Source organism: Brachionichthys hirsutus, chromosome 5 (assembly GCF_040956055.1).
Source record: "Brachionichthys hirsutus isolate HB-005 chromosome 5, CSIRO-AGI_Bhir_v1, whole genome shotgun sequence".
Taxonomy (NCBI): domain Eukaryota; kingdom Metazoa; phylum Chordata; class Actinopteri; order Lophiiformes; family Brachionichthyidae; genus Brachionichthys; species Brachionichthys hirsutus.
Genome location: NC_090901.1, coordinates 8,613,531 through 8,665,163, shown reverse-complemented (window position 1 = coordinate 8,665,163; position 51,633 = coordinate 8,613,531). Strand labels below are relative to the sequence as shown.

Sequence of the window (51,633 nt, the reverse complement as noted above, 5' to 3'; positions counted from 1 at the left end):
AGAAAAGGAGAACAAATCCCAGCCAGAGGGATACGTCCATCTTCAGCTCGGTCTGCTGCTTGTGTCTCTCCTCCTCCTGTGCAGTGAGTGCCTTCGTTTAATCTTTGATCTGCGTCATCACAGCTAAACAAATGGAGGATGGGTTGCAGCCTGTTGTAATTTGTATTTGATTATATGTGTTGTGGCAGACGCCTGTGACCATTCCCGAGACGAAGCCATGTGCAATGCCTTTGTTACACTAGGAATGTGTCCACCTGACCTCACCTTAGGTAGGCAGCCTTTTGTCTGCAGGCCTTAGGCATATTGCACTGATCCCCAATGAATGGCTGGTGGCAAACTTGTTAGTGAATGCAGGCATGGTGGGAAGCAAGCTGCTATTTTATCATGATGGAACTCTCCCTGATGCATTGTGATCTGACAGCGAGCCATTCTTGTGATTCCGCCTCCTTTTCTCTCTTCACTGCTGCCCCTTCTTCACGTCTGTCTTCCTTTCACTCTCATTCTCACTGGGTCGACATTCTCTGTCCTTCTGCGCATTTGTTCAATTACGAAATCTGTGCAAATCTAACTAGGGCTGTTTGTTCTGATCGGAGACCACGCATTCACGTCCGAGTGGCGGAGACAGTAAGAATTCTAGGTTGCAAGACTTCATAGTCAAAATGTTGCTGTTTTTAATCAGCAAAGGTTTGAGTCCTACTTTATCACCACAATAGCATGAGAGACACGTGATGCAATGTTACATATAAGTTACATGCATTTTGATTAGATACCTGCATTACATTCATTGTTTTTCTTAATGAACCCTTATTAAGTCTTTAGGACACATGGACTCTACATGCTCCACCAGGAAGTGAAACGTTTAACTTTTTTTTTTATTTCCACAGGAGAAAGACTTTAATAACCCTCATAAAAAGCAAGTTTGAACATGTTCCATGAAATCGATTCATTGCATGGTATCTAATACTGTCAATCAACAATTAATCAATCAATACATCAATCGAGCAATCTTTATTTATATGGCACTTGTCCTTTGTGAAATTCAATGCATATTCTCTCATCTAGTTTTCTTAAATATTCCTGTTTTTTTTTTTATAGAAATAGCTAGGTTGTGCAGATTTTGATCAAGTGATGTGTTTTCAGACAAAAATGTGGCAGCACTGAACCTTCTACGTGACACATTTGTGAAGAATGATCATCAAAGGCAATATCCCCTTTGACCTGACGCATCACGCATGTGTCTGCCTCGCTGGTAGCAGCTGAAGGGGTTCCTCCTTCCACCGCAGGCCGGTCACTGCTCAGCACAGCTTCATAAAACCCTGCTGCTGATCACCGTTTATCTGAGACATATTTTAAGATAGCACTTGTTAATTTGTGACACATTAGAAGCATCAGTGACTTTAATAGCTGAAGGGGCGTTTACAAGGGCCTGCATGTCAATGACCTTTCCTCAGAGTCGACCAGGATGTTCACAATAGGGAAATCATTAGAGCTGTTGTTAACTTTGGATTTACAGTCAGGATTGATTGGCTGTCGGTATCTTTTTTTTTGTGTGTGTCATTTTTTGACATTCTATTTAAACAATATAAGGATACGTAATAACTTAATAGTATGTACGGATTATTTGAGAGACCATGCAAACACAGGATCTGAATGGAATGTATCAACATGATGATTGAATCGACTGTCACTTATTTTTATGCTGTTACATTAGTGAACAAAACTGTCTCATTAGAATGTCAACAAATTCTTTACGGCGAAACTGAATTCCACTGAAATTCCTGTTAATTTGATTATCGTGTGTGACGCCGCTGTTTTTCCCTGTCCTGTAAAGTGGTGTGGATATATCTGACAGCACGTGAAGGCAGCACTGCTATTGCGTCACGTTTGAAGAGACCAATCGCATTAAACCGAGTTAAAACATGCAGTTCACTCCAAGGAGTAGTGGTTTGGAGGGGTGTTCGGGTCTTCCATTTAAAAAAAAAAGATCCAGATAAATTCTGACATAAGATAGTTACTCGGTACATAACACATATTCTTCTAATGTAAAGCTGTTTCAGATCCTTTATATTGTAAAATGTATGCACTGAAAATGATTCAGTTGTCGTTTATAGCTTTACTCCCCGCCCCCCCTCTATGTCGTTGAAATGGTTTAACCCTAGCCCTCTCTTTCAAGTTGCGCCCTCTGCGCCGCCGCCGTGTGTCTCAATGCTGCGCTGGTTCTAAACAGCGGTACCCACTTAAATTACACGGCAGTACTGTTCGGGATCTATACGCGGACATGGATTTAAAGCCGCCATTTATGAGTGGGCTATAAACACACGCGAGGTAAGAAGGGACTCTCCTTCCATATTGTTTGGGCAAACGCTGCGCATTTCTTTGATCGTCACCCTTGGATCCGGCGATTGCACCTCTGCGTGTTTTAGGAATGTCACGGTCCGCTGCGTTCAAAGGCGCTGGCCTGTAATAAACACGCACACACTTTGTTGTAATGGTTTATGAAATGTCATCTGCAAAACGCTGTTTCTCACTCAGCCAGGCTCTCAGCCACGAGTCGCAGATCGAAGTGGACCCTACACATGAATTATGGATTATCTTTGGGGTTATATCCTCTCATCCGAGCCGCAAACTGATCTCGATTGGCTCACAGTAAACACAGCAAGTGTTATCAAAAATCTAACCCATTGCCCTGTTTTACATAATTTAAGGTTCCTGGATTCATAACTGTTGATTTGTTTACCATGGTGGATTCAGATTTAAATGATTACTATTTGTTTTAATTTACAGCAAATTACATGCACCTCTAAAGATGCCTGATTAGTTTTTTGTTTGTTTGTTTTTGTTTCTTTAAAGGGCGATATTGGGAAAACCATGCCGTCTAGCAAAATCCCTTGAAAACTTGAATCCATGCCTTCGTTTAGCTTTAGATTTAGATTTGCACCGAAATGTCATTGGTTTCTTTCTGCATCCTGCCTTCTGCGATATATACCGGCCATTCAATTCAACAAACAAATGAACACGGGTGAAAACGGAATCTCACTCGGAGACGGAATCCTGCATCTGTTCATATTCAGTTGTGTTTTGATGCACATCGTGTCTGCTGATTAGGATTCCCCAAGTCTCACGGGCTCTCCTCCCGAGTCTTACCGGTGAATCCTATTTGACGTGCCTCAGCGATGTCCGTCAGCGATGGTCCTGATCTGACAGCCGCTCCCATCGGACAGGGACTCATCCTGTCACGGTCGGGTGATGGAGAATGTGCACTCATTGATCAGAGATCCTAACTGTCAGATTTCATTTCGCTGGCATAAAGGCTGCAGCAGCTTCTCTGAGGTCGCAGAGCATTGCAGGGCAGACGGACACTAACTGGGACCTGCTGCCTCTGTGTCAGCATAACCCAGTTTCCCTCTAAAGAGGTTAGGATGTTGAGGAGAGATGGAGGAGGGTGTGTGTGTGTGTGTGTGGCGGTTCACTAATGATGAACTGTAGTCTGATTTCTTCCTATAATGCAAACTGAGGTGATAGAAATGTTTCGTCTTCCTCGTGGTCAAACATCGAGTAATGAATTTGTACTTCCAGTTTATATTAAAACACCGTTTAAGTGTATATTGATATTGTGATGGCACAATTGGATGAAGTGGACGCAACGCCGTGTCTTATTTTGTACTTCTGACTGCAGATGTGTTCCGGCAGACTTCTCTTGCAGGTTACTTAAAGGAAATGAGAATCAGTTCTCCTTGTATTCGGATGTGTGCGACTTTATTCGCTTTATACTTGCATTATATTACGGGGCTTTTGAAAGAGCTATTCACCTTCCTGGCAACTTTACACCTCTCGTTCATGCAATGTGTGGTTTGACGTTATTACTGCTTTTTTTTTTACACTCCCAGCCAGCTGCATCAAAGCGTCACGCTTCCTTTGCTCGAAGGATGGCGTGGCGGTGTTTGACTTTCACGCCAGAGCGCCTGTTGTACTGTCTCGCTGCGCTGTGGAGAAAGGACTTTATCGCCGTGCTGTTGCGGGGTCTTTGTGTGAAAGCTGGCAGGACCCCGTCGATCTCAAAGCAACATGCGTATTGTAGTACTAGTCTAGCTTTTTGGTAAGTCCTTAAAAGGACAGACGTGTGTAACTGGATGCTGCTGGTATGTTGGTAACTGTGTGAGGGTGGCATTCTGCAGCAAGCCTCGGACTGGAAGGAAATACTTGAAGGACAATTTCCGAGCTAACACTTCAGTCGTGACCTTTTACGGAATGAGGACTGTAGCGTATTCCGGAGCGTTGACTCAGACAGACATTGTAAGACCTAGAAACTGTGAGTTATACCGTTAAGGTTATTAAGTTCACGTCATCCAAGTAAATAAATCTGAATGCCTTGAGGAGAAATTCAAGACGCATCTGAAGGCAGTATTCTTATCCCATTTTCCGAGGAAGTGTGCATTCTTCCTCCTCCTTCACAGTCATGTATGTGTTCATGTTGAATCATTGGATTATGTATGTTAAACTTGGAGTACTGAAAGGGAATGCAAATGCAGCGTCAGCGTCAGCGGTAGCACGGCTAGTGTCTCCCTTGAGCCGGTCCCAGGCCCGGATAAGAGGGTCACGGCAGGAATGGCATCCGGTGTAAAACTTTGCCAGAATTAATCATGCAATCGACTGGAGGGTGGATTTGCTGTGGCGACCCCTGACGGGACAAGCTGGGAGGAGGAGGAGGAGGAGGAAGTAGTTTCTCTTCTTCCTTGTAGATCAGGAGTAGGCCAGCTTTACGAACACATTCCTGAGGGCGGACTGATGAGACCGGCCTTCTGACCCTTGAACACCAAAACAGACGCACACAATCTTGCTTTCCCCTCCTTAGGCAAAACGGTTGCTCTGGAGATTAGCCACCTTCCGTCCCGCCGCGGTTGTAAAACTGCGTGCTTGTCCTCCCAGGTGACTCCAGGTTACATCCTGGAGCTGATAGCCGTCGTGCCTTGAATCATTCCTGTTAACAGTTATCCATGTTATTGAAGTTTAACGCTCAAATGGAACATGCTTTATGTATTATTATTTTTAGTGTTGGATCACCTCATACGTTTAAGATGCTAATGGGAGACTCACACAGCCTTATGGAGTGAGATGCAGTGACCTGTAGTCCGGCGGTTTCCGGCTAGCATCCGTAGAGTCGCCCATTGAAAGCCTATGGATTGCCTTGTTATTATCCACCGGAGGCAACAACTGTGGGTCTGTTGGCGTCTTCCTTATAAGGAAGTTACCCTCCTTTATAAAATAAACCGAGTGCTCGATACGAAAGTAAAGCCATTATTGACTGCAGCCTTTATTATCCAGGTTTCTGTTTAAAGATGGAGGAACAGATGTTCAGCCCGCCTCCTGCTGCTTGTGATGGGATTTGGAATGAGTGGATGCCGTCCACACCCCCCCCCCCCCCCCCCCCCCCCCCCGGCTCTCTAGGCCAATAAATAAATCATCTCTGTACTGCAATAAACAAAACCGTGTTTACGCTCGCTGATGTCACCGACTGCCAAGCGATTTAGGCCCGACTGTAACCGGCCAGGTGTTGTTCTTTCCAGCGATCCGGCTTCGTGAAGCATCAACCGGCCTCACACTTTCAGGCTCTGTCACTCCAGCGAAGTGTTTGCTCATCGCTCTGGAGATCGCCCCATTTCACACGTACTCTCTGGCTGTGTGTCGAGGAGAAGGCCCGGGCCTTGTTGTCCGGATGACGGTTGGCCCGACAGAGGAACATGTCCAGTAACGCCCGGCGTTCTTTCTCACAAGAAATCGCCAGGTTTGGGTCAGAGTTAGGCTGGCGGTGCGTCTGTGATTGCAGCAGCCAGTCAATCACATTGCACCACGTCTTTAAGGGTGTAATAAATGCCAAGTACAAGCTTCAAGTACAAGCTGTCGTCCTGCTTTTAGATTTGCTCTGTGCTGCACATGTCGGACTCTTTATTAAACCACCTGCCTGCTTTCGACAAATGTGAAGAGCTTTAAGTGTAACGTAGGAGGAGTCTGTTTGAAAGCTCGTCTGTACGGCTGTTGGCGTGGATCCGTGTCGGGTGTCCCGTTACCATCAGAACGCCGACCTTCCTCCGGTTCTCGATGTGTTGGACTATTTAGTTGAGCGTGCACAAGGGAATTGAATTTAAGTTTTTCTATTTTATTTGATCATGAGTCTGACTCCCACTTCACATTTGCAAATCAATGCATTTTCTTAACGGGTTTGACTTGAAAATGAACGTTCTCAAGTTATTACTGCCGATGCAGGTGTGGCGTACTTTATCTAGGTGCTGTTTATGCACCGTTTGCTCTATCGATCATTGATCCGTTGAATAGGTCGAGCACGGCGCTCATAATGGTGTGAATTTTATTCTTAGCGCGCCAAACCAACACTGAATAATGAGTTTTGGTAGGAATGCACTCGCGTTAGACCTGATGATGACCTGGAAGAGCTGATTAGAGTTTGAGGCATATCTAGATCCAGATTCGGGTTTTTACCAGATTTCAATATTAAAATTAATTTGACTACTTTTTGCATTTCAAATACAAAAAAAATGAGGAACCAGTCTCGAGTCTGATTGAAGATGCTGATGTCCTCCCACTGATGAATATCAGAGGGAGGACATCAGTCGAACGCTCTTTTGTTTTTTTGTTGCTAATTTCTTGCCTGTCAGATTGTGTCCGTGTGTCCAGCAGCCGGAGGCACGGCATGGAACTGGTTGTTCGCCGAGCTTCTTCAAAGTCAAAGCCCGTCTCTGTAATTATAGTGGAGAGGAGCGGAAAGCTGCAGACGCACACCGTCCTTTCCCATGGCCGGCCAGAGACGGAAACACACAGTGGGCTTGTACTTTGTGTATTAAATGCATGACTGAGTTACGAGGCCCGGTTTTTGGAATCTATCTGGGCCCAGATGTTTATATTCCTGTCCATCGTTCTTCATCTCCGAACACACAGAGAGACAAAAGAATCAGGTCGGTTTTACTGGCGGAAGGGAAAACGGCGCGACTCTGACTGACTTCTTCGTCCAATGCAGCCTTCGTTTATTTAGCTTTCCCATTTTATTGCTCCTGTTGGACACTCGGTCTCTCTCAGAAATGAGTCCTCATGTCCATTGGTTTGAAATCTGCAAATCGACGATGAATAACCAAATGTGAATTCCAAGTGGCTGATTTTTCTGAGCAGCTTCCTCATACGCTTTCCCACTGATTTTGCATGAAGCCTCCGTAGCTCTGTCGGTTCGCTGTGTTTATGGCTCTCATTGCTTTACGCTCGTTTGCAAGAGGCGTGAGAGGCGGTAGTCTAGTTGGGGAAGTGGGAGGTTTCCCAAGTCAAATAGCTGCGGCAGGTTCTGGCAGGCCGCTCCAGTCGATTTGGCAAGCTGTCCAGGCAAAGACTCGGGAGCCCCTGAAGCATCGCGAATATGAATTTCACAGGAAACACCCTTTGTAGCCTGACATGTATGTGTTTTGGTTGGAACGGATCTGTTACCGGTCAGTTTATTCAGAAAGGGAACACGACTCCATCTTTTTTTATGTAGAAAGTTTAAGTGTTGCCTTAAACGACCTGTGATCTGCAATCACTGTTGTCACTGGATTATAGAATTGTGAAACTGTGCATCTTATTTTACATAAATAAGTCAAACATGATCATTTATTAGCATTAAAAGTGCATTTTAAGACTGATTGAAAATGGGATATTTTGTTTTCACCTCAGCCATTAAACAGGAATTTTACTGATCTGAGAGATGATGATGATGTTGAACTAGTGGGATGTCTTTCGTCCTTTGGAATTTAGAACAAATTGGGTGTCCATCCGCTGGGATATTTTTGGTTTCACAAATGTCCAAAATCGTCTCAGTGGTCACTCCTTCATATTTTTTTTCTGACCGACAATTAACCTCGGTTGTCGAGCATACCTTTTTCGAAAACCGAAACTATATTTCCCATTGAGCATCCATTGGTGAGTTATGGAATCCCTGAGGCTTCCATTGGGCAGGCCAGAGAGCTGATGGCACCGAGGACACGACGCAGGCTCTCCTAGCAGTTCACTGAACCCAATATCACCACAGACAGGATAGAATCCACTGAGTAACAGATGTTTTTATCCCCTCTGGTAGTTGCGTCTCAGGGTTAAGAAAGGACAGCATGGACCTCATCCTGTGTGTCTGTTACAGACTCAGGTGCTTCTCCCATAGTTGGAATGAACTCATGTATTAGCTGTGGGAGCTAACATCACAGCCAGACTTTGAGTACGCTGAGGCGATCCAAACGCCAGATGCTTTTGGAAGACGACTTCTGACGGAATGAAGCTGAGTTTCAGTCAACAAATATTTGTGTTCTCTCTGAGCTCGTTTGTCTGCTGGCGTGAATGGCTGTCTCCACCTCTGTCGGCCAATCCCCTGCACACACCAGTGGAAAGACTGAGTAAATCCAAATCATTCAACCCCAAAGTATATTGTTTATCAGCTGTTTGCAAAAACGTCAAGTCTGTGTTTTTCTTTTCTCCTGTGCATCTATAGAAGTTAAACCCCAGGCTCTGAATATGAACAGAAGAATCGATTTAACCCTCCTATTAACCTTTTAAATATCACTATCACATTTATCCCTGGGGTCAATCTGACCCCAGATACTTCAACGGCTGCATTTCTCTATAATAATAAGCACTAGTCTATAATCCATAACGTCGCCATCAGCGACCATCGCGTTGAGAACAAAAAGGAAGTTCTTGTGAGTCGGCCGTCTCGTCTCGCAGCCAAACGGGATGGATATAGATTAACGAGGATATTAGTCAAAACCAGAAGTTATTACAGGAACCGGAAAGTCCGGTTTTCTCTGCTACAAGTTCGACGGACTAAAATGCTCTGCTTGTAAATCCATTCTTGTAACAAAATCTAGCGCTCGGGGAGAACGATCACGTTGCATCGCGTTCTCGCTCCTGCTTTCCGCCAAAGCTCCTGATGCTTGAGAAGATGAGCCGGGCTGAGATATTACTTTCATCTCCAAGGTGTCCTTTCAGCATCAATCATTCCTGAGCTCGTGGCTGGAAGAGGACTATTTGAGGATACATACCGACACGGAAGCGTACCGTCAGCCCCAGTCTTCCTAATTATTTGATTCCTAATCTCGTTGTATATCCACTATGCAATGACAATAAAGGCTTTCTGTTCTATTTCTATTTTTATTCTGATTCAGCTTATGAGTTGTGTTCTTTACGAACAAGGAAAACATCCATTTATTTAGATCAAGGAAACTATTTTATTTTAATATGTTGCCGCCTCCTGGCAGGAAGGTTCTGGGTTTGAGGCCTTTCTGTGAGGCATTAAATGCAGGCTTTGGAATCTGCTCTTATTTGTAGTCTGTTTATTATAGTGGTTGTGGTGTGTAACAGCAAGCTGGTGTTCGTCCCCTTAGCCTAATCTTTGGCTCTATTTTTAGATCAAACGTTGATGTAACGCAACTGGTAAAAAGCAAAGGTCTGTTGCGTGTTTGTCTGCGTCCTTGCAGGGTGGGCTGGAGGTGGAGGTTTGGTGGGTCCCGTGTGCACAAGGGTTTGCATGCACTTAAATGCGTAACTCTTGTGTGGCATCCTGCAGTTCATCCAGATATGGTGGGATTCTGACTTTGTTTTCGCTCTCTCTTTATTTAAACAATGATATTTTACATTTTGTGTAAAAAATAATTAATCGAGGGTGTCAGGAGGGTTAAAATGCTGCAACAATTCCTGTTTAGTGTTCATGTGGGATTCTGCAGGAAGCTGCTAGTCCTTGAATTATTAGGCAGGATTATTGTTCTCATTAAGCGAGGGGAGGGTAATGCATATTTGAGAGAAGAATGCCCACTTCTAAGACCGTGTTTCTAGTTGCTACGTTTTCTTTTAAAGTCTTGAAGACAAAGAATACATTGTCTCATGCTTGCCATGCCCGGTCAAAATCAATACCACAGATTTGTAGCCTTGTATTGACTTGTAGCCGGTTTATTAACATGTTTTTTTTTATTTTTCAACTAGATGAGCAAAGAGGGATGATGTTGAATTCTCACTCTATGTATATAACCCCAAAGTGTGTTTGAGTTCTAATTTTATGACATGACAATCATGATATTAAAGTCTTTAAATGTCATTGAAATGAAAGCCATCAGTCAGGCAAATGTTTCAGATTCAAAAAACCTTTTTAAATAAGCTCTTATCAGTCTTTTGAGGGGCTTAGGTTTATAGTTCTGTAACTAAAGTTCCACTCGGCAGAAATGCTGGTTTGTAATGGATTCAAGATATTTTGTTTTTCCACCGTAAAAACGGCTCTGATGAAGCGCTGAACTTATCTTGCATCCCTTAGTTTCTGTTCAGTGAACTAAAGGATTAATCAATTAAAACGGCTGGCATCAAAAACGTAACATCCTTGGTGGAGGTAAAAGCGAGGCCTTCTTTTAAAATAAATCCCACGCCTGGGACTGCTATAGAGGAAACATTGTGTTATTTGCATATCTTTTTCGCGAGGGTTGAGTTTTGATCCAAAACAGTTGCACGACCTCTGTCTTGTGTCTGGCGCCTCTTGCTTGCATGCTACACACGCTCATGGCCAGTGTGTTTCCTGTCCAGCCTTCAGTGTGGTTCAGTGACCTTTTGCGTGTGCAGGAGCCTCGTTACTAGACAGATTAGCAGTTGTTTTCTGACTTGCTATTGTTCTTGCTGCATAGATTGCGTGTCTGGCCGAGCTATCATATAATAATTTGTAGTTATATTAGTAGCTGCAAAGGGGGCTCTGCTGCTCTCTCTATGCTAAATCATATTTTCTGCCTCACTCAAGCTTACGTCTCTCTTCTCGCTTACAGAATGAAGATGCCTGAGGGTTAGAGTTAGAGTCCCCCCCCTCCCCACCTGAGAAAGCGTGCTTGCAGGGCTGGGACCCAGAGACCCCTGTCCTAGGGGCTGAAGGGCCCTGACAGCCTTGTATGTGTCTGGGCCATGGGGGATGGAGGCGCCGGTGCAACCGGAGGCGATGGCGTGAACAAGTCCCACGCCCTTTTCGACAACTTCGTCCAGGCCACCACCTGTAAGGGAACGCTCAAGGCCTTCCAGGAGCTTTGCGACCACCTGGAAGTCAAGCCCACTGAATCCAGGATCTTCTACCATAAGCTCAAGTCCAAACTCAACTACTGGAAGGCCAAGGCATTATGGGCAAAGTTAGACAAGAGGGCGAGCCAGAAGGAGTACAAGAAGGGCCGAGCCTGCACCAACTCAAAGGTAAGCCCGCCCCCACCGTTGTGAAGTGTTTACGGTTAAGTTGGAGCAGAGATGTTTTCCTCAGCTGGTTCCAGAAACTGGTTGAAGACCAACAAGAGTTTTTGTTGAGATGCTTCGTTTAACTACTGTCTGATTGATATAGTGTCATTTTGGATTAAATAAAAGTCTCCTTTCCCTTTTTTTGCGATGAATTATGATGAAGATCAAAAATGCGGCGCTGTTTAATTTGGTTCGGTTCTCAGCTCATCGGGCTTTTGTTCCCTTTTGTATTTTCTTTGCAGAAGATCAATAGGATAAGGTTGCCTGGGTGACACCGCTGCGATTATCATGCTGCCGTCGGCAGCTAGAGCTAGACGGTGCTCCTGCCGGCTGTCATGCAAACTGAAAATGCTGCCCTCCTAATAAGCGGCAGCTTAAAGAATTTCGCCGCTATGCTGCTGGCGTCTTTATTAAGTCCAGCCGAATAAATAGGGTTGCAACCGGTGAAGACAAACGATCCGACTGCTGTCCTGATTTGTATTTCCAATTTACGGCTGCTAGCGTTCTTGTAACTAGGACAATAATTCCTGCGTCTGTCTGCGTCTAGTGCCTGATCATCGGCGCCGGGCCGTGTGGCTTGCGTACAGCCGTTGAGCTGGCGTTCCTGGGGGCCAAAGTGGTGCTGCTGGAGAAGAGAGATGCCTTCTCTCGGAACAATGTGCTGCACCTCTGGCCCTTCACCATCCAGGACCTCAGGGGCCTCGGGGCCAAGAAGTTCTATGGGAAGTTCTGTGCTGGGGCTATCGATCATATCAGTGAGTGTTCGCAGTAGTACGATGAGGCATGAGTCATTTCATCCGTTTGCACGTGGCCTGGCTCTGCAGCGTCATGCCATTCATGCTGTTGTTGAAATGCAGGTATCCGCCAGCTTCAGCTCATGCTGCTCAAAATGGCTCTCCTGCTGGGCATTGAGATCCACGTCAACGTCGAGTTCAAGGCTCTAATTGAGCCTCCAGAAGATCAAGAGACCGAAAGTAAGCGGAGAATGGATGAAAATGAAAAGGAGCTAAACTAGCGTTCCGTCGAGGAGCCGTCTGCCGGAGGCTGAGCCGATGCGTTGACATGCTGTTACACGTGATGTGTGTTCCTAGGGATAGGTTGGAGGGCTGAGGTCCACCCCAGGACACACCCCGTCAATGAGCTGGAATTTGATGTCATCGTAGGAGCAGATGGGAGGAGAAACACGCTACCAGGCAAGTCGGCGTGCACTGACTGGGATAGCTGCGTTAGGAATGCATCCCCCCCCCCCCGATTTAACCGGGATGAAACAAACGGCTCTGTTGGTGTTTTCGACACTTTGGACGTTTGTCAGGAATGATTATGACCTCACTCGTGTACAGCTGTGGAAGAGTGTCTGACCTCACTCTGTTGCCCTTGAATAAGGGGGCGTGTGCACATTGGTGTGTGTGTGTGTGTGTGGGGTGCTCCCCCCAGCAGACTGAAATATAAATTGTTGAGTTGTCCTCTTCCTATACGAGTGCTTTGAGAGTCACGGTCGTAAAGGGACTCCTGTGGATTAGAGTAGCGTGACCCTCGCCGTGCGCCGCCGCCTGCTGTACCGCTGAAGGGCAGCAGCATCCCTCCCTCTGGGGATAAACACCAACAAAGTCACGCAGCTTAATGGCCTAGACAGCCGCTACGGCGTATGATACCGAGCATCCGGTTACATTTATGGTGTACAAGATGCATTTTGTAGGGTTTCATGTTGTGTTGTGATTGTAAACACACACATGGCGCTCGCGTTACGGTGTTTCGGAGTCTCGGGTCCGGTCTGTGCACGCCGGTCCCTGACCTTGAGCTCTCTTTGTTGCCCTCTGCCAATTTTCCCCCACAGGGTTTCAGCGAAAGGAGTTCCGAGGAAAGCTCGCCATCGCCATCACCGCTAACTTCATCAACAGGAACACGACGGCGGAGGCGAAGGTGGAGGAGATCAGCGGGGTGGCCTTCATCTTCAACCAGAAGTTCTTTCAGGATCTCCGCGAAGCAACAGGTCTGTCGCGGCACGGCCATGTTCTGCTGCATCGCCTTTGGGAATTGAAGATTACTGCACTTCCTGCTACAGCTTGACAACATAAGATTTTACTTTTTGGAGTTTAAAGACCCCACAAAATAGTTGCTGGAATGGCGTGGATGGGAAAAAAGGGGGGTGGGGGTGGCAAAGTAAATAGAATGCATAATTTGTTCTTCCGTTAAGTTACAAATTTGTTGTCTCCAATTAAAGGCTTGAACCCTGGTTCTGCCAAAGCCTGTGAGTTTATTGCTGACGGGACAATGTTCCCGGGTCCCGGGGCTTTGGTGATGTGTAATTTGCTCCTTTAATGAAGGACATGGCTGCCAGCTTCAGAAACACGGGATAACTATTGCACTTGGAGGGTAACAAAGCATTTATCGCTTTGTAGGAATCGACCTGGAAAACATTGTGTACTACAAGGACGACACGCACTACTTTGTGATGACGGCCAAAAAACAGAGTCTCCTGGAGAAAGGAGTCATTCTGCACGTGAGTGATCAAAGCCCGGCGCTCGGCTCAATGTGCTGCTACGTCTCTCCCTCTCCTCTTTTTTGTTTTCTCCCAGTCTCGGGCTAACGGCTTAACGAAGCCAACTGTCCTCTGGAACAATCTGCCAACTCAAACATGCTCACTAAGTGTTTTTGGCCTCTTTACACGCTGTAGCTTCCTTTCACAAGCGACTTTCCACAGGAAACCGGAAAGACCTTTTTCAGTGTCTGTCTTCATCCTGCGGACATAATCGAAGGTGTGCGATGACCGCGATGAGGATTATAGATTTTTCATTTCCTTAAATGTCTTGCGTTTTTATCCGAACATGCATTAAGTCAGTCCTTTGCGGGTCAGAACCGGTCAGTGCTTTTCTCATTTTGTCTAATATTTATAGCGATATGACCAAATCAGTGAAGGTATACGCTGCTCCTGCAGGTTTGTGCAAGGCTACATCCTCATGGCGAGCCGGTGCAAGTGTTTGGCGCTAGAGAGAGGGGGGGGGGGGGGTGAAGTATGTAGGCACACGTATTCATTAAAGTCCTAAATGACTGGTTACCTCGAGGGGGTTCCCTTTTTTAATACAAAGACCTTCACAGATCCTTTTATAGCGCTTCACATCTTCCACTCATCCACCGCCGCTGACACCAGCCTTGAATTGGGAGCCAGGAGAAGGAAGAACGTGCGTCTCTCTCTGCCCTCCTATGAAAACAAGTCACGATGAAAGCATGCAGCCATTAGACGCTACATGTCGGACACACTTGTCAATTTCAGAATCCAATCCATTGCAAGGCTTCTGGCCTTTTTACTACAGTCTTAAGGAGGCTTTAACGCCAAGTCGTGTCTTAGATCATGTATCATTGACCCGTATTTCTTCCGCTGCAGTGTCATTATCTCCAAAACGTAATTCCCTTTGCATACGGTACCACACTAGTGTGTGTTACAGTTCTTAACTTGTAGTAGCGCCCAGCAGATTTGTTGCGGTGCCGAGTAAATGCTGCGTTCTGGCTTGGTTTCATTTGAAGCCTCTTGTTGTGCCCAGAGCTGCTTGTCTTGACTCATTTTGATCTAATGTTCCGATCATCTCGCCCTCGGTTGGGTTTTCCTCCACATGCCGCTCCAGCTCTCTCGTCTCTTGCAGGACTACGCCGACACGGAGCTGCTGCTGTCCAGGGCTAATGTGGACCAGGCGGCGCTGCTGTCTTACGCATGCGAGGCCGCCGATTTCTCCACCAACCACCAGCTGCCCACGCTGGATTTTGCCATTAACCACTATGGCCAGCCCGACGTGGCCATGTTCGACTTCACCTGCATGTACGCTTCAGAGAACGCCGCCATGGTGCGCCAGCGTCACGGTCACAAGCTGCTGGTGGCGCTCGTCGGCGACAGCCTGCTGGAGGTGAGAGCGATGACGGTGGCTTTTAAATGAGGTTTTAACTGTTCCACGCTTGTAAGGTTGTTCTTTGTGTTACATTCTACCCTCTTCTTCTTTTCTTTTTTTTTTTTACTTTATATCCTTGGCTTTCCTGTGGCCACATTTGGTGGTTGAATGCGGTGTTGTGCCGTCGTACTCCAGCCCTTCTGGCCCATGGGCACTGGCATTGCTCGAGGTTTCCTGGCAGCCATGGACTCAGGCTGGATGGTGAAGAGCTGGGCTCAGGGAAGGACTCCTCTTGAGGTGCTGGCTGAGAGGTAAACACTGACGCACACACTCTGTCCTCTTGCTTTCACATTCTGACACTTGTGCACAGCCAGTTACACACACACACACACACACACACACACACACACACACAAGTGTTTTACTTCGAACTGTGCCCATGTGTGATTTCTAGCAGCAGTCCCAACTCTTCTAGCACTAATGGGATGGGAGGCTGTCATAGGAGCTCAAAGGAATGTAAACCTTTAATGATGACCTGAACATGTTTTCTTCACCTCTGTCCCTCCCACCACTGCCTCTGGTGTTTTTGTTATACATGAGAATGCATGAAGTTTTTCCTCTTTCCTTTTAGGGAGAGTATATATCGCCTTTTGCCCCAAACCACACCGGAAAACGTCAATAAGAACTTTAGTCGGTACAGCCTGGACCCAACAACACGTTACCCCAACATTAGCATTAACTTCCTCAAGCCCAGCCAGGTATGTATGAAAGCTAAAATGAAAATAAATAAACCCTCTCAGTTGCCATCTTTGTCTGCTTAAGTCATTCCATCGGCACATTTTTGGTTTATCCGATGTGTGGTTGCTTCAGATGCGACACCTCTGTGACACCGGCGAGTCCAGGGAGATGCGCATCGAGATCGAGAACGTCATCAACTCATCAACGCCCAAGTTGGCCAGGAATGGTTCGTATAGTGTTTACCTGCTTAGAGAGACTCTCGCGTAGGTTCAAAAGCGCCTCCTCGCCGATTGTTCAGTGGAGGATTTCGCTGCAGTTCCTGTTGCTGAAATGTAATGAAATATTTCCACTCTAGACAGCTGCCTGCTTGACAAGCAGTTGCAAGGTAACAAATGCATGGCGTCGCTTTACAGGGAAGCTTAATGGCTCTAACAGTTTCAACGTTTCTCTTTGTCTGCTCGTGAATGACTACCGGTAACCACAAAAATCAAGATTATTTGCGGCCTCTGAAATAATCTTTGTGCGCACTAACTCTGCCTTTGAAAGTCACATCTGAGCTCCCTGGTCGACGCGCCACATTGCGAGGTTTCGCACCCTATTTTAACCCCTCGTGTGCATCCTCCTCGACAGCCACGACATTTAACAGCTCACAGTTTGTAATGTTGCCTCATTTAACGTTAAAAAAACTGTAATCCTGCGCTCAACCAAGGACAATGAGATCTCCCAGCAAGAGATATCGTATCGCTTTCCCAGAAAGCGTTTGCGTTTTCACTCCGTGTTTAATCCTAAATTGTATTCAACCTGCCACTTTTATGTCAAACCCAGCAATTTTCTCATTCTTCCACACCAGAGTCCATCGCGCGATCCAGCAAACTGCTGAGCTGGTGCCAGAGACAAACTGAGGGATACAGGAATGTTAAAGTGACAGACCTCACAATGTCTTGGAAGAGTGGCCTGGCTCTGTGCGCCCTCATAGTCCGATACAGACCGGATCTCATGTGAGTATTTGGACGAAAGCGCACTACAGCGCACACAAGTTTATATAAGAAGAAGCTGTGCCTGGCAGTTTGGAAACTTTTGGAAGCGCTGTCAAGCCTATCCCATCATGGTTAGATGGGATAACCATTAGAGCTAATGGTTAAATTGTCAGGGATGACAGGCCTGCTGTGTTTCGTGAGTCTTTTAGTTGCAAAGGACGTTTATAGTCTGGCCGTGCGTCGCCGTAAACGAGGTGATGCGTACCAGTCACAACGGCTCGTTGGTCCCATGAGGGCGCCCTCGTCGTCCTCGCCATCACTCCCCTCCCACGCATAGATAATCACTCTACTTTACATCGACGCACTCTAACGGAACCGTCTCCAGCTGCATTATCTAATGCAGTTTTGTTACCCTCTGGAGGCAACATGGCAATTATCATTATAAGCTATAAGCATCCTGCCTGACCTTTTAGCGAGTCCTGCAGCGGTTGGGCTCTGCTGCCTTTGATAGGCCAGATGATGGGAGGAGGGGGAGGGACAGTGATGAGTAAGAGGCCTCTTGGGAAAACCGTGTTCGCCTGCACAAGACGGATGGTTAGGAGGAATTGAGGGGATGTTTTAACGCTCCTAAATGGTCTGCATGTGCGGTCGAGGTATTGATGACTCACCCTAATGGTATTTTCAGCCGCTGTGAAATGACATTTGCGGTGATGCCTCCAACGACATGTAGTTAGAAGCGTGTACACAAACGCTTCCTCGTTCGAGGCTAGCGCAGGCTCGGGGTCCGATTATCTGCTCTGTCTTCATGCTGAGCGTTTGCCGATTCATCACAAATGAAACCTATTTGTTGTGCTCTTCTTTATTAATCTGGTCTTTAGGACAATCGACCATCGAGATTTGTGACAGACCGCTGATAACTGGATTGTGCCGAAGACACACGTAAATCGACCGTGATTAAATGTTTTAGATTAAAGGGTCAAATGACTGGAACGTGAAAGGGCTTGCCACTATTGACAAACCTAAATCATCCTGATTTGTTGCCCCCTCCCAGCCCTGCAGATTGCTTAAAGTGCTCTTTTGCTCATTGCTTTTTGTTTACAGCTTACAGTTTAATTGCTTTATGACTCTCACTTCTCGAGCTTTGTTTCCTGACGTGACACTAACAGCCAACATAATGGAAGGGACAGGTTTAGCAGTTTCTAGTGAAGGTAGCAGAGCATTTAGCTGTCCAAATTAAGAGTGGAAGTTTCATGCTTTATGGGCAATAAAAAAAAAGAGAAATCATTTCAAGACTAATTTACCACCTGAGGCGGGTAAATGGGTAGCATTCAACAAACCTGAAGCTGAATAACATGATGATGTGAACCTTTTTTTGTTAACCACTTTGAAATTATGGAGTAAGTGCTTCCCCTTATGTTTATTTGTTCTGGTTTTTATTTTATTATTATATATATTTTTTCTACATCATTTTTTAAAAGATTATCATCAAAAAAGTGTTTAACTGTACAATGAAAAATAAAGTAAACAAATATGTGGTGGAAACCCAAGGATACCCCACCCAATCTAAAAAAAAAAAGTCATTTCACTCACCTTACTCATCGCATGTTTTCCTCAGTGACTTTGATTCTCTCGCCGAGCGAGACCACGAGAAGAACAACCAGCTGGGGTTTGACGTGGCAGAGAGGGAGTTTGGCATCTCGCCCTGCATGACTGGCAAGGAGATGTCATCTGTGGTGGAGCCCGACAAACTCTCCATGGTGATGTACCTCAGCCAGTTCTACGAGATGTTTAAGGACACAGTGCCACCTGGAGGTGAGATCGGATCATGTTTTTTTTTTGGGCTGTTGCTTCTGTAATTCTGGTATCGATTTCTTGAAGATGTTGTTACCAACAATCCCGTGTGAGGATTTTAAAGTACTTTTTCGTGCATTCAAGCCTTGATTTTGTTTGATTTGTGCACAGATAACCACAATTTGAGTCCCGAGGAGAAAGCCGCCCTGATAGCCAGCACAAAATCTCCAATCTCATTCCTCAGCAAACTTGGCCAGAGCATAGCAATTTCAAGGAAACGAAATCCAAAGGTCATTGTCTTCCAACTGCTTGCTAGCTTCTTCTTGATCCTTCCTGAAATCATTTTTATTTTTCATTGAAAGGCATCACATCACATCATTGTTGTCAAAATAACTCATGATGTTTGCTCAACAGGACAAAAAGGAGAAGGATGCTGACGGTTTAGGGAAGAGGAGGAAAACCAGCCAGTCTGATGATGTGAGTAATTCTGACAGCAGAGCAGCTCAGATCTTTAGATTGCAGCCGACTTGAAAAGAACCAATTAATCGCACAAGATTGGCATTTCTTTCCTCCTTCTTACCCGCAAGGACGAGGTATCCAGGGGCTGTCGTGATGACAGGCCGTCTGTCCCCGCTGTCCTGTCTGAGAGAAGAATGGACTCGTCTGCTGTCGGGAACAACAACAAAGTCAAGGTCATGGCCACCCAGCTGCTGGCCAAGTTTGAAGAGAATGCTCCAGCTCAACAGGGAGGACTCAAACGGCAGGTACGGAAGGAGTTCTGTGAGGGACAGGGTTTTGCTCTTCATGCTGGAGGAGGGACAATAAAAAGGGTCTTCGCGAAAGGAAGATCTGGAGTTCCCTGCATTGTCCTTAGATCTTCCTTCTGTTAGACATTTTTTTGAGGATTTAGATTTCATTCCGCGGGGGCCGTTATTAATGAGCTGAGGCCCAGAAGGCTGAGCATTGTTCACGGGTCATGCAGGCCGTCACACAATGCTGACTGGGCTCGGAGGGCTTGGGCCAACTGGGTCCCACAGTGCTGTGGTTTGCGTGATATTGGCAGTGGGAGGGAAGAGTGGGTTACTGGGACACACTGCACTGCATTGTTGAAGGAGAAAAAGACAATTCTTAACTATTCCTGCCCAAGAAAATATCTCATTACGTTGTGTGTGTATAAAAAAACCTATATTTTCATGTCCAGGTATTTAATTGTGTTTCTCTAAATGCTGCTATAAATACCACGGAGCTCTCTCAGCATCTTCCTCCTACGTCTCTCTGTCATTTCCTTATTGATGAACACACATTTTCCAACCGCGGTGACTCCGACTAGCCGTGATTCACTTCCTCCTTTTTGTTTTATTTCTCTCGTATCCCTCTCTTGTCTTGGACTATTTCGTGATACCTTGCATGGATATTCTTACCGGCCATTTTTGCTGTCGCTCGTGTTCCTCTGACCACAAAAGGGGGCTTCTCTTCCCAACATGGACTGCATTTTGTCCCTTCCGCTGCCCCAAGCCCCCACGAATGAGCCAGTGTGTCTGGCAGCTGTTCCTGCATGGAGAAAGGTAAAGCCAGCCAACAGCGTACCTCTGCAGAGACCTAAACAAATAGACTCACGTAACCATGTGTCCCCCCCCCCCCCCCCTGCGTCGTCTTAGGTAGTCCAGTTAGCTCGTTTTGTGTTTCACAAAAACGCCGCGAGTGCTTTTACCGTCCCAACCAAATAGCTGGGTTGCTTTAGTCGCATGCTTCGGTGGCTTTAAAGATTGCGACACTGCCGTGGTTTCTCGTCCTAACCGCCGCTTTCCCTGGTTCAGAGACGCACACAGCAGCAGGAGGAGCTGAGCATTCGCTTCAAAGAAATGATCAAGTGTCAGACGCTGCCCAACCGAGGGGAGCAGGTATGATTAGCTACGCCGACCTCGTAGTCGTCCGTCTCCTATCGCGTCCCTCTAAGTCCAGAGTCTCCTCTTTATTGGTAGAAATGGCTTAGCTGTCCAATTTAGAAGAGACAGGAAGGTAGTCTCACCGGGTCAGACATTATTCCCTGATGTCATTACACGATACAAAATTCTCCTTCAGTACGGACCAAATGAGCAGCCTGTGGATCTGTCACCAATATGTATGGGACTGTTCAGATGGATTCATCGCATCAACCTTCCACAAGGCCAATTGGTACCTGAGAATACTACCACACACACACTTGAAGACGAGTGTGTGTGTGTGTGTGTGTGTGTCCTGGCGGTTGAAATCATTTTGTTTGTGTACACTTGTCTGCTCTCCAGGAACCGAAAATTATTTTGAAGCTAGATAAGAGCCAGAGCGCCTCGTTTCCATCGATGCCGTCTACCTTCCCTCTCACATCCTGACTTTATACATCCTGACAGACCCAGTTCCGTGTTTCCCCCCCCCGCTATGCTCCTATCATCGTTATTGAAATAGTTTTTTTTGTTTTTTTTACATTTGTGAGTCGCTATCCAGATTTGTAGGTGTGTTGGAGGAAATCGAGTGTTTCTATCGCTCCTCCATGCTCACCATCCTGCATTGAGTTGCTCACTCATGTGAATGTTCGGCATAGTTAAATGCTGCCCCCCCCTTTTTGCTGCCTTGCTCGATTCGGCATTTGCCTCACACACTGCTTTAAAGCTTCAAAGTCTATTCTTTAATGGGGAATTAATTCACTGCCGTTATTAAATGTCCTCTGACTGCACAGTAAGCCTTTAGCAGCTGAGGAGATGATCGTAAAAGTCAATTGTGTAGATATTTAATAATCTTTATAATCCTTAGAATTTCTCTGCAAAGTGTTCAGGATATATGTTTAAATTCCATACTTCTATTCAGTGGTAATTGGCGATCATTTCATACATTTATCGTCAAAGGTTTTATTTGCTGTTCCTGTCCTTCATCTCTCAAGGCCAGAAGTGGTGCAGACCTGCCGTCCCGCTCCGGCTCTCGGAGCTGCCCAAAGAAAACCATTCTACTCCCTTCTTCCTCTTCCGCTTCCTCGCTCTCTCTTCACAAAGAGGTGACGCATCGTGTGCTGTCTCTGTCCATCCCTGCCTCAAATCCACGGCAACCCCATTAGGTGTCTCCTTACCCCTGCTCTTCTCGTTCTCCTCGACAGTAATCCTTTATAATGACCTTAAAATGTTGCCCATTCAGTGCGTTGCTTTTTGACATCCCTGTTAGATCCACATAACAAGCTATCATCTAATACAAAACTCGCCATCCCTTTTTGTAAGAATCTGTTTTTAGTGCACAAAGAAAAAGAAGGAAATTCAATCTGCTAATGTCTGCCTTTCAAGATTTCCCACAAAAGCCCAGATGAAGAGGAATGTGGAAACTGCAAGGTGCCTCTGAAATATGGGAGTAGACAAACGCGTGGCAGCGTGGACAATCTGGACAATCTGGACATGTTGTCTCTGTGGCTTCGCGCTCTGTGAAATATTGCTTAGCAAATCTGCAAAGAGACATCTTTATTAAACAAGCCAAATATTTGCATAAGCCAAATCTTTGCATAAGCTGCGTCCAAATCCTCCTCAAGTCTCGAGAGCGCTACCCCCGTTCACATACCCGGTATCCAGGAGCGGGCCGAGTGCCTCAGCCCCAGGTCTAAGAGCAGATCTGATAAACCTCCAAAGGGGGAACACATTGCGTGGGTATTTTGTCAGCACGTGATGTCTGATGTTTTCTGTGCTACATTTGTGTAAGCCTTATGCTGCATGGAAAGACCCTGGTGGTTGGAGTATTTGGACACATCCTCCTAAATCTATTTCCCTCTTCAACTATTCCCTCTTTTCCTTTCTGGAGACAAAAAAACAAAAAGCCATCCCAGTACTTTTTAGAGCAGTGGAAATGGTCCCGAAACCTTTGACTGGAGAGTCCTGGTCCACCACCGTCCTCCAGGAAGGTTAGGTTTCGCTGCTGGGGACTGAGACGTCTCTAGTGCTGCTCGTCTCAATGGTTTCTGAAGGATATCTTTACATACCGTGGGCCGGCGATGCTTTATAGCGGCTGCATCTATATCTGATAACCAATCTGTGTCCTTAACAATAACACCTGGGTTGGTGTTGGGAGCTACTGAACACAGGGAATAGCTACAGTCTCACCTGCGTGCCTCCGTGTTGTGACTGAATCGTGTATTTCCCTGCAGGAGCCTGCAAGGTCTCGACTCCCTGAGGGGCAAACACCCATATGTGTGCTTAGCATTCAGGAGCGAGCTGAGCGGCTAGCCTCTCAGTTTGAGGGCAAGCCACCCGGACCACAGGTGAAACTTCAGCATCGACACAGAAAGATGACTTTTTATTTAAGTTTTTTTAAGGGAATGGTCCCGTTGGAGAATTTGAGCATTTTTTTTTTTTTTCTTACGAGTAGAACACCGAAGTCATCGCATGCATTCAGCAAGTTGTGGTCATGCGTTTACATCGACATAGATGGGTTAAAGAAGTGGGAAGGATCACTCAATGAATTGTAGAGAGAAAGATTACATTGCCCCAGGAGGGGCAATTGCTAACTAAAATATTTTAATATTTGAGTCGAGATTAAATTACTTAATTTACTCAGGTGCATATTGATATTTAAAGCATAATCCCAAAGGTGCTGCTCTCCAAAGAACATTTACCTTCATAATTCTATGGCGAAAATGGAACGGGCTTTAACGGCTTTCCTCTTTCCCTCCTTTGTTTGTGGAGCTGAAGAAAAAACCCTCGCGCTATTTTATGGAACAATGGCATCTGGCCCGAGCCCAGTCTCCCCCTGATTCTCTCCCCCACACCCTGAGACAGGTACTTGTTTCATGCTTGGAAGGACTGGCGTGCGGCGCCTTAACACGCTTCACCTGCGCTTGGTCTCTCAGGTAGCTGCATCGCCATTTACCGCGACCGCAGACAACGCTTAACACGACTTAAGGCCACCCGAGACGCAATTTTAAAGCTGGCTGCGTGTGAAATAATTTCCCGCATGTTAATTCTTTTACTGTATTTTATTTCTTTATTTTAATTGTTGATGTTGATGATTAAATCTCTATTACTGTAACAATCTGAGCGGGCATCAAAACCTTCATTGCAGGGGGCGTGCTTGAACTCAATTAAAATTCCCACAGTTGTCTTTCCAGTTGAGTCCTTTGTAGTTTTGGATTGCAAGAGAGAAAGCTTGGCAGCAGAAATCTCATCTCGTGTAATTTCTGTGGCAACAATCACAGTTCCAACTGTGGCAGTGCAAACACTTTTGCGATGCAGAGCGACTGCAGCTCAGTAAAGTGTGATCAAGTCTGATCGCAGTAGTAGTTTGTGTCCCTCAGCTTTACCTCATGTGACCTGACCTGAGTTCTGCTTCTCTGGAGGATAGCTTTATTGATTTTTATTAGATTGAGCGCTAATCCTGGAGTAGATTCGTGCTGCCCTCTGTGTGTGCATGTGAATCAAAAAGGCATGATTGTTCTACCTGAGCGTGTAAGAACGAGGCGGTATCAGTCGTCAATGACAGTGATGCCACGAAAGTAAAGGTCCGCTTTGTAGCCGTCAAATCGTTTTCTGATGTCTCAACTCCTGTAATTCTATTTGTTGCCACGAAAGGAATGGTTAATTTTGCAAAATCATTTCTTGGCTGATGGCAGATGATCTTTCTTTGGATTTTTTTTTTTGGGTTTGTTTTAGAATTTGAACGTCCGCTCCATCGTAGCTCTCCTTGCTTCCCGATCCTCGACTTCCCTCTTCCATCTAATTTACGTGTATTTCTTTTTCATCCACATTTCTAATGTTTTTCCACCTGTGTTTCATTTTCTCCCCCCCCCCTAACACTGTTGATAGCGCTACATGATGATGTACACAGGTGGAGTTAGCTCATTGGCTGAGCAGATAGCCAATCAGCATCAGTCTTGTGAAGACCCTAAACCTCTACTTGAAAAGAGGGATTCGGTAAGCATGCTGTTCCCATGGCAGGAGGCACGTGGCGGCACAGATGAAGCCCTTTGCTTTTCAGAGCGTGTTGTTTACATGAACACAACATTGTGTTGTCGTCGTCACGTTGATGAGTCGTGTTTCTATTACAGTTTGGTTCGAATCCACCTCCCTTTAGATAAGCCCTGTGTGCTTAACAAGTAGCTGCAGTTTGGGCTGCTGCTCGTAGATCCTTTGCTGATCACTAACCGTCGTCTTTCCCTGGTGTGGTATAATTATTATTATTTTGCTTGGAAAGAGATTCTGCTGCATTCCTGCCTGAATTCTTGATGCATCGAGGTCTTTCCTCCACACCCCCCCCCCCACACCCCCCCACAGGGCTCCCTCAGAAAAGAGTTTCCTGTCAACATCGGCGGCAGCGACGTGTGCTTCTTCTGTCGGAAGCGCGTCTACGTGATGGAGAGGCTGAGCGCGGAGGGGAAGTTCTTCCATCGCAGCTGCTTCAAATGCGACTACTGTGGCACCACCTTGCGGCTGTCCTCCTATGCCTTTGACGTGGAGGATGGTAAGGCAGCAATTCATTCTCTCATTCAAATTAAGTCATTCAATTAATGCCTTTTGACCTCAGCACAGAAATCGAACCTAAATCGAATTGTATTGTACAGGCGGTCGTCGACTACCGACTACAATTAGTTCAGAGGGTTTTGTCATGAAAGTCGCCCCGTGTTAAATTACCGTAAGTTTATTATGCTGCGTCATGATTCTGTGAATGATGAGTAGAAGGAGACACTTTCCTCTCGACAGACATCGTGGGTGAGAACGCAGAAACTCGATTCACTCGCTCGCTTTACGGTATGTCGTAAAAACTCCTCGTAAGCAGACAATAAATCGGCAGACCGGCGCGGTCGTAAAGTCCAACAGGCGCGAGCCGCATAGGTCGTAAGTCAACGGCCCCCCTGTTTATATTGATTCATGTATTGAATATACCTCATCCTGTGCTTTCTGTCTCTATCCTTTAGGGAAATTTTACTGCAAGCCTCACTACTGTTACCGTCTGTCTGGCTATGCTCAGAGAAAGAGGCCGGCCCCCTCTCCTGCTCCAATTACGACCAAGGTACCTGCTATGGTTTCGTTCAAATCCTGGTGGGGAGTCAGCATTGCCAGCCAAATGCAAATGCAGTGCATTTTTTCCACTCATGTCTTTCCCCCTTTGCGGCGCTTAATGCCGTTCATCTCCCTGCCTTTGCAGGGGAACCAGAGACCCATATCCCCTGTGGCGACTGTGGATGCACCCGGAAGGCCGGTGACGGCGGCGGCCGCCTCGGCAGCCCTCCAGCCCTCAGGTACCCCGCTTCCTTCTCATGATGTGGTGGCCGTGCCACGCCACCTGTTCACGGGTGTGGGAATCCCGCTGCGGACTGTCCGCCGCGCGCTGTCCTGGACCTGCCACCAAGTGGCGCACGAGCCCCTAGACGCTCCTTTCCTGTGCACCTACTGCATCTACCTCCTCTGCTGTTTCACCATCAATGCCCTGCTCAACCTCCTCTAGCATGGCTCTCTGTCGTCCCTCCTCTTCCTCTGCTAACTATTGTCGATATCCAGCTGATTGCGGTGATTCGCTGAGCCTGTGGCGCATTCGCGGAAATCTTGTGAGTGTTCGCCTCAGAGAAGGATTATTTCTTGAAGGTGCAGCATTCTTTCTGTTTTTCATTTTGATACTTGTGATTGGCTGAATTTTTATTATATCTGCTTGGCTTGGAAGTCAAAGCTAGAGCTCAATGGTCCCTCCTGCCCTTCGGCTTTCCTGGCAGCAACACAAACAGCCTCCTTTTCTGATTGTGTTGTTGGAAGGGGCAGTAATGCGCCAGCTTTCTTCTCTTACATTTGGCACATCACAATCAATTCTGTTAATTATTTCTCATTCTGTTGATGAAGAGCCGAGCTTTGTTCTCTTTGACCTCATCTTCCTCCTGTGTGATTTCTCTCTTGCATAGACTGCTTTCTGTCGCGTTTCTTTCTCTTTGTTAAGCCGATTTGCACAAATGGCTTCCCTCTTACTGGAACTCGCCTCACTGGGATTCAATGCCTGTATCAGTACTTTTGTGAGACTTTACCTTTCCCCCTCCTATCTGAGCAGCTTAGAACTGTGAGCTCCTCCACTGCTGGAATTTAGTGCCTGTGATGCCCCCCCCCCCCCCCCCCCGCATCCATCAAACGCTCATCCCTCTACTCAACATGCTGAATCTTTTTTCTTTCTTAGCAAACAGACTTTAAAACTTTTCTTGCTGTCTAAAAATTGCGGACATTTTGAAAAGCACGACCTGCAGTTTTTCTTTTTCTGTGTAATTGAGGCTATTTGGATACAGTCACAAAGCTGATGTTGATTGGCTTATTAAGCTTCCAATCAACATCCTCCTATTTTTTGATTGGACTATTCATGTTCAGCGAATTTCTTTTTTTTTTTTTTGCAGTTTAAACCTGTCCTTTATTAACTCTGAAGGAAGCTGGGTCTGCTACTTTATAACTGCTAACACAAATATTACTACTGATGGACCCACTACTGGTTTGAATACTTCACTTACTACTACTGTAAGCTACATGCACACAAAGCCTGATGAAACTCAATGATAGTATTATTAGTTTTCCTACTACTTGGTAGTACTGGCTGTATTCATAGGAGGACATGCATCAAACATCCCATATGATTTCTGGTGAAGCCTAAATTAATTAAAGATTCGCATTAAATAAAATAGCTGTGGTAATCCACCAGTCTGGCGTTGTGATTGGAGTTGTTATTAATGCTGTAGTAACATTTATGTGACATGGGGAAAGCCTTGTTACACTAATCATAGTATACAGCTGATCATATCTATTTAGGAATAGAAGATTATCGAGTAGATTAAGTTTACCTCTCTGGACTAGATGGTAAGAATAGGAAAATCATTAATTTATTATTTTAAATATTTACATCGCTGCGGTAAGCTGAAATCTCTTTAACGCTAGTGTTCTGGTTGGTTTTAGCATAAAAGTCAACTGTTGTATTTTAAGGTGACTTCGGTGGGGGGGGTCATCAGCTGTCTCAGATGTTCAGTTATGTTAGGTTCTCTGAAATAAAGAAAGGAGGTGCATGTTGATTCCTCCATGCATTGCTACAGCTGATCTATAAAATATCACACCTTCATTTTCACGTCCATGCTTGTTCGGACACGAGAGTCGTTTTTCAGTCCAGCAAAAAAAAAAAAAAAGGTTTTAAGATTTGCTTCTTAGGATGGGGGAAAAGGCAAAGCACCAACCATGCATAATTGTAGTGTGACAGTTGGAGAGTGTTGAACCAACTTGTGTTTGTTTATTGTAGGACTATCAATTAATGCAATAAATTCAGTTGTAGACCTTAAAGATGGCGTGTCCTTGTCAGTTTGTGCTTAAAACTACAATGCTGCTTTAGTGTAGTCAAGGTAAGGAGGGAAGTGGAAAATCGCCCGCCTCAGCGGCTGGATACTAGACCGATCACCATCAATCAATCGCAATCTTTTTCACCATTAGTGGCATAAGTGTTCTTGTTTGGGTTCGGTTCAGTTCACACACAAACACAGTTCTGCATGGCTCATCTACATCGTTAGACGTGTATTTTTCTCCTCTCTCTCTCCTGTCTTCTTGCCTCCAATGCTGATTCTATCATTCCTCCACTGCTTCGATTTCCAAATGTAGTGTCCGAGGTCAACGGCCTGCAGGAGCCCATCCTTCCCAAACGCCTGAGGGGGACGCCAGAGCGCATAGAGCTGGAGAATTACCGTCTGTCCCTGCAGAGGGAGGAGGAGCTGGAGGAGGTGCCAGAGGAGACGCTGGCAGAACACAACCTCAGTAGCGTGCTGGACAAGGCCACAGATGCAGACCTGGGCTCCAGGTAGGAGCTGTGCTTGTAGGAGGGGATTCCTTGTTGGAGCCATTAATTGTTTCATCTCTGCCCTCTACGTCGTCCTGGGCTCTAATTAAATTAAATCATTTATGTTAATTATTTTAGACTGCTGGGGTCAAAATAAAATTAAAAAAATATGACTTTGGGCTGTTTGAAAATGTGATGCACGTTTTCTACTAAATTCTGACATTTTTAAGTTCAAAGGACTTGTGCTCTGTTTTCCAACAGTAGTTCAGAGTCGGACATGGAGGAGGAGGATGAGCAGGAGGACCAGGATCAGGAGGAGGGAGAGGTGGAGCAGCAGCCCACCAGCCCGTCAGACCTCGGGGGCGTTCCCTGGAAGGAGGCTGTGGAGCTCCATGCCCAACTCAGGGCTGACTTCTCCGAGGGGGAAGAGGGCGACGCAGTCAGCAGAGACGGGCAAATAGATGAGGAGGATGACGAGGATGAGGAGGAGGAGGAGGATGAAGACGATGAGCAGTCAAGTGAAGGTAGATTTTCTTTCTGTGACTACGTGAACATGGCTACGTGTTGTTTGTTTCCTCTGATGTATGTTAACATCTGTCCTTTTTGAAGTGTCACCGTCTCACACGACGTTCTGCTCCTTTCCTTATTTTCCATTCCCTCCTCTTCACCACTCTCTCCCATGCCCACCGTGTGTTTGTTTGTTTGTGTGTTTGTGTGTCTGAATGTGAACATTTGTATCCGTTATATTGTCGGGCATCTGTCTCCCCCTGCTGGCAGCAGGGGATTACTGCCCATGGGACAGAGAGCTCCAGTCAGGCCTTTGGCTGGAGAAGTACCTCACAGATGAAGAGGATGTTGGTACATTTAAAGGTAGCAGCAGAACTGCCTGCGGATGTGTTTGCAGTAACCCTTCAGTGTGATATTTAATCCTGGCTGGTTTGGATTTCTACAATAATAGTTTGGCTTTGACTTTTTGGTTGTCTTTGTTTTTGCTTTTAGTTGCTGCTCTAAAATGTGTTTCTTTTTCAGAGTACTATGAGGTGGTTATTTTAACCTGCTGGCCGACACATTTGTTTTGCTGTTTTGTACATGGCTTTAATACTCTCCCCGGGTGCTGCAATGATAGTTTATTAATTGGCAGAATTGATCTATTCAAGATATTTATATAGATTTTTTAAAAAACCTAATGTTTTTCAAGGTCGCTTATTTTTTTGGTGTTTTTAAAGACCAGTGCATGCAGCCTTCCTCAGCCTTACCTCATTTTTTTTTTTTTTATGCTGCTGTAATAAAAACTGTCTCTCTGCCTTCTCTCTCTTTTTTTGTCCTATCTTCTCCATAATTTTCCTCCCTCTCTTCTCTCCTTCTCCTTCACAATTGCTTTCTTTTCTCCTGATCTGTCTCCGACCTTCTGCTTCACACATAACACAACCACAACCTTTGAAATCACAACACTGTCCCATATGATGACGCCGTCATGCAGTCAGGAGCCTACAGATCCAACAGGTTCTGCAGCCTGTGGATCCCCAGGCCATTCAAGGTTTGGTAAGAACACACCTGGACTCTGAGGGAGACAAGGATGGCCGGACGGCCTCAGCCTCTCAACTCTCCCAGCCCTCTGAGCTCACGCAGGCCTCCTCCACAGGTAACCCACCCAGAGGAGCCGGACAGCTGGGATTTAAAATTTACCGGGCGGGCCAACTTGCTTTATACCTTAAGGATCAGGGTGTCTCGACCGTATGGCTGCCGCGGTTCTGTTTTTGTGTCTGAGGCGCCGGCTCCACCCACTAAACCCACCTGTTGTTTTTAATCATCTGTGATCGTATGTGTTTTAGTCACACTGCTCTTTTCCCCTCGGAACATCTAATTTTGTGTTCAGTCTGTTAATTTGTCCTTCAGAGTCGCTGCTTGTCATCTGATCTTAATTTATAGCTCTTCAACCACATCCCACTACCTTATACAACCCCCCCCCCCCCCACCCCCCTGTGTCAGTTTCTTTGATTTTATTCCGCTTTTTCATTTTGTGTTGTTATGTTCTATCCCATGTGTCTAATTTAATTTACTGTCCTGCCATCTGTCCATTGTCGTTCTGTCTCCTCTGGTATGTGAACGTAGCCCCTGCCCACACATCCGCCCGACACGAGGCAGTGAGGGTCTGGTTGGAGTCCATGTCTGGAGGTAGCACGGACTTAAATCTGGATCACAGCATCTCATTCTAGACTCGTCCTCCGTCTTTCTATTGGCTGTTATTTTGCTGTAGCATGCAGATAAGCTCACAAATATGCATGCAGTAAAGCTGCTACGCTCAGGAGTTCTCTCCTCTTGAGGTCAGAACTCAAGGACCGTTCACACCCGGGGGGGGGGGTCTTCTGACAAAATTTTACTTTCACTTTGGCAATCCTGAATTCGTGAAGTATTTTCTCTGGGAATCTGCTATCACTGTTGCCATGGCTTTGGATTAACCATTAAATGGCTTATTTTATATATACACAATGTTGAGTTTTCATCAATTGCAGTGAGAGCACAGACACTTGATTGTGTTCACAAGCCCTTGCGTTTGGGTTTCGAAGCTTAGCAAAGATCTCTGTGTCTGTCAGTGAATGTCTGGTCTGTGCACCCGCCTGAACAATGAGCTCATTCAGCAGAACTGAAAAATGGCATGAATGAAATGCGAGAGTCGTATTGTCTCTCCCGACAGGCTTTATTTTCTATGAAGGACTGCTGCTCATCTCTGAACCAATGTCTGAACTAGAGGTTGACCAGGAGTGGATTTTTAAAACTAACCTTCATTTATACCAGGAGAAAATGAAATAAAAATGCTTTACTGATCCTGCAGGCTCTAATTGATTGGCCAACCTCTTTAAACACACTTTGGTTGTGCTTTTGCTTAGATGTTAGCTATTTGCCTTTTCAGAAATCTAGAGCTGCATGTATGTTTTTTTTTACTAATAATCCTTATCGGTTCATATTTATTGACCTGACTTACTGTGCATGATTTTTAGATTTAAAAAATCATTCTCGTCCTTTATTTTCCTAATAAGCTCTTTAAAAACTCGGTCTTGATCAAGTTTTTACAGAAGGCTAACTTCAAAGTTTGCTCTTTGACATAATAACCGGCACGAATAATTTCTGATGGTCAGTGGCGGAAATTGGGAAACTGAAAAGGTTTTCGCTGTCTTACTGACTGAAGAAGAAATGTTTAAGAACCAACGTCATTTTTCTTCTTCTTCTTCTCTTTCTTTGTCGTGCCAGAGCTGTGTGGGGATGAGGATTTGGAAGCGGAAGCAGACAGCCCAGATATGGAGCCTGGAACAGAGATGGAGCAAGGTGAGCGATCAGAATAATGCAAATGATAGTAAATGCACATCATTGATTTAAAGTCACAAAGATCTGTAGTGGTAGTTCCAGCCCACATTTTTTTTGTCTTTTATTCCAGATGACATCCCTTCAGATGCTGAAGCCGAGGCTCGTTTGCATCCGTCGGAACATGTCGAAGGGCTTCCTGAGGAAGACAGCAAGTCCGAGAGTTTGAGATTGTCCTCCAGTACCGGTACACGCCACCAACAATTCCTTCAAACATGGGATTTAAAAAATGTCCTCAGGGGGAGGCTCTGCGAACCGAAGTGAAAATTTATGACCATCACATGGAATGAAAGGGCTGAAATCTGACTTAGTTAAACTGATCGCGCCGAGATATAGTAGTTATGAGGAATTGCAGTTTACAGTCACAGAACCAATAGACGTTATAGAATGGTTTCGTTACAGAATGTCAAAGAGCAACAGCAGCGTAATTCAACGGTGTCTTTTCAATAACTTAATCATGATGTGGTAAAAAATAAAGGGAAGTTATCGTAGAGCTGGGATCTTTTTTCAGGCCCTTGGACCACAGATGCTGAAAACCCTTGCGGTGAATTGATCATTACCCACAGATGCATTTTACAAAATTAGAATCGAATGACTTTTTTGTGTGTGTGTGTGTGTGTGCATCCAGATCCATCCAATATCAGCCCCATCCAAAAAGGAGATGCTCTTCTTTCCCTACTCAAACCATCTCCAGAGCCTGAAATGCAGGTGAGAGAATTCAAGATGCTTCACTTTCATTATTTGAAGCCAGCTTTGACCAAATTGAATATTTTAAATGAACCTGGCTAAAAGTAGCTTCTTCCAGCTAACTTCTTGACCTTGGACTAAGGGCACGGCACTAGCTATACCAAAGTTGAATGCACTAAATTGCAGAAAATGTGTTAACTTCTACTGCTACAGTACCAAAGGCCACTGGTCACTGTAACAAGGTGCCTTATGTTCTGATTTTGAAGCTCATAAAAAAAATAAAAATCCAAACCCCCAATATTTAAGTGTAAAGAGAACAATATATCTTAAACATGTATAATGATATTTGAAAATTGAACTATCCCTACCAAAATACAGTGACAGTCTTAAGTAAAAAATGAACCTCCTCTCAAAGTATCATTTATTCTCTATATTTCTCACGTTGGTAACAAACGGTCGGCTGATCCAGGACAGGACAGAAAAATACCTTGATCATCTTCTTCTGTTTTGTTTCCCAGATAAATATAACAAAGTCTCCTGGTACTCGCTTTTTCCCGGACCCTTTCTTGCCTGATGAAACAAAACCTGAGAAAACATCTCCGTCTGCTCCTCCAACTCACAAGAGCCCCATTTTCCCCTCTCCTGTTTCGCACAATCCTTCCTTATTCCCTTTGCCTACTTTTGCGGCTGCTGCGACTTCCCCTGTCAAAATCTCTGCCTCACCGTGTTCCAATTCAAACACCCAGTCACCCATCGGCTCCCCAGTTGAGCCAGCCATTGTTTCCCCTGTCAAATCGACCACCAGCTCCCCTATCCAGTTACCCACCGGCTCCCCAATCTGCTCTCAGCCTACTCCCCTAGCAGAGACACACGCTCCCAAATCTCCAGTATACCCTCATTGCTCTATTTGCCCTCTCACTGGCAACCCCCTCTCCCCAATCTGCACTCAGCCTTTGGCCTGCCAAGAACCCTCATCAGCCCTCACCTCTGACTCTCCTGTCAGAATTCCTCCTGTGCCTGGGGTCACTTCAACACCCATGATCAAAACAGACGGTGGCATGTCCGAGTCCTCAAAATTGTTAGATTCCTCAATGGCAGAATCGCCATCTAAGAAGACGGATATCATTGAGGAATTTTGGTTGAAGAGCGCTGAGATCAGGAAGAGTCTCGGGCTAACGCCTTTGGACCGCAGTAGTCAAATCTCAGAGAAGAGTGTTGTTAAGGCTCCGATACAGGAATCCACCCCTGTGAAGACACAATCTCGAGATGTGTCTGTGGAACAGAAGCCTTCTTTTACTGGCCGAGCAGTCATCCGCAGGCTCAACATCACTCTTGAGGGTCAGGTAATTACCCCCATTGCTCCTGTGGAGCCTAAGAGTAATTTATCTGACAAGAGGTACCCCAGCAGCAGCTCTGGCTTGGGGTTGAATGGGAGCATGGCCACGAGTCAGACAGCAAACAATGACAGCTACAACACGTCTCACTCCACCATGCTGACCCCACCCTCCAGCCCACCACCACCTGTGCCTGCTAATCAGTCTCCAGCGGTGTTCAGGCAGCACAGACACCGGGCGTCGTGGAATAACAGGGCAGACAAATCTCCATCTGAGCATTCCAAAGAGCCAGCTAAGTCCAAGAGTCCTGTGCCTGCACCAAGGACCCAGCTAAGCCCAGTGTCTGCACCTAAACCTGCACCCAGGGAAGTCTCCTCACCTCAGGAAGCACCAGAAATGACTCCAGTGGTTATGAGGGAGAAGAAGAAGAAGAAGTCACAATCGGAGGTGTTGAGGAAGTCATTTGTGGAGACAGTAGAGGAGATCCCGTTTGCTGACGACGTGGATGAGGCCTACGATGAGCGGGCACCAGATACAAGCACGAACAGGTCCTACATTGCATCCACCAATAAGCCGGACAGGGAAAGACCTCCCTTGCATCTGGCTCTGGCAATGGAAAATGGTAAACCCAATATCCCTGAGAACCCAGCCTCCAAGAACCAGAGGGCAACTCAATTCTCCCCCGAGGCCAAGGAGATTGCTGAGCATAGAATAAGAGCAAGAGAAAAGTCCATCAAAAGCCAAGCTCTCAAAGATGCCATGGCAAAGCAGTTGAACAAAATGAAAGAAGCCGACATGCACACAGCTGCCTCGCCTAAGGTGGCCTGGAATGCAACGCCGGCTGCTACTGGGAAATGTAAAAAGGCAGCCTTGTCTCCAAAGACATCGGCTGTGAAAGCTCTGGAGTCCAAGAAGGCAGAGACTTTACCAGAGCGTTTCCTCAGTAGCAACAAGAGCCTGGACAGCTCGCTGGCTTCTTCAGACAGCTCTGCAACAAGTAAGACCAAGAAACGAAGCTCTCTCTTCTCACCGCGCAAGAATAAAAAGGAGAAAAAAGCCAAGAATGACAGCACGAGGCTCTCCGGTACGGACAAGACGCCGCCGAAACACAAGTCACTGTGGAAGGCCGTCTTCTCAGGCTACAAGAAGGACAAAAAGAAAAAGGATGATAAATCATGTTCAAGTACACCCTCCTCGAGTTCCACCACTCAGGACTCGGGACAGAAGAGAACGTCGCCTCCTGGGAGATCATCAGTTGAGAAAGGTGACCCATTGTTTGCCTTTGGAGGTGATACTTATTAGCCAAATTTCTAGAACTATATACAAATATCTCCTTTTTTGCTTATTGCTTGTCACAGACCTGAAGTCACGCAGAAACCTGAGTTTCTCTGAGGACTCAGACCTGTCCTGTGACGATGTTCTGGAGAGGTCCTCCCAGAAGTCAAAGACAGATGTGAGTATGAGCAGAGGCCTTTACGCACGTTGGAACATTGCCATTAGGTACCGGTATATACATTTTATATTAGGATCCTTGGCAGATGACACTATTGATCGGCTGTTTGCAACAACCAAATCACACAGAAACAATTGAAATAGTCTCTCTTATATTTTGAAAATAAAGGTGGCTAATTAGTTTTGCTTTCCGCTGTAGACTGTATATCCTATTCAACCTGAGCTCAAGACATTTTTCTGGGAAGACCAGCTTCCCAGAACCGGTCCAGTGAAATATCGATGTTGTGGGTAGAGGAAAGCGTGATCTTAAATCATCACGGACCATTTATTGCATTCATTCATAAAATGATTTTGTTGGGTAATTTCAGCAAATAGCACATTCTCACCGACTTAAGATGACATCCATTTAGTACGACTGAAATGTACAATTATTTCACTGCGATTATTATGTTGATTATCTTAATGATTGATAATTAAAATGTTTTGCATATTAAATGCCAAGAAATTCTCGTTGCAATTTCCGGAGAGCCCAATTTGATTTCCTCTAATTGCTTCCTTTATTCAACAAACAGCCAAACTCTCTTAATTTATCTACTTTATAAATGGCAATGAAAATACAAAATAAAATATTTGCATTTACGAGCCAGACTTAGCAAATGATTTGAAAGGCTTCATTATCAAAATAGTCTTTCCATTGGCTAATTGATTCATTGGCTAGATTTTTAATTCTACCAGTAAGTTGAAACAGATTTTTTTTTTTTTAATCTTTCCTTGGCAGATGTTCCTGTTTAGATTTTCCCAATCCACAGTGATTGACATTTGTCTTTATGAAACCCAAATGTTTCCTCATCACGTCTTTTTGCATCCATTTCTGTTTCACTGTCCCTTTTTAAATAATTTGTTCCACTCCCAGCGACACATGGACATCTTTGACCTAGTATCAGGCGTGCAGAAGGAAAAGGAGGAAAAACTGGAGAAGCAGAAAAGGAAGGAGTTGCAGGAAAGAAAGAGGTTTACAGAAAGACGTAAAGGAAGAGAGCGAGAAAAGGATGATTTTGAAATTTCAATGAACATAATTTTGTAAGTAGGCCATTATAATATTCGGTTATATTCCTCAAAACATCTATCGAGGACTTCTTCCTGGCTTCAAATCAATCTTTCATGTTCAATTTAAATTGCTGGATTATTTAAAATATCGGTTAAAGCAGAGCGTAAGGATTTATTAAACTAAAAGCGGTACCATGGCCTCTAACATCCTCCCACAGATTTAGGAGTGATGCTATTACCTCTTACCAACGAACTTCCTGACAGGAGTTTTGGGTTATTCCACAACCTTTAGCGATTTACAGCGCGTTACTAGCATATGATTCAGAAGAAGCACAGACCTGCCGTCATCACTGCAGCCGCTGAGGCACAGCTTCAGCCGAATTGTCCTTAAACTTGTTCCTTGCCCAGTTTTTAAAGCAACGTCAAAATGAATCAGGATTCATTGTCCCTGAGGCAGATTACGTAACCAAATCATGATTAAAAATACATTTTCAACATGTTCAGCTCCAGAATATGACTCGTTTAAACGTGCATCATAATGAGATCTATGTGCCGAATTACACAGTGGGCGAGTTCTGTGTTCATTAAATATGCAGGTAGAATGGATATGATTATTTGAAAGTAGGACTCCTTTAATATTGAACTAATTCCATTCATCATGTTGACCTGAATTTCAAAATAATTTCCCCCACTGCTGCCCAGTCTGTGTGTGTTTGCTCCAGGCGCCTTAGCTGCCTAGTTCTTTGCCAGAGGCATGAATTCACCTAAATTATAGGGAGATTGACGCTCTGACATGCCTGTCAGGCCATTATTCAATACGAGCACACGGTGTAGACTAGACTTACCCGACTGCTGTGGTGTTGATAGTGCGCTAGATTTTTGAACGTTCGATAAATCCTCTAGAGACCCCTCTAGCTGTAGTGGTGTGTACACGTGGCCGTGCTTTAGAATCTGTAAACTGTGTTTTCTGATCATGTGGCTTAATGTCTGATGAACATAGATGTGTAACATGTTGCTTTAGCCTTCCATTTTTGTTTTGGTGTGGGACATTAACTGCCTGTTTTGGATGTACCAGCTAAAACGATGACTTTCTTTGTTTTAGTTTGAATGTGTTTTTTTTTTTAAAACATAATCATTAACCCATTTAATCATATCATTTTTATCCTGTTTGTTTCCCATTCTTTTTGTTTTTGTCTTCCCTAAGTCTGTTTATGTCCCTCACGCACTGGCGTTCAAGAGATCATACGCCACAAAGGTAGTATTATATGCTCCCATTGGTCACCCCCCCCCCCCCCCCCTTGCACCCCCAGCCTCCTGCGCTTGTGCCAGTAATAACACTTTATGTGTATCTGGCCTCCAACTAACTGTCCTCTGGATGCATGTGACAGTCTGTCCACTGCGCCCACCCACTCACTGCTGGATATCCACTCTGCTAAATCACGACTCTCATGGCTCACTTTTATGGTCGCGATGTTTGCCTCTGCATCTCTTGATATCAGGTCCTCTGTCTGGTATAATGTGAACTTGCCTATCATCACTGTGGTACTATTTTCCTTCAAGTCCAGCTGCTGGAATAACTGACCCTTTTTTTGTCTTCAACGCTATTCTCTATTTTTTCTCCTGATTTATAACAACTTTGTATGTCCTTCAAGTCAGGGAGCAGGGTAAAGTAACTTGCTAATGATTATGGAAAAATGTCACAATGTGAGGATTAATCTTAACTGGGACAGCAGCAGGTTGATTTCTGCCACATTGTTTTATGGTTTGTGTTATTGATTTATAGGGCCTAGAAAAGCCTCTAGATTGTGCGGTGAACAGATTCTAGTTGATAGTCAGTGCTGTCCCTCAGCTTCTACATGCTCGCATCAGTCCCCTTCCTATTCTGTTCGGTTTTCCTGAAGGGCTACGACCCCCTGAATTCTGCTCCACATATCAGCAAATAGGACTTTTCAGTTTTCTGATCTATTTTTTTTCTTCTCTCTATCACGCCAGAAAACGTACACAGAAGAAGAGTTGAATGCCAAACTGACACGGAGAGTCCAGAAAGCTGCACGACGACAAGCCAAGCAGGAGGAGCTCAAGAGGCTGCACAGAGCCCAGGTAAAAGCGCCGTGATCCACGCCGTGATCCACCAGGTGGACGCTTGGCTCTGCAGCTGTTTCTGTGAAATATGGTGCAGGATTAATTAAGAAATCGGTGCAAACCCTAGAATTTACCTCTACTATGTAAATACATAGACAAAAAAATATATTTTTGTTTTCTTATAAGACATAAAATCCATTTTGTTTGGGTGCCGCCAATGTTGTTTACGTCGCAAGGCATTCTGGGTGTGACGTGAAACGGCTGCAGCACCCGGCTCACTGCTATTGTTTAGTATGGCAGCGATCTGTTAGCAGCGATCAGCTCCTCCACAGCATCAGCAACGACGTGAGGAAGAAGCCAGAGATGGAAATCGAGAGAGAGAGAGCGAGTTAGTAACATACATTCTTAAATTAATTACTCTTCAATAGCTTAGATTCATTTAGCGGGTCAGGGAAGTTGCCCGAGTTTGTCTGATTATTAGTGTTCCCCTCCCACCTGGAGACGTTCATTTTTAATCAGGGTTTTAATGAAGGTAAACGGTTTTATTATTTGCTTAAGGTAGTAACCTCTGCAACCGCCTCCCTGTGAAACTTGTCGGACAAATGAGTAGCAATTAGTGGAACTGCGGCTGCCATTATTGGGTGCAATGGCTCATTTTGTTCACGCTGTACCGTGTTTAATCGTCTGTGCATTTCATGAATAACGTGATGCTGAAATTGCTTATTCGTTCAGATCATCCAGAGACAACTGGAGCAGGTGGAGGAGAAGCAGCGACAGCTGGAGGAGAGGGGGGTGGCGGTGGAGAAGGCGCTGAGAGGAGAAGCAGGTAACGGCGTAGCTTCATGCAGTTATTTATTATTATTATTTTATCATCAACATGGCCATCGTATGGAGTTGTGTATCAGTACATAGATACATAACGTTCAGGGATCTAAAACATGTCGTCGTTTTCAAATGTAATTATTAATAGTCTGTTATTAATGATTTGTTGCAAGTATTAAAAGTGATCTTTTTTTTTGCTGTGTTACACCGTATCGTATCTTTATGACCGGCGCTTTTGAAAAAGGCATGACGTAAGCGACAGCTACCTCCGTGCAGCCGTCCCGCCACGACATTTGGAACCCTCGTGAGGAAACGTGTGAGCGTTTCTCTGAAGTAGCAAACCCAAATTGTTCTTGACGAGGGACTATCACAGACAATGAACATCTGAGTCTGAGATGAAGAATACATTATTTGATAGGGGAGCATTATTTGGCATCACTTTACAAGCACATAAAAACATCGCCAGTACTCAGAAGCAATAAGACGCTGCTTGCCTGATGTGAGGCTTGTATGCATTAAAGCTTTTAATCATGCAGATTCATGCACGTTCCTTTAAACTGCCACCCCCCCCCAAATCATCTGCTTCTCCAGCCAATTGTTTATGTTTTAACTTTTTGCACTACTCTACTCTTTTAAAGGGTTGTGTAAAGGTACTTATACATTACCCAAACAGCACAAACGACGATCAGGTATTAGACTTACCGTAGTCTCCTTTCCCTGTTTGTGACACTGTTATGCCGGCTCCATCTGTGGCGACACACAGAAACCGCTCTCCATCTCTGAACATGTCGACATGTGTGTGCGTTCATGACATGCCGGCCATCATCAGTTACGAGCTGCATGCCGTCGGGAGAGTGTGTGTCCCCCCGACATAGATTTGTGTGTGTTCTCATTCTGGATGTGTTTTTGTCCACTTCACTGCCTGTGAATGAGGAGAGTTTCCCTACTCTTATCGAGATTCTCATCACGTTGCGCTTAAGAAAATGCAATCAGAATGTGACAAATCAAAAACAACTGGCTTCTGCAGCCTGCCGGCCTTTTTATTAAAACGTGTTCTGTGGCTCAGTGACTCAACACGAATATTTGTTGTGATTGTTTATATATATTTTTTTTCCTGTTATTGCGATGAGCAACCGCTGATCTGATCTATTCAAATTTTCACTTAACACCCTGCTGCATCTTTCAAATGATGAACTATCACAGGATTCAATTATTGTAATCAAACATTGCCACATGTGGATTGGGTCGTACCTCAATGCGGCTTTTTAATCTCATTTTCAATTCCAAGCAAATTGTCAAGTTAAATGCACACATCAATAAAACGGTTTGCTACAGGATGTCAGCACGCGGCGCTTCACGCACGCTGAGCGTGCTTTAAGCAGACTGAACCAGCAAACAGCAATGCACCAAATCTATGTTGTAGGCTCTTGTTATTTGAATAAATATCACGTAGCCTTGTGAAACCTGACTGCATTATGCCCTCTGGTGAGTACTGACAAACTCTCTTTGTTCTGAGTGTAGCTCAGTGTGTATGTTTGCATGACTTGCTGTTGTAGGAGACGTGTGTGTGTGTGTGTGTGTGCGCCCAGTTTGGGGGCTGTGTGTAATAACTCCTATCTCTAATATATCCCTGTCGTTATAGACTATTGGGGAGATTCTAATTACAGTGAAATCCTGGACTTGCATCTGGGCGGTATGTATTTCAAATCTGTCGCTTTGAACTAACCTAATGGCTAACCCAATCTGTCCTTGTTTTTGTTTTTAGTGCTCGAGCTTTGTACCTCTCATATCTGTGTTAGCTGGCTGGCTGACTGGCCGATTGGCTAACCGGCCGGCTCTTAGCCTCACAGTGCTGTCTGCCCCCCCCTCTAACCCCCCTCTAACCCCCCTAACCCTCCCGCTCCCTCCACGCTCACTGGGTTTCTAGTTGAGAGGCGCTTCACATCAAACGGAGATCAGACGCTCTGGCTCATGTTGTCCTCTTAAAATCATCTTTGATCTCAGTGAAGCTATGAAGGCATTAATGAGAAACTTTTGTCACTTCTTACCACGGAAGCAGCGCAACACACAAAACTACCCGGGGGAAAATATGGCAACATGAAAATCCTTCCATTCGGAGAATCGCACCGTCCATAAACACGGACGACTGTAAAATAAAAGTAGTAAGAAACCGACTATTGTCCACGGCACAGCTTGACTCTGCACAGAAAATGTTGGTTGGACTTTTCGTCTCCGTATAGTCATAATGGTTACCACACCTTTTGTTGAGTGATATAAGAAAACGCACAGTTTAATGATAGAGCCAATAGAATCTTGTCAGTCATTCGCTGGATGGACTGAAAGTCAGCTTTAGCTCATCATAAGTTGACCCCATTTCCAAAAAAAAGTTTGGACACTGCAATAAAATGTAGATTAAAAACATTCTGCAATTATTAGCAAAGCAGTGAACATGCTAAATATGATTGAAGGTCTTGTGCCAGCCAACGAACCGGGACAGGGCCACGTTTTCACCAGCGTGTTGCATCATCAGTGGTCCCTTTTTTTTTGGGGGGGGGGGGGGGGGGCTTTATCCCTCTTCCCGTCCCGTCTCCTCCCCATCTTTACTTTACGACTCTGGGATGCTCCTTTACAAACTAAACTCATTAATTTTGAGATGCTCTGTGCGGTGGCTTCTTTCTGTTTTTCCTCTCATCATTACATTCTGTTTTCAGCGTCTCAGCCTTTTCGGAAACGGGGTTGTTTGTCTTTCTCACCGTTTGCTGAATATCATGAAAAGAGCAAAACCAACAATGAGAATCATCCTGGTAGCAAGTAGCTGCTAATTTCCTTCCTGAGAAGCTATAAACATGTCGGTTGAACAGCGATTTAGCTTCAGCCAATCTGTCCTGCTGCCCGTAACTACGGCGACAAATATTTATTCTGTGGCTGAAAGCAATCCCCCCTCTGTGAGTGTTGTTTCCTAAAAGCTGCTGTTCCTGACATCATTTTTGTAATTTCTATAGTTTTTTCATTGAATGGGAGGAAAGAAAACCGCATATTTTCACCTTCACTGAGATGTTGAGCTCGACCCTGAAGCTACAGATGGGCCAGCCCCCCCTGACTTTCTCATACCTGCGCAGTTGCATAGCTTCCCTAGTGTGTGTGTGTGTGTGTGTGTGTGTTAATAGAACATTTTCCTACCCCCAGACACTGTCTAAAATTCCTTCCCAACAATTACCCTGCATCTGAACATCCCGAGGTGTGTCATCTGTCTAGAATGCTCACATTTGTTGCGATGAAATAAATGTTGGACATCTATAATAATCTCTGGCGCAAAAGGAAAGCTGCATATTCCTACTTAGCAGCGTGCGTCCGCCTCTTCGTGCGTTGTCGTCACTCATTAGACAGCAGATGGCGTGGAGTTTTTACAAAGCACCACACAAATGTTCGGGCCAGTGGTGGAAGTGGTGTGTCCGTTCTGCCCTGAATGTGTCCTACAGGAGGATGCCGCCATGCCGACACATTTTGAGTCACTGATTTTGATCACGTGATGGGGAATTCTGACTTTGGTGCTTATAAGTTTATCTTTATAAACATTTTCTCATAATTTCAATCTGCACCATACATGATTATTCAGCTGTGGATTTACTAAAGTGCTAATTATGGCCTATGTGGCGATAGCTGTGCCATTTGGCCGTAAAATATTGCATACGCTAATATTTTTAGCAGATTTATTTTTCTCTCTGTGATAGTCCCTTGAAGTCGTCTCGCTCAACACCTCGCCCTGCCTGAGTCGCAGTTATTTGGATATTCACCTGGCACCCTCTTCACTTAATGCCTGTTCGACAATCAGATTTTTTGGGTTTTCCAGGTTATGATCTCGCGTATCTTTGCCACTGTGTAATTTGCACTTCAAGTAGTAGCTGCACCCGAAACGTCGCCTCGCCAGTCAAAGTGGTTCATGTTCGTTCGTGTAGCGCTTACAAGTACAAGCAAAAAAGCGTCTTTAATGAGGAGGCGATCATCTGAGTCCTGGTAAAAAAGATCCAATCATTGTGTGTCGTGCGGTGCTCCATTTGTTTTCACTCTTTCCATCATTGCTGTCATGCGGTGATGCCTATCTGAATATTATCTGTAAAGCGACAGAAAGCCGATGGATGCCTTTCCCTTTCTGTCCTCCCAAGTTCTGGCTCTGGCCTTGTTTTCCGTTTTCTTTTATTTTTAACCCCTCTTGTTTCATCCCTCATGCCACAGAGCTGATCTCTGCCACCCCCTCTCTCTAGGTGACTTATCTCCTCCCTATCACACTGCTCTTGCCCTGTTTTGATTTTCTCTTCAGTGTTGTCTCTCCTTCATTCCATCCCACCTTCACTTCCCCACCCTTTCACATCTCTGCTTTTCTTCCTGCGCTCTATCTGTCATTCTGTCCCTCACACCCTTCTTGGTCACTCCCTTTTTCCCTCTGTCTTGTGGAAGTTGAACCCTTTGTGTGGATGCCACGCCGAAGACCTCTCTCCTTCTGCCCCTGCTGTTCTCCTGAAGGTAACATAACCTCACTGCCCCGGCTGATGTTTGTGGCGGGTTACCTTGGCAACTGTAAGGATTCCCGGAACTGGGCTGCTGCCTCGTGCCCTTCACTAATGTATATTCCCAATCATTTTTTTCCTCCCTCTTACTGTTTGTGCGTGATTGATAGATTTCCATCCCCAAAATCTGATTTTGAAATATTTATCATTTATTTATATTTCAGGTCAGAAAACAATACAATGTGGTTAACTGTCGAGCAAAGCCTGCGAGCAATGCGTCATTAGACTGGGCTACAATTTTCAAAAATATCCAAATCAAAGCTGTCAAAGGACGTGCACTTCAAATGTTTAACGTGAAATCTGAAAAATGTGGTTGATCTTTTATTCTAGTACAAAACGTAAAAAAGCAGCATTAATCATATGACATCGCTGCTCCTATAATCTTCAGGGCCAGGATTTGCATCACATGACACACCCTTGAGCTTTACCTGCAGAACACGGATGCGTATAACGTATACAGTAGTAGTTGAAGTAATGCAGTAATATTCTCTCAACCATACTCTGAAAAAAGGAGAGAAAATACATGTTTTTTTTTGTCTTCTTCTTCTACTCCGCCTCCATGGAGCAACTCCTCTCCTTAACTAAAGGCCACAGAATGTAAATATTATAATGTAATCTAATGATGAAATCTTTTTCATGTGGTACAAAGTGCTTTGACAGATAACGCTATGACAAGAAACTCTGGATGGCATTTGACATAAAAAGCCATATGCCCCAAAAAGGAACAATAAGAGATGCATTTAAGGACTCAAGAATAACCGGCAGACGGTTAAAAGCAAGAAGAGAGAGACGTAAGAAAGTCTACAAATTTGAAAAGAGAATGAAGACCCTCTGCCTTGAGGGTACAGCAGTAAAAGGGAAATGAAAAGCAACGTAAGATCACGATGAAAAAAAACAATGTGTTAAAAGGAATCAAATAAATGAATGACATATGACACCTCACAGGACTTTTACTGGCAATAAAACCATAGAATAGAGGAATCAAGTCCAAAAAGGATCTCGTAAGAGCAAGTCTGTTTTAAGTTCAGATTTAAAGGAGTAAATGTATTCTCCGAGTCGTACTGCTCAGGCCGGTTATTCCAAAGATGTAACCGTTTTTAGACGGGAACCTTTGGCACAGCCGGGATCCAATGTCACCAACTCCTCCGGAGGGGCTGGATGCCAGAATCGTATTTTAAAAATCCACTCTGAAACGACGTGGCAGCCAGTGGATCGATCCAGAATAGGATTGTAAAGCTGCCATTTAAACTTTTAAAAAATGTTTTTGTTTTTCAAAGAATCCCTTGAATAAAAGTAGCCAAAAAAATCATGCCGAACATTGAACAGGACTCAGGACTAGCTCATAGGCGTGTTTGTGGTCCAAGAAGTGATAAACGAGCATGAAATTCGTATTAAATATCCAAAGCGTTCAGAAAGAAGTTTTAATTAATAAAAATGAACGCATTGTTTGGCTTGTTCTTGTGTTTAACACCTGTGAGTGGGAAACTTTGCCTGAGCGTCTAATCGAATGGAGCCTGCTTCTCTGTTTGTGTGTGAAGTGCTTTCCCGCCTTGCACCAGCCGCTCTTCTAGCCTTTGTGCAAGGAGCCTTGGGCTGACGTTGATGTCGGTGTAAGACTTTGAAAAAGGGGAAAGCTAAGCACAGGTAGTTGTGTAGGTTTGGAAACTCAGCCCTGCTTTCATAATGCCTCCTTTCTTTTATCTAGCGTTCCTCTACTCTAAAGCTTTCTCCGGCTTTCCCGTTTTTCTGGCGATGACTAAACCCCCTCCCCGTCGTGCAATGATTTCCCTTTTCATATTTCAACATCTTCTCCAGCTAAGTACGTCACACTGCGTAGCCTTCAGGTACGTTATTGAAATGGCGTAACCTTTAAACCGCTGTAATGGTTGTATGGTTCTACTCCGACTGTGACTGATTGCAGCGATTGTGAACGCTGCACGACTGCTGCTGATGTCAGCGGCTCCCGAACACGCTTTGCTCTGTGGCCGACTTAGGAGAGGAGGTGAACATTTGACCCAGAGAGGCTTTTTCTCTCTCTCTCTCTCTTTCTCTACTCAAACAGCTCAGCATGACTTGAACTAAACGGATTTCACTTCTGCTGGTGGGTCGCCGCGAGGGTGAACGTATCTGGGTCTGCTTTTCTGTCGTCTTAGCTGCTTATTGTTGTTTGTGTTTTCTTCAACCACCTACCGTCTCTGAAGAGAAAACAAACTTGCGGATTCTTGAAAGTTACGCGTTACACAAAATCCAAACTGGGTAACACAAAATCTTGACTTTGCAACAACTGGTATTGTGTGTGTGTGTGTGTGTGTGTGTGTGCATGTGAGTGGACTTACCAAAGTTGAAACCCGTAGCGCTCACGCCATCTTCTGCTTAACGTATGGCGTGACTGACAGCGGACTGACATCCTTCCACCTCACCTGGAATGTTCCTGGCTTGGCTGTGGGACATCAGTTGTCTCTTCCCAGCCACTCACGCCCACTGTGTGCCTCTTCCTCTCCCCCAGGCATGGGCAAGAAGGATGATCCCAGGCTAATGCAGGAGTGGTTCAAGCTGGTGCAGGAGAAGAACGCCTTGGTCCGCTACGAGTCGGAGCTCATGATCTTGTAAGTGCGTCGCTTGACTGGAGCAACCAGATCTGCTGCAGGTGCTTCACGCTTCAAGAAGTATCGTGCAGCTCTGTGTTCGAGGTGCTGTGCCAGATCTTTTGGTACCTCAGCTGCTAGTTGTTTTATTCTGTTTTTACATTCTCCATTATGTACTCGAATTTATCAAATTTATGTTCAGACATCTTGATTCGTGCATTCAGGTTGACAAGGAGGTCATTCTTTTTTAAATAAATGCTGCTGATGTAACACAGTCGGTAAATTTTAACATGAACTCAAATCTTTGTCGAGGTGTATAAAGGATCACCAAAAGGGTCGTGTAATGTAATGCAACCTTTTCCCTTAATGGATTTCATTATCCAATGTATGAGGTCATTAAAAAAGCATAATATTAGGTTATAAAATCACACTAACTTAATATACCATTGGATTATTATTATTGTATAAATAATAATTATAGTGGTTACTAGTCCATTCATTTATTTTATATAAAAATATATGATAGGTAATGAATTTTCTATTCCAAATAACAAAACAACTTACTTACATTCTGACATTATTAATTATGTTTTCTCCTTTTCTAAAAGCAATTGGATCAACTCTTCAATTTTTGTTTTTTGTGTTTAAAAAATAAATAAATATTATGCTCCTTGGATAACGAATTAAATATTGATGCCACTGAAACAAACTTGTCCAATGGTTTTGATTTCCGTTCCAAAGTGCCCGGGAACTGGAGCTGGAGGACCGGCAGAGCCGACTGCAGCAGGAACTCAGGGAGCGGATGGCTGTGGAAGGTGAATGCAGGCGGTCGCTTTATTGCTGAATAAATAAATGGTGTTATCTCTAACGCCTTGTTTTCCTGAAACCTCTCTCAGACCACCTGAAGGCCGAGGACGAGCTGACTCAAGAGAAGCAGATCCTGAACGAGATGTTGGAGGTGGTAGAACAACGTGACGCCCTGGTGGCCCTCTTGGAAGAGCAGAGGATCCGCGAGAAGGAAGAGGACAAAGACCTGGAGTCCGTTATGCTCTCCAAGGGCTTCAGCCTCAACTGGGCTTAAAGAGTTGACTTGTGACGGGCGTTCTCTGCTTAGATCGGCCATCTTTAAACAGTCTCTTTTACACCTGCAGCAGTGAATGTGTTAAGATCCCCACCAACACACACACAAACACTAAGACCTCTGGCTTGGCAGCAGGATGCATCGTTTACATATCCTCAGCCTGAAGGCGAGGCAGGCAGGCCCAGTTAATCACTTTGCAGTTTTGCTTGCTTTCTCTGTGGGTGGAGAGGCGAGTGCATTCACAGCTTTATCATCCTAGCCTTGAAAGTTGTTCCTGTCCTGCAGGAGGAGGCGGGCACGTCCTTTGGTGGGGGGAATGCTTCATTCTGGGTTGTCTAAAAGGAAGAAAACGGTTTGGTCCTGCTGATGTAAAAGAATTGTTTCGTGTATATTTGTGTCACATTTTCAGCAGATGCGAGTCCTCTCTTCTAACATGGATCCCAACAGAGCTTTAGAACACTTTAGTAACGAAGTGATTCTGCATCTTTGTGAATTGCAAAATGAAATTATTTGTGTTTGTGCCCCCCCCCCCCCCCCCAGTGTTTAGTTTAAAATCCAGTTAATGCGGTGATGTTTTATGTGTTTATTAACTTTTATTTGATTGACAGATTTTTTTAAATCTGCCTTCACAGGGAATTTCCCGGATTCCCATCATCTTGCACTTCTGCATTACTTAAGGCCTTGTTTACACGGTGATGCGTTTCCTGAAAACGAAACGGTGTGTGTTTCTTTGTCACGTTTTGAAAAAGCTCTACGTTGACCTGGTTATGTCTTAACTGTGAGCCTGTTATAAGCGGGCCTGCAAAATGGATCGGCAGCGCCGCATCGTGCCTGCAGTGGCCGTGATTGGAGACGCGAGGGGTCAACATTTACAGGGTGAGATTGTAGTAGCAATGAAGCAAATCTGCATTGGAGGAGCACCAATAAACTCAGCAGAATCTGGAACACAAAAAGGAACAGATGTCTAAAGTGTAGAAGTGGGTCGGTGTCATTAGTTTCAGGAATCGTGTTTTGCTGCTTTCTGTTTACACTCATTTTTAAATAACATTTTTTCTGTGGCATTTCGCCTTTAATTGATAGGACATCAAAATATATATTTTGGGAAATCGGGAGAGAGAGGTGTGTGTGTGTGGGCCGGGGGGCAGCCCCATGTCAGCAATAGCTGAAGCCTCCATGCATGGGGCACGTGCATAAAATGTCTACGCCCCCTTACACAACATGACACGCTGCGTCCCATGATCAAAAGTTCACTTTTTTCAGGATCCTCAAAATGCACGTTTAACGCTTTGGGTAAAACCGTCATCGTGTAAACAAGACGTCATTTACCTTTAAGCCATTGCATGTCAGGGTTGAAGACTCCAGCCACGCGTCTTAAGCTTGTTTTTGATAGCTAGAACGTGGAATACAAGCTTGCTATACTTCATTCGAATACATATAATATTGCAGTTTGCTCAATAGTTTGATCAATAATGAGTCTCTTTATGACATGCTACTCATTGTATACGACACTGACTGCTGATGTTTACAAGTATTTGTTCATGTTCAATATCTGATGTTCTCGCTCGTCCTGAAAATGATTTCGCTGTCATTTATGTCACTCGCTTTACTCATGCTGTGCCACAGGACTGCCTCAGTTAGATATACTGAGGCGTAAACCTCGAGAACATTCACATTACTCCCACCACACTTACAGCAGCGAATGGCAGTGTTAATATTTTACCTTTGAACAAGAGGCCTTTTTCATTCTCTATACAGATGTATATTTTTTCTGTGTTGACTTGCTTTTGAAGTAATATCTGTTTATCCCACTGGAACGCGAGAATTTTTTATATATATGTATGTAATTCTAATTATACAGCAGATCCCAAAAAGCATATAGATGATGTAAAATGGGCCGCTGAAGAAATGCTAAATGCAACTTGCAGCAAACAGTTGTTGTGATCCGTGCTTTTGGCAGTCAAAGCTATTCTTTAGCCTTTTGGACAACTGTAAAAGCCGAGTGGTCGTTGTTTCACAGCACAAAAACACTAAAGGCTGTATATTGATGACTTGCTATGAGCTGTGAAAAAGGATACTTAATTTTAAAGGTTGTTGTTTTAGGTTGTGATAAGTTTGACATGATTGTTTTGATATTTATTAATGTGTGCAAACTGTAATATATGTAAAGAAAATGAATCCTAATTTTTAAGCTGTTCTGTTGAAACATTACTTGCTTTTATGTAGCTAAAATATGCATAAGGGTGTTGGATGTATGCAATAAAACAATGCAGTTGGTCTTTTGAATATTTTCCAAGGCCTCATTTTAAATCTAGATTTAAATGGTTCGGGGTTGAGAATGTGCTTCAGCTCACCGTTTAGGAACTGCAATAACTGAGGCACAAACCTCGAGGTTTTACTCCATATTTTCCACTTATTTCTGCAGATTTGAACTCTAATTGCAAAATATTTTTTTAATCATAAATCACAAAATCTTGGGATTTGCCTTTTGATTTTATAGAATTTTCCAATAGTGATCTTATCTGGGTTATATTTGAGAAATTACTATAGAATAATTAACCATGATATGTCAATGAGAATTCTAACACACAATATATATACACATTACATGCAATGTCTCCACAAAATTAATTATTTGAGCTTCCAAAGGAAACAATTTTAATACGAATTTGAATGTTTGCGACAGTGTTATTCAAATCATAAAAATTATTCCTGCTTTAGGACTATCATGTGCCGAATGAGTTGGACATTTTTGCAACCATTGCAAAAAAAAAATGCATGTCATCAAGTTTACAAAAATAAAATAAAAACTGCTGACGTGTGAAGTGGGTAAAAAAAAATCAACTTCCACTGAAGTTGTACTGGCTATTACTGTGTGCTTTTACTTTGGAAGGAATGAGCTGGTCCAACATCCGGCAGTCGTTTGAGGCTCCACGGGAGTTCAGTCGGAGAAGAGAATACAAACACTGCCAGACACAGTCGTCTCGTCCACCCAAAATGACTCCCACGAGCTACCGGGACTGCCAGGTGAGTGAAGGAAACACGCTGCGTGTCTGCTGCTGTAAGCTCATCAGACAGTGGCATGCGTGCCTTCTAAATAAACATCTAGAAATGTATACTGAATGTACTCTGTGCATGCTGAAGTCCTGCCACGCCTTTAACTCTGCTCCTTCACTTCCAGGCATGGAAAGCAGAGGGTCTACCTTTGTACACCAGCAGCAACGAGGCTTGCAAGCTCTTTGATGCCATCCTCCACCAGGTAGACTAAAAACGTTGATCACCAAATACACCTTTAATAACCAAAAGGTGCATTTAATAACAATATCCCAACTTTGTAGTATGTCAAATGGAGGAACGATGAAACGCTGGGAGGAATCGAAGGATGTGTCTCTTCAATGCAGGCAGCCGGCCCTGACTTTGGTGAGTTATTACTTGTGTATTTATCAATGATCCTCTTTCAAAGGATGCATTTTAGTACGAATAATGTAATAAGTAATGTCAGATGTTAACTCGGTAAAAAATAATAAATGACCTAGAGAGCGCAGACCTCTGGCGAGCAGCTCATTCCCCTCGTAATTAGATTCACTTTCACACCATCCACATGCTGATCTGGATCGTCACCAAAAGATTCTAAACTTGTTCTTGGTATCTTACCCTTGTATCGTGCTGACTATTGCTGCCATTTGAAAAATAATGTTACCTGTGTGGAAGTGAATCAGAGTTGATTTGATGTATTTGTAATTGCTTTTTGAATCCTAAATGAGGTTTTCAATGTTAAAATGTAATATTTTTTCTAGATCATTCTAGATCTGATCCAGGTGAAATTTAGTGGTGAGATAGAGCCCCCACGGCCCCCACCCTAGATGACTGTGTCAATACTATAAACATTGGTCAATAATCAACCGAGCTATTGAGGAACACATTTTGAAACTCCATTGACTGCAATGTTAACGCATATTTCAAAGTGAACCAGAATCCAGGATCTATTCTGGATCGGCACAAAAAAAAAAACATTTCCACCAAATCCTGATAATGTCATCAAGATGCATCTGTAACTTTTCGAGTTATCTTGCTAACAAACAGACAGACAAACAAACCACGCCGGTGATTACATAACCCCCCCGCCCCGGCGGAGGTAGAGTGCATCAATGCCCTGTTTTATTTTGTCGGGCTCTCGGGACCACAA

At 44.6% G+C, this 51,633-nt stretch overlaps 2 protein-coding genes across 2 annotated transcripts in view; both read left to right on the top strand.

Annotated features, from left to right (window-relative positions):
* The first annotated feature begins 10,907 nt into the window (after window positions 1-10,907).
* mical3a (microtubule associated monooxygenase, calponin and LIM domain containing 3a) lies at window positions 10,908-47,887 on the top strand. The gene is given in 47 exon segments (XM_068738908.1): window positions 10,908-11,232; window positions 11,819-12,026; window positions 12,129-12,245; window positions 12,363-12,464; window positions 13,106-13,261; window positions 13,671-13,771; window positions 14,910-15,167; window positions 15,345-15,460; window positions 15,781-15,907; window positions 16,020-16,113; window positions 16,243-16,272; window positions 16,738-16,885; window positions 18,480-18,676; window positions 18,827-18,945; window positions 19,070-19,132; window positions 19,243-19,419; window positions 20,119-20,220; window positions 20,473-20,556; window positions 21,570-21,680; window positions 21,961-22,094; window positions 22,200-22,310; window positions 22,466-22,565; window positions 22,809-22,922; window positions 23,347-23,439; window positions 24,463-24,570; window positions 24,931-25,117; window positions 25,572-25,666; window positions 25,802-25,895; window positions 28,261-28,456; window positions 28,697-28,959; window positions 29,213-29,305; window positions 29,916-30,077; window positions 30,548-30,610; window positions 31,685-31,759; window positions 31,869-31,982; window positions 32,424-32,503; window positions 33,001-35,080; window positions 35,175-35,269; window positions 36,182-36,352; window positions 37,520-37,570; window positions 38,308-38,415; window positions 39,130-39,223; window positions 40,862-40,912; window positions 43,675-43,740; window positions 46,291-46,390; window positions 47,111-47,184; window positions 47,266-47,887. Coding segments are annotated over 47 exon segments (7,746 nt in total). The 5' UTR covers window positions 10,908-10,953; the 3' UTR covers window positions 47,451-47,887.
* A 2,557-nt stretch (window positions 47,888-50,444) lies between these two features.
* LOC137893883 (tetratricopeptide repeat protein 38-like) overlaps window positions 50,445-51,633 on the top strand; it is a 7,472-nt gene continuing 6,283 nt past the window's right edge. Inside the window, exons 1-3 of the mRNA XM_068739335.1 lie at window positions 50,445-50,474; window positions 50,629-50,706; window positions 50,786-50,867. Of these exons, the coding sequence (XP_068595436.1) occupies window positions 50,445-50,474; window positions 50,629-50,706; window positions 50,786-50,867 (190 nt within the window). The remainder of the gene's footprint in view (window positions 50,475-50,628; window positions 50,707-50,785; window positions 50,868-51,633) is intronic.